The sequence below is a fragment of the Quercus suber genome, unplaced genomic scaffold, assembly GCF_002906115.3.
Source record: "Quercus suber isolate HL8 unplaced genomic scaffold, Cork oak 2.0 scaffold_938, whole genome shotgun sequence".
Taxonomy (NCBI): Eukaryota; Viridiplantae; Streptophyta; class Magnoliopsida; order Fagales; family Fagaceae; genus Quercus; species Quercus suber.
Genome location: NW_027070361.1, coordinates 13,713 through 85,801, shown reverse-complemented (window position 1 = coordinate 85,801; position 72,089 = coordinate 13,713). Strand labels below are relative to the sequence as shown.

The 72,089-nt window shown below is 33.7% G+C and overlaps 4 protein-coding genes across 4 annotated transcripts; all 4 read left to right on the top strand.

The window, feature by feature from the left end:
- The first annotated feature begins 459 nt into the window (after positions 1-459).
- Positions 460-834, top strand: LOC112036059 (cell wall protein IFF6-like). Its single transcript, XM_024068886.2, has one exon. It carries the CDS (start codon positions 460-462, stop codon positions 832-834), a length of 375 nt encoding a protein of 124 aa, XP_023924654.2.
- A 13,730-nt stretch (positions 835-14,564) lies between these two features.
- Positions 14,565-22,145, top strand: LOC112036063 (probable NAD(P)H dehydrogenase (quinone) FQR1-like 1). The gene is made up of 4 exons (XM_024068891.2): positions 14,565-14,683; positions 18,383-18,476; positions 18,877-19,139; positions 21,745-22,145. Exons 1-4 carry the CDS (start codon positions 14,661-14,663, stop codon positions 21,974-21,976), a joined length of 612 nt encoding a protein of 203 aa, XP_023924659.1. The 5' UTR covers positions 14,565-14,660; the 3' UTR covers positions 21,977-22,145.
- A 17,625-nt stretch (positions 22,146-39,770) lies between these two features.
- Positions 39,771-41,520, top strand: LOC112036000 (uncharacterized). Its single transcript, XM_024068815.2, has one exon. The coding sequence runs from the start codon at positions 40,534-40,536 to the stop codon at positions 41,044-41,046; it is 513 nt and encodes a 170-aa protein (XP_023924583.1). The 5' UTR covers positions 39,771-40,533; the 3' UTR covers positions 41,047-41,520.
- A 14,236-nt stretch (positions 41,521-55,756) lies between these two features.
- On the top strand, positions 55,757-58,054 carry LOC112036091 (trihelix transcription factor ENAP2). The gene has a single exon (XM_065768447.1). It carries the CDS (start codon positions 56,178-56,180, stop codon positions 57,174-57,176), a length of 999 nt encoding a protein of 332 aa, XP_065624519.1. The 5' UTR covers positions 55,757-56,177; the 3' UTR covers positions 57,177-58,054.
- The last annotated feature ends 14,035 nt before the right edge of the window (positions 58,055-72,089 follow it).

The following is a 72,089-nucleotide window of genomic DNA, read 5'->3' as shown; positions in this document are numbered from 1 at the left end:
TATGTTATTTTTTTATTACTTTTTTTTTTAAATTTTAAAAATAAATAAATAATTTTTTAAAATAATAATTTTTTCGTTAACCTGTTTTGCAATTCAAAAACCATATCTAGGCACTATACTAACAAATTAAAGATATTATCTATTATACAAAATTTTTAATTAGTTTGTAAAAAGTGTTTGTGTTTGCCTGTATTGTGCACAATAGAACTGATTGTAATGTTCAATACTGTTTATAAGTGTTTCAATGTGGTTTAGCTGATTTATATGTCATTAACTTGCTTTTTTTGTGTGTTAAATTTGCTAGGTTCTCAAGGAGGGGCACTACTAAGCAACCTATCAGCCATTACCGTGGGTTAAACTGTGCTTGACATGGCGATGAAAGGAGTCAGCTAAGCCATAAGTATTCATGATAAGACTTTGAAGGAAACTGCCAAAGAAGTATGGGATTCTGTGACAGAAATGGACACGGTGAAATTAATATTAATGGCAAATGAAATTTCCCTTCAAACCAAAAGTACACATGTTGAGGTGATGGAACTGAAGGAAGCATTAGACGAAGCCAAAAAGGAATTGATGGAGGTGAAAAACGACCTAAGGGAGGTGAATGCTGTCATTCGTCCTTCCAAATTTCTCCCACCAAGCTCCGGCAGTGGCAGTGGCAATGGAGGTGGAGGTGGCAGTGTTGGTGAGGGTGGAGATGGCAGTGGCAACGGCAATGATGATGAAGATGACAATGGCAATGGCAGTGGCAGTGAGGGTGGAGATGGCAGTGACAGTGGCAGTGGCGATGATGATGGAGATGGCAGTGGTGGTGATGGTAACGGTTGGGATTAGGTTTGTTTTATAAGGTATAGGAGTAACTTAAAGGTTTTTTTTTTTTTTTTTTTTTTTTTTTTTTTAGTTTAATGGGTTTAGAGCAAAATTTGTTTGATGCTGAAATATGATAAACTCTCTTTGTAATTTTTTTTAAAAAATTTGGTAAGATTAATATCCTAACTTATTAAAGCTCAAGTTGACTTAACATTAATGAAGCCAAAAGGCAAATATTTGATGCTCTGACACAACTGTTAATAGAAAATTAAAGTTAAGTAGTCGACATTTGATGCATGTCGATCAACACTTGAGGGTGTACTTAAAAGGGTCCATTAGCCTTGAAAACATGTTGTTTTGAGTTAGCTCTAATTAGATTTAATTCATGTAATTGAATGCATGCAACTGAGTATGCCTTAAGAAGGGACGCAATGTTTCCTGAGGGGACGCAATGTTTCGTGAAGGAACGCAATGTTTATTGGAATTTGGCCATAAGAACTTAACATGTACACATCCAAACAAGTAAGCCTTAATATTAACTTTTCAGGTTTTTTACAATACTCAAAGATTATGATTTTCCTTTATGGCACAATTTTTACAATCACTAAAAATAAGGTCACTGTATGGTATTAACATGAACGGAGCTAAGGAAATAAAAATATAAAACAAAAAAAGAAAAAGAAATTAAGGCATGTGCTTGTTGCACACGCATTCTCCCTCTCATATAACACATAGAAAACTGACAAACATTACAAATACCCTCTCTTCTTCTTTTTTACCCAAACACAAAGCTTGTTTCTCTCTCTTTCTCAAGCTCCTTCTTCTTTTCTCTCTCACTGTCTTGTCAATGAATCAAACTCTCTCCTCTCTCAATCGTTTTAGAAGATGACTCACTCGGGACCAAAATTAGCTGCTGCTCTATAGATCTTGAAAAAATGTTATTTCTAAACCTATTCATATTCTCTTCTTCATAAACCTACCTATTCCGTCTCTCTTTCTCTCTCACTCTCATTTCAATACTTTTCTGTCCACAACTTTACTCTACTCTTTTTCTCATTTTAGATGGATGGAGATTGAACCTTGAGAAGGTTCTGTATGCAGAAAAGTACAAGACCTATGGTATATTAAACCTTAAGTTCTTCTTCTTCATATTTTTGGTTAAGAATGTTTTGTTTTGCTGAAATATCTCTTTTTTGTGGTTTTTTGTTTTGTGTTTTTTTTTTTTTTTTTTTTGGGTTTAATAGTGCTTAGCTGAAAGGATGGGTAAGAATGTTAAGTTGTTATTGTATGGGAAAAAGTTTTCAAATGAAGAAAATCTGACTAAGGAGATTGGTAAATTTTCTAAACCCTAAACTAAACTATATAATCTCTTTTTCTTTTCTTTTTTTATAGTTCTCTTTCTCATACTTTTTTTTTTTTTTTTTTTAATTTAAGTTGAAGGAGCTCAGCCACAAAGCTCACCACAAAAAGTAGATAGTGCGAAGAAGCAAGAAACTTAGCCTTAGAGCTCACCACAAAAACAAAATGGTGCCAAGAAGCAAGAAAATCTTACCTGGGAAGGTATTTTTCTTTCTTTTCTTTTTTTTCATTATCTATTATGCAAAATGTTTAAATAGTTTGTAAAGAGTGTTTGTGTTTGCCTATACTGTGTACAGTAGGACTGATTGTAATGTTCAATACTGTTTATATGTGTTTCAATGTGGTTTAGCTGATTTATTTGTCATTAACTTGCTTTTTATGTGTGTTAAATTTGCTAGGTGCTCAAGTAGGGGCACTACTAATCAACCTATTAGCCATTACTGTGGGTCTTTAATACGAATTTCCTTGCTCCAATTAACTCAAATTTAATTGGGTTGAGATCCTTCTCCACCTGAGCATCTTCCAGAGGTATCAGAGCAGATCACATTTATCAATACTTGAACAAATAATCAAGGATTTTACCTTACTTAGATTTATCAAACTAAGGATTTAGTCATAGATTTAAACATTTATAAAGGTGTCACTGAGTGTTAATTTCACCCAAGTATGTGGTCCGAGGAACTTGACACGACTTAGGTTTTGTTTAACACTTATGAAAGTTGTCATTAAGTGTTAACCTACCCATATCATCTGGTCCGAGGACTTCAGGCATGATTGATTTTCAATTTAAACAATTATAAAAGTTGTCATTGAGTGTTAACCTACCCATATCATCTAGCTCGAGGACTTCAGGAATGATTGAGTTTCAGTTTAAATACTTATAAAAGTTGTCATTGAGTGTTAACATACCCCTATCATCTGGTCCGATGACTTCAAGCATGATTTAGTTTCAGTTTAAACACTTATAAAAGTTGTCATTGAGTGTTAACCTACCCATATCATCTGGTTCAAGGACTTCAGGCATGATTGAGTTTCAGTTTAAACACTTATAAAAGTAAGAATAACAGAAAGTACAAAGCCTTTATATAACAAATAAACCTATTAATTAAGGAAATACTCATTAATAATAATAATACATTTTCAGATTGTTTACATTCCACAGGCGTGGTATTACATGATCATCTAAATCTTCTAGAAAGTATGCCCCGATGCCAGCCCCTAAGGTAATACAGTATGGTCCTTCCTAATTGGGCCCTAGTTTTCCCCATGCTGGATTCTTTGCAACGTCCAAAACTTTCCTCAACACTAATCACCAGGTGCTAATGGTTTCAACTTCACGTTGGCATCATAACTCTATTTGAACTTGTGTTGGTAATATGCTAATTGGACTATTGCATTTTCCCTCCTCTCCTCAATCAAGTTTAAATTCCTCTCTAATAGCTCATTGTTACTGCTCGGACTGAATGAATTGGTTCTTAACATTGGGAAACTAGTCTCTAAAGGAATAATAGTCTCAACCCCATAAGTCATTGAGAAGGGGGTCTCCCCGGTAGATTTACGAGGTATGGCCCGATATGTTTAGAGAACATGTAGCAGTTCTTCCACCCATTTGCCCTTCGCATCATCTAGCCTCTTCTTTAGTCCATTTACTATGACCTTGTTAACAGCCTCTGCTTGTCCATTCCCTTGGGGATAAGCGAGGGTAGAATATCTATTCGTAATTTTCAACTCACAGCAATATCTTCTGAAAGATTTGCTATCAAATTGAAGGCCATTGTCTGAGATAAGGGTACTAGGGACCTCAAACCGGGTAACAATGTTTTTCCAGAAAAACTTCTTGGTATCCATATCTCTGATGTTTGCCAAGGGTTCAACCTTGACCCACTTAGTGAAGTAGTCCATGCCGACCAGCAGATACCTCTTATTTCTTGCTGCCTTGGGAAAATGGCCCACAATGCCTAAGCCCCATTGAGCGAATGGCCAAGGGCTGGACAAAGGATTAAGGACTCCCTTCGTTGGTGTATGTTTGATGCGAACCGTTGGCTTTGATTGCATTTTTTCACGTATTCTTGTACTTCCTTTTGCATATTTGACCACCAATAGCCTTGAGTGATAGCTCTGTGCACCAGAGATTTGCCTCTAGTGTGGCTTCCACAAATTCCTTTATGTAATTCCTCGAGGAGTAATTCAATTACTTCAGGATGTACACATAACAGATATGGTCCTGAGAATGAGCGTTTATATAATTTCTGGTCGTCAGACAGCCAGAATCGAGAAGCCTTTCTCCGTACCTTGTCAATTTCTCACTTTTCTTCAAATAGAGTATCTTCTTTCAAGAATAGCACCACAGGGTCCATCCAGCTAGGCCCTGCTCTGACTTGGTGAACTCGGACTATCTCTCTCCTTACCTTCGCAGGTTTGTACAAATCTTCTACGAGGATAACCCGAGGTAGGTTTTGCGACAAGAAGGTCGTAAGTGTGGCTAGGGAATCAGCATGTGTGTTTTTGCTTCTAGGGATATGCAACAAGTTGAAAGATTCGAACTCTAATTACAGGTGTCTAACTTGACTCAAGTATCCCTGCATTCTTTCATCTTTCGCTTCGAATTCTCCTTTAACTTGGCCGACGACTAACCTTGAGTCCGAGAACATCTCTATTACCTTTCCGCCCATTTTTTGAACCATGGTCATTCCCATCAGTAGAACTTCATATTCAGCCTCATTATTTGTAGTCGAGAAGTCCAGCCTTAATGACTTTTCAATAGTGATCTTCTCAAGAGATACCAGTACTAGCCCAACTCTAGAACCCTTATGATTTGCTACACCATTAACGTACACTTCCCAGGATGGAGGACCTTGTTGGGAGATCATGCCAACCAATTTCTCATCCATGTTCTGTGTTGATGCTACTTCTTCTAATGGGGTTCAGCGAACTCGGCCACCAGATCCGCGTGGACTTGGCCCTTGATGGAGGTATAAGGCATGTATTTGATGTCAAAAGCCCCTAGAACCATGCCCCATTTAGCGATTCTTCCCGTGTAATTAGCATTTCATAGTATGGCTTTAAGTGGAAGCTGGGTGAGGACGACAATTGTATGTGCTTGGAAGTAATAGGGCAACTTTCGTGTACCATGTACTACTGCCAAAATGGCTTTCTCTAGTGGTAGATAACGAAACTCGACCTCATGCAGCAACTTGCTCACATAATAACTAGTCTTGTATGCCACGATCAACTCATATCAATACCAAACTTACAGCATAAGGGGCCACAGCGATGTAGGCAAATAGGGCTTCATCCATTTCAGGACTAGACATGATAGGTGGCCGAATTAGATATTCTTTAAGCTGCTAGAAAGCTAAGGCACACTCTTCGATCCACTCAAACCCTTTCTATTTGTTAATCAGTAGGAAGAAAGGCCTGCACCTATCTGCTGAACAAGAGATTAACCGGTTTAAGGCCGCGGCCATTCTAGTCAGTTTCTGGACTTTTTTGGGATTCTGAGGTGGCTGCAAACTTTTAATAGCCTTGATTTGATCGGCATTGACCTCAATCCTCTTGTGGGTTACCATATAGCCTAGGAACTTGCCTGATCCTACACCAAATGAGCACTTAGAAGCATTTAAGTGCAACTTGTGCTTTCTAAGAACTTCAAAAATATTTCCTAGATCTCCTATATGCTCAGGTACCACCTTGCTTTTCACTGCCATGTCGTCTATGTAGATTTTAATACTCTTACCCAACTGTAGCTTAAACATTTTTGTCATCATCCTTTGGTAAGTAGATCCCGTATTTTTCAAATCAAATGGCATCATCTTGTAGTGGTAGTTCCCAACGGGGGTCACAAAAGCAGTCTTCTCCTGATCATCCAATGCTAATATTATTTGGTGATATCCTTGAAAGGCATCTAGGAAGCTCATCCGATGATGGCTTACAGTTGCATCCACTAGCTGATCTATTTTAGGCATAGGGAATGGATCTTTCGGGCAAGCCTTATTCAGGTTTGTGAAATCTACGCACGCTTGCCATTTTCCGTTCTTCTTCTTTACCACCACAATATTAGCCAACCATTCAGGGTAGAAAACTTCCTTGATTACCCCTGCCCATTTGAGTTTCATTACCTCATTTCTAACAGCATCTACATGCTCTTTGGATGGGCGGCGAGGTGGCTGCTTTTTGAGAATGATGGATGGGTTAACATTTAAATGATGGTAGATGAAGTCTAGATCCACCCTCGGCACCTCAATAGCGTCCCATGCAAACACATCGATGTTTTTTCTGAGGAATTCTACCAACTCTTCCCTCTCTTGAAGAGGCAGCTGAGATTTGACTTGAAAGAACTTTTCCGAATCATTACCAATAACAACCTTTACCAAGTCTTCACATTTCGCCTCCTCGACTGAATCATCAATGGGCAACGTTAGAGGTTTTAACTGCTATAAATCCTTTTCAGCATAGGCCGAGGACTCAACCTCAAGTTTATGCTAGATGGCGGCCACCAAGCACTGTCTAGCTACATACTGATCTCCCAGGATCTCCCTAACCTGGCCTTCGGATGGATATTTAACCTTTTGATGTAGAGTAGAAAAAACGGCTCTTAATGTATGAAGCCAGGGTCTGGCCACAATTGCTGTGTAGGGTGAATAAGCATCCACAACGATGAAATCCACCTTTACCACTTCTAAACCAGTTTGCATGGGTAGTCTAATTTGGCCCTTCGGAGTGACAATCTTCCTATCAAAACTCACCAGGGGTGAACTGTAGGGCGTTAGATCCTTGGGTTTCAAGTTCAGGCCGAGGAACCCTGTAACATGTGACAAAATGGGAATCAAATGCCTAGGTGAGCTCTTTGAATGAACTTATAGAGTCTACTCTCAAGCTATCGAACCACCTCATTGCGATTGGTCCTAAACTAGATGGGAAAACCTTACACATCAAGGCTTCATCCTTGGAATGGACAAGCATCCTCTAGCTAAAATCGCTCACGTGCTCCATGGGTCTATTCGACCATTGTAAATGGTGAACGTTGGCTGATGAAAGTGCTGAGGAAGTCTTGCTTCTTCAATCTTACACGTGAAAGGTGACTTGGAGATTTGGTTTAGGGCCCTGCTCATAGCATCATTTCCTATACCTCTACGTGATGGGCTTCGAAACCACCACTCACGATGATGCTCTTCTTCATAGGAAAAGGATTCGCTGGGTAGGGTTCGAGACCTCCGCCTGTAACTAACGTCCCTTTCATCATTAGAAGAAACGTCAAAGTTCGAAGAAGCTTGTTTTCTCTTTGCATGGCATAACTCTCTTTTTAACTAATCGATCTCCAATTGCATGCTCTTGTTGTTCTTTGCATGGGAGATATGGCTCCCCCCTCGAGGTTGATTCCTATCAATGTGTGTGGTGTGAACACTTCCTTCACGATCACCTCTCTGCTCAAGGTTAAGAAAAGGGTCATTGTGCTGGAATCCTCTCAACTCTGCTTGTTATGGACCCGGTTCTACCATAGTTAACTGTTGCTTTCAATATTACACAAGTTCTTCCCACAAACGACACCAATTGTAGGGTCACAATTTGCGGCCTAAGCCCAAGGAAGAATTGGGTGATGGCCCAATGAGCCCAATACAATAAATTTGTAGAGAATGGGTTAAAGAGCTAGGTCTTCATGAAGTTGATAATGGCTAGTATAGATTTAGAAGATGATCAAGCAAGAACAAGACTCATTGGATTGAATAAATTCACTATCCGAGGAGATAATTCAGAGTATAAATCAATATAACTGTTTACAAATACAACTTTGATTACTACAATGTTTCTTTCTTCTTTTTTTCGATCCCCATCTCGTGGAAGGTCTCTCACATTATATAGTTCATCTCAAGCCATCTTGATCCTGCACTTGTTAATCATCTAAACTTTCATTTGAGTGCCTGTCCCATCAGACGCATTCTTTGGCTTTCTGTGAATAGTAGTAGCTGAGACTGCATTGTTCAGGGGTCTTTCCCACATAAATGCGACCAGAAAAGTAGCTGCAATGCATTTAATGTGGTGGTAACAGTTGTTCCTTTAGATATTTCTGAGTTCTTATCACTCTAATACATGCTTGAAGCTCATCTTCATCGTGTAAACCTCCTAATATGTCGCCTAGGTTGCTGGACTATAGATTCGAACTGTATTTGTCGTGTCTGAGGAGGATTTACTCCTTGGACCGTTCTCCATCCGTTCCTTCTTTGTGAGACTTTAAACTTGGGGTCTCTCTCAATCACTTACCCCTCCTCAGACACGCCTACGTTCCTAAATAAGACCCAAGGCCTAATATACAAATTTGGGCCTTTATCCCTACAAATTTCATTCTCCTAGAAAAGACATATTCATGCATTAAAATTTAATTTAAGTATAAAACTAATTATTCAACATTTTTCCTAAACCAATGTAAAATGCATAAATTAAAATAAAATAAGTATGATAATATTTTCTAATAATAGTATAAAATATGCAAAATTAAGTTATCAACATGCCTCTTTTTGAATAGTAATTTTGTGGATTATCACTTGGAATTAGCTAAAAGAAGAAAATTGTGTATGTGTGTGTGCGCGTTTTATTTTTGGGACAATGTGCTCTTTATGAATTATGATGTCATAAACACTATAATTTTAATTACTATATGGACAAAGTTTAGTTACAAAATCGATTGTAACCTTAGGCTACAAACTCACTCAATATCTCTTTATTGGAGGTGAATTTTGACAAATTCACCATTGGATTGCATCTTCTTCTTATATCCTCCATGTTTGTAAAATTCAAGAAAATTAAAGATCAATAGTTATGTCATCAATAAATTTTTAAATTGCAAGTTTTTGAAATTTAAAATTATGCATAAAATATAAGATTATAGATTATATAGTAAATGATATCCGATTGACACAAAAATTGACATGTGCATTAAGAACGTAAAGAACATGTAATTCAACGGTTAGATTTTCAAAATATGGAGTAATATTTATTTTATTAAGTGAGTTTGTAGCTTTAGGCTATAATCAATTTTGTAGCTAAACTTTGTCCTTACTATATAACTCTTATAAAGTTTAATCTAGTGTCATGTTAATTTAAGAATTACCAAGTTTATTAAATTCTTCATTAGTTAATATAAAATTTATGATGGATTGTTAATTAAAAAAAATGAAATTATAATCTTAAAAAAGTTCAAATTAGTTAATTATTATTTCTGAATCAATTATGGATTATTTTTTCTCAAAACAATTAATATTTGAGCAAACACCATGTGTGCAAAAAAACAATGGTTATTAGAGTTTTCATTTATAAAAGAAAATTTTTAATTTTGCCAATAATATTAATTAAGAAATGACAAATTTGTAGATTACACCAATAAATTTGAGGTAATGATCTATCCCCTAAAGTATCAAAATTTTGATATGTATTCCTAACATTATGAAACATTCAAAAAAATATTTTCCATTCATATTTGTTAGTAAGCTACCATTAAACACCAGCTCATTTCAAACGAAATCCTTTTATCTTCTATTTTTTCCCTTTTTTTCCTCCTCATGGAATGTTATCCACCCTCATTTCTTTCCTCTATTTCTTTTTGCTCCAACCAAACAATTGAAAATTCTCATTTTTCCTCTTCCTCTCCCTTTTCACCCCAACCAAACATCACATAAGGTTTTGTGGTGCTATTGTTGGTTAAGTTGGGTTCTTAGAAATACATTTTTGTGAATTGATTCTTTGTTCCTATTTTATGCTAATATAATGAAGAGAATGAATTAGTTTATTTGATTTTTAGAGAAATTTTTTAGTTTTTTAAAGACTGATGTATCAATTAATGGACAACTCATTAACATACATGGCAAGCTTAGGTGGCATTTAATGGATAACTCATTAACATATATGGATTGAATGATTATTTTATTCCCAATGATAATTAATGTTAGAGCTACAAATCTAAACTTTGAAACTTTAAAGAGCAATATCAAAATTATCTCAAAATTTAAGGGTGTGAACTATAATTTAGTTTTATGAAATTTTATTAAGTAAAGATTTGCCTTAATTTTTTTTAATAATTCAATAGTTAAAATGGAGGAGAGAAGATTTGAATCCTGAACGTCTACGCAAGAAACACCAAAGAATGCCAGTTGATTCAAGAGGTTCTTAGTGATATACCTTAATTTTTTTGTTTTGCAATCCATAAAATGGTGGGTCCCACACTTGAATTTATTTTTTGGCTAATATTTTTTAAATACAATTTTCAAAAAATTGTATCCTATTTTCCTAATTTAAAATAGGATTTTGAAAAGGGCTAAGAGGTGTTTTCAAGATACAAAAAATGTTTTTAATAGCATAGTTGTAAATAAATTAAAAACAATGGACCCACATATCAGTCCAAACTCTTTTATCTCTTAAATTAAGGAACTTATCTTTATCATAAAAAGAAGAGAGGAGATACGTCCACAACATTTTCACAACATATCATAGGTAGTTAGTTGTTACTGGTTCAAATTTGAACCTAACACTAAAATTGCTCTTTTGCCCTAACAATAACAACCAGTAACAACATGTCACTTATGATTTGTTGTAAAAATGTTGTGGACATATCATTTCTCTAAAAAGAATGTTAACACTTCAAATTTGAAAAATATCATTAATATATATATATATATATATATGATGAGCTTTATTCCCTTATTATTATCCACACACACACACAAAAAAAAAAAAAAAAAAAGTAATCTACAGATTCTATGCATTACTTTTTGTAATTTTTTTTTAAATCTCAAAATATAAATGGTCTCCTGAACAATTATTTTTTGATTTTAGTATTTTGAAATTGTTCTTAAAAGTGGGAGCCAAACAAGTATATATAAACATTATTATCTGAAAACTAGTTTCAAGTTCAATTTTTTGAAAATTATTTTTCTACTATTTTAAAAACAAAAACAAAAATCCTCCTATCAATAAGGTCCATACAATGGGTGGGATATTGCCTAGTTTATTTGATGGTACTTGAGTAGATTGTCATGAGTCTAAATCCTATCTCTTCTACCTCTTATTTAAAACTAGCTTGTAACCCATGCATATATGCATGGATATATTTAAAAATATATGATAAGATACATAATATAATTCTTATATATATACAGTCTTTTTTTTTTTTGTTAACTCTTTAAAAAATTTATAAAGATATTATTAGAATGAAATGTAAATTGTCCATTTTTTTAAATATATTATTGTGAAACATTTTTTTATATAATTCATTTATTCTAGACTCCTTGGTTTTGTACTTAATAACTCACTTGGATGAATATTTATAATGTGGTCCTACATTTGATTCTAAAATTAAGAAATAAAATTTTTAAGAATAAATAATTTAGGACACATGGCGAAAATTGGAACCCTAATTTGAAATGTTAATTTGAGTGTCTCTTAGTTTCACCTATTATTAATAATAATATAATATAATATAATATATATATTAAAAATCTCAATCATTTGACCTCACTTATTTAAAGGAGAGTTTGGGCTGACATGCAAGGGAGTATTAAAATAATGATTAATGGTGCATAAAATTATATACATCTGAAATTAACGCCGAAATCAGATTCAACTTTCAAATGGATGCTTTCTCAAAAAAAAAAATAATAATAATAAAAAATAATAATAATAATAATAATAATAAACTGTCAAATGGATGGTCTATGTGAGGAAATTAGGAACGAGCATACTTGCAGTAAGGGAATCATGAAAATCCAATACTCACCTACAAGGAGGGTACTTAATGCAAATCTGTCATCTATCCTAGGAAGGTGTTTATTGCAAATCTCTTTTAATAATTAAACCAATAAATTCGCTATTTCCTATTAATTTAAAATTCAATAATTAATTACTTAGGAATCAATAATGTTCAATTTGTGGATTAGTCTAGGAGAAATTATTAGGTCCATTAGAGAACTACTAACATGATCTTCCTAACATTCTAACTAATAAAATGTTATTATTTATGCAAATGTGACATCACTTGGTTATTTTTATTTTTTATTCCTTATACTAATTAGGAAGGTCACTCATATATTTGCACATATGACATTGTCTTATTGGTTAGGAGGACCATGTTAGCAGTCCTCTTGGTGGATCTAATAAATTATGATGTAATGGTCAACAAAAATTTACTAATAATTGCACAAAATTATGTTTATAATAGTCAATACCTTTTTTTCATTTAGTATGCACTTGGATACAGTTTATTTTGCTGAAAACACTATAGCAAAATATTTTTTATTGTTGCAAATTACTGTTCATGCGTTTTTATCACTTGGTTGGTCCATGAACAAAGCCATGTACCAGCCCAAAAACACTCAATCTCAAAAAAAGCAGCCGCAGCTACAGCCGCTACACAAACAGACTCTTAGTTTATAATTTGGTTCTCAATATATATATATATAATTTTTAACGCAAATTTGTCATCTATCCTAGGAAGGTGTTTAATGAAAATTTCTTTTAATAATTAAAAGATTAAATTTACTATTTCCTACTAATTTAAACGTTTAAGACAAGAGAAATACTATGTCCACAACATTTTTATAATATTTTCACAATAAATTCTAGAATAATTCTAGAGATACAAACTATTTTACAAAAAAGTTTTACAAACTGATGATGTAGTGAGTAATTATTGGTAAATGAAAAAGTGATATTAATGGTGGGTCTAGATGAAAACCAATAAGAGGTTGGCCACATCAACATTTTATAAAAATGTGGTAAAATAGTTTGTGGTGGTAGCATTACTCTAAATTCTAAATGAGAGGTTATTACTAATTGTTATTATTAAGGTAAAAAAGTAATTTCAGTACTAAGTTTAAATTTGAATTAATAATAATTAACCACTTATAATTTATTATGAAAATATTATAAAAGTAGTACATCTTTTAACACAATAATTCAGTATTTTTTTTTTTTAGACCCAATAATTCAGTATTTATTACTTAGGAATCCATCTCGTTCAATACGTGGATTAGTCTAGATGGAATGGTCAACAAACTTTATGGAAACTGATAAACTTTATATTAATAACCAAGGGGTGGCAATTTTTATCCATATCCATGAACCCGCCCATTACCCACATTATTTGGATAAGTCTTAACCCAACCCATTTGAACATTTAGGTTAAATAGGTAAAGATCCATTTGGTTATTTAATTAGATGGGTATAAATGGATAAATCCACTAATAACCATTAAACCCATCTAAATTTTAAAATAAATAAATAAATAAATAAAACCCAAAACATTTGGCCCTCAATCAAATAAAAAAAAAATTCCTACGTTTTCTCATCATCCAAACAAAGTAACAAACACAAAACCAAAAATAGTACAGACGGTTTCGTCGGGAAGGACGGAAAGGTCTCCGAGAGTGTCGGTATCGTCACGGTACCGCCGAGCTTCTTCACGATCTTGATATCTCGGAGATCGACGATATCGGGTTTCGCCAGATCGACTACGGAGAGAACGGAATTAACAGCGAGTGAAGCGAGAAGACTAGAGTACTGACTAATGACCTTGCTATTGAGAGAAGTGGAAGCGGCCTTGATGAGAGACTCGCAATCAGAGAGCTCGATTGGGACGGCCATGGCGGTGAGGACATCAACGGCTTTGAGAGCAGCCTTATGTAGAGAATCGGAAATAACCATAGGGTGAATATCGTGGGAGAGCAGAGAGAGGCACTGACGGAGGAGAGCGCTGAAGATGACGACGACGGTGGTGGTGCCGTCATCGATGACGGAGTCTTGGGACTTAGAGAGCTCGGCGGCTGTGGAATCACTATCTTCGATAGACTTTCTCTTTGTCCTATTAGATTTATTTTTCTCACAGTATTTCACTGCTCACTATTTCTTTTTCTCACAATATTTCATTGCTCACTAATTAAATGGGTTAAATGGATGGGTTCCTAATTAAATGGGTTAGGCGGGTAATGAATAATTAATTTATATATAAACGAGTCATAAATGGATAAATAAGTAATTACACACCTAATCCATTTATAACCCAACCCGTCTATTTGCCACCCTTGACCATTAATTAATTTTCTCTGTAAATGGAATATTTCAGCTATTGAAAATTTTGGCACTAGAAACTTCCAACTTCCATAATACTGTAGCTCCTAGGAAATGATGATGGGGTACATGATCAATGCATGACATCAAGCCATCAACAATTACTTTACTCAAATGATGATGTGGTACATGATCATGCATGACATCAAGTCATCAGCAATTTACAATCCTATATTTATATTTATTTATATGCATAGAGTCATTGACTACGACTAATTAAATTGGCAAAACTTCTAGTGCATCAATATAAATAAAAAGCCTTATACGTTCTTCTACCTTGTCAACTATTCATTCATTCTTCGCAACTTTCGCTACAAATTTTCACACAGACAGAAACACATACACAGAGACAGAGACTAAAAGACTCCATTGATTGATTAATGGCTACCAAAATTTATATTGTGTAAGCACCTCTCTCTCTCACTTGTTTCGTTTGTCTTGTACACGTTCATATGTCATTCTCCTGCTTTGGTTGTTCAGCTTCTAAATTTGGGTCATATATATATATATATAGAAGAAGCCAATCATTTTTTTAGTCCCTAACTAATTAGTACCCCTCTATTAAAATTCATATAATGAAAATAAAAACTCTCGACACTCAAATGATGAGTTGGATTTAAAAAATAAAAATAAAAAAATAACGAACAGACTGGATTTTTGTATTAGAACGGATTGGATTTTCTTGATATTGGCAAAATTTGTATGTTGTATCTTGTCCAAGTTTTGTGAATGTTATTTTCATATCCTAAATGTCTGTTTGGTTTCTTGAGAAAGAGATTTTAAGGCTTTGTTTGGCATTGATAAAAATTTTCACCTTTGTACCAGTAGAAATCTATAAGGAATTCCTGATTTTTTTTTGGGGGGGGGGGGGGGGGGGTTTAGAAACGAAGAAGCCAAATTAAATAAACAATTTACAACTTTTTTGTAGTTTGTTATGTTAAATTGTCGATTCTCCCAAAAGTATAAGCTATTGAAAAATGATAAATTTAATCATTTAAATTTACCATGTTATATTAATTATTGTCTCAAAAGTTAAATTACCAAATTTTTAAATGAATTGGTAATTTAACATGGTATAAAAGCTAGAAATCTTAAGTTCGATTCTTATCTCCAATTTTACCTCTCATTTTAAAATGTTAAAAATCTCATATGTTGGGCTTTATTTATAAAGGAGAGAGTTTAGACTCATACGTGAAGAAGGGTGTTAGAATTATGATTAAGGGTCCGTTTGGATACGGCTTATTTTGCTGAAAACTGAAAATATTGTAACAAAATAATTTTTAAATGTATGAATAATGCCGTGGGACCCATTTTTAATTAAAGTTTTGGTGAAAAAAGATATTTGTGGGTCCCGTGAACAGTGCACGGGATCAACTGATAGTGCCATTTCAGTGAAATGTGTGGACATTGAAAATGGTAGTGGATCCTGTGCACAATGTATGGGATCCACTGGCAAGTCTGTGTTCAAGTGCTTGTGGTAAAATAAAAAAATTAAAAAAAATAAAAAAGAAACACAGACTCAAAACGCCCTGCTTTCATCTGAATCCAAACGTTGCTTAAATGATTAAAAAATCTCAATTTTCTAACTTAATTTTTTGGAACAATCCATAATTTAACATGTATAATGCCAAATTAAATTCTATTAATTACATCAAAAGGCAAAGATACTGTTTAGTGTAACCAAGACATGCAGATGCAGTGCTGTTCTGCTTTAGCTTTAATGCATCATATCCAATGTTTACTAAAAAAATAATACCAAAAAAAAAAAAAAACTGTATCTTATCATATCCAATGGTAAAAGAAATATATAGAAAGTCAGAATGTAATTAACAAGAAATCAACCATAAGTACCTGCACCTTGTTAGCCTTGGTTGTAAATTTTGATGAGGTCAGCGTGCTTTTAAATAAGGCTGTGTTTGTTTCGTGTAAAATGTTTTCCGGAAAATATGTATTTTCCGGAAATGCTATTTTCCGAAAAAGGAAAATATTTTGAAGTGTTTGGGTGAATTATGAAAATTATTGTGGAAAATATTTTCATGTGTTTGGATGTGTTAGGAAAATGCTATTTTCCGGAAAATTTTTCACATTTTCCGGCAACAACAACAACACCAAGAACAACAACAAAAAAAAATTCCGGCAATAACAACAACAAATTCCGGCTCTGGCGACAACAACAACACCAACGACAACAATAACAAATGGTGAATTATGAAAATTATTGTGGAAAATATTTTCATGTGTTTGGATGTGTTAGGAAAATGCTATTTTCCGGAAAATTTTTCACATTTTCCGGCAACAACAACAACACCAAGAACAACAACAAAAAAAAATTCCGGCAATAACAACAACAAATTCCGGCTCTGGCGACAACAACAACACCAACGACAACAATAACAAAAAATTTCGGCAATCACAACAACAAATTCCGGCTCCGGCGACAACAACAACACCAACAACAACAAAAAAATTCCGGCAACAATAATCAGTTCATCCAAAACAAAAAACAACAACAACAATCAAATTAAAAAAAAAAAAACAAATTGAGAGATCGAGGATGAGAGAGCGTGGAGGCGATGGGTGAATCGGCGAGCTCGAGGAGGCGATGGGTTCGTCGTGCTCGTGCTCGTGCTCGTGCTCGTGCTCGTGGGTCTGGGTCTGGGTTCGCCGAGCTTTGGGTTCGTCGTGCTCTGGGTTCGTCGTGGGTGAAGGCGTGCTCGTGGGTCTGGGTCTGTGCTCGCCGTGAGCTGGGTTCGTCGTGGGTGAAGGCGTGCTCGCCGTGATCTGGGTTCGTCGTGGGTGAAGGCGTGCTCGCCGTGATCTGGGTTCGTCGTGGGTGAACGCGTGCTCATGGGTCTGGGTCTGTGCTCGCCGTGATCTGGGTTCGTCGTGGGTGAACGCGTGCTCGCCGTGATCTGGGTTCGTCTTGCTCTGGTCGTTCTCTCTGTCTCTCTCTCTTCGTTCTCTTCGTTAGTTTGGTCGTTCTCTCTATCTCTCTCTCTTCGTTCTCTTCGTTAGTTTTCCGGAAAATTTTATTTGAAGTGAAAATAACTACTGAAAACGTTTTCACCCGATTTTGGCATAATTTTCGGTCAACCGGAAATTATTTTCCGTTTGACCAAATTTGAAGTAACAACCAAACACACTATTTTCCGTAAAACCATTTCCTGAAAACGTTTTCACCCGAAACAAACGGACCCTAAGATTCTTTATTGATTATGAAAAAAAAATAATAATACCGAAAGAAACAGATTTATAGTACAGGCCCCAAATATTTTTCATGCTTCATGTAGCATATAATTTCCTAGAGAGGGTTGCCTAAAGTGATTATGCTATGAAGCCACACATGAATAAAAAAAGAGATTAAATTCTATAAGGATGGGGTGTAAAACTCATGTTTTACATCATTCAATAAGTGATTGTCACGTTAGCATTTTACTTAAAATTCAAAGCATCTTACCCCACCTAATAACATCTCAATAAATTCCCAATTTGGTTGGATTTATATATGGGTATTAGAATTGATTGTATGTGATTGTATTTATTCTTAAATATATGATAAGATAATGTAGCATGTTGGGATTGGAGGGATAAAACATGAGTTTTATACCACATTCTTATAAAATTTAATCTCATAAAAAAATTGTGATTGTGAAACCTGAACTACCTTTTGAAATCATGTCTGGAAGAAAATTGGAGGACCATGCCTCTTTTTAGAGCTTGAGGTCCCATATCTCAATTGTACCCATCATTATTGAGATTAGTTCTTGCCACATATAGGTCCTTTGCTCTCAATCCTTTCCTTCACCTGTTCCCTTATGAGAACAGCAATTTAATCCTCCATTTTAAAACTCCCAAATGCTTTATAGGAATGGTTTTTATTTCATGTCTTGTCTTGTCATGCTTCAAGATGAATTCATCACTATTGGAAACTAGGTAAATTTAAATTTGGCTTTCTTTGTAGCTGACTCAAAAATTTTGAGACCAAAGAATGGTTGTTGTTTGAAGACCACGACTTAGGAAATAACTATATTAATTTTCTAAGTGTATTGCACTAGTATAAATCTGAGTGATGTAATTGAAACTTTCCTGATGAATGGTGCAGTTACTATTCTACTTATGGACATGTTGAGAAGCTGGCTGAACAGATAAAGAAAGGAGCTGAATCCGTGGAAGGAGTAGAAGCAAAACTGTGGCAGGTGTGTGATTGTCTTTTTAGTCATTAGCTTTTTTGAACTCTTTGGTTAAGATGTGTAATTCAATAGTATTTCTTAGTGAGAACATTGGCTACTGTTCATAGAATTGTTGCAATTTGAATGAATATACATAGCTATTGACCGGTACCTAATTTGGCAAGGGCATCTGCACATATATATTTGATTCTCTATATATATGTTTTAATTCTTTAGCATGAATTCTATAAAGCATCTAAGAATTGAATTGGACTGTCTTATTCAACAACGTTTCTTCATTGTAGCTTGCCTACCAAGAAACATAGGCTTGGGGAAAAACAGAAAAAATTAGAATATGGAAACGGTATTGTCTTCTGCAAAAATTAGAATGTCTTAACTTGATGAAATATGTCTGGCTCTCTTGCAGGTACCCGAGACATTGTCTGATGAAGTTCTTGGGAAGTTGGGAGCACCACCAAAGAGTGATGTACCTGTCATTAGCCCAGGAGAGCTTGCTGAGGCTGATGGCTTACTTTTCGGTTTCCCAACTAGATATGGAACGATGGCTGCACAATTTCAAGCCTTTATAGATTCAACTGGATCGCAATGGAGAACTCAAGAGCTTGTAGGCAAGCCTGGAGGACTTTTCTATAGCACTGGATCACAAGGAGGTGGACAAGAGACTACCCCGTGAGTGGGGGGGGGGGGTTAGAAACGAAGAAGCCAAATTAAATAAACAATTTACAACTTTTTTGTAGTTTGTTATGTTAAATTGTCGATTCTCCCAAAAGTATAAGCTATTGAAAAATGATAAATTTAATCATTTAAATTTACCATGTTATATTACTTATTGTCTCAAAAGTTAAATTACCAAATTTTTAAATGAATTGGTAATTTAACATGATATAAAAGCTGGAAATCTTAAGTTTGATTCTTATCTCCAATTTTACCTCTCATTTTAAAATGTTAAAAATCTCATATGTTGGGCTTTATTTATAAAGGAGAGAGTTTAGACTCATACGTGAAGAAGGGTGTTAGAATTATGATTAAGGGTTCGTTTGGATACGACTTATTTTGCTGAAAACTGAAAATACTGTAACAAAATAATTTTTAAATGTGTGAATAATGCCGTGGGACCTATTTTTAATTAAAGTTTTGGTGAAAAAAGATATTTGTGGGTCCCGTGAACAGTGCACGGGATCCACTGATAGTGCCATTTCAGTGAAATGTGTGAACGTTGAAAATGGTAGTGGGTCCTGTGCACAATGCATGGGATCCACTAGCAAGTCTGTGGTCAAGTGTTGTGGTAAAATAAAATAAAAAATAAAAAAGAAACGCATACTCAAAACGCGCTGCTTTCATCTGAATCCAAACGTTGCTTAAATGATTAAAAATTCACAATTTTCTAACTTAATTTTTTGGAACAATCCATAATTTAACATGTATAATGCCAAATTAAATTCTATTAATTACATCAAAAGGCAAAGATACTGTTTAGTGTAACCAAGACATGCAGATGCAGTGCTGTTCTTCTTTAGCTTTAATGCATCATATCCAATGTTTACTAAAAAAATAATACCAAAAAAAAAAAAAAACTGTATCTTATCATATCCAATGGTAAAAGAAATATATAGAAAGTCAGAATGTAATTAACAAGAAATCAACCATAAGTACCTGCACCTTGTTAGCCTTGGTTGTAAAGTTTGATGAGGTCAGCGTGCTTTTAAATAAGAATCTTTATTGATTATGAAAAAATAATAATAATACCGAAAGAAACAGATTTATAGTACAGGCCCCAAATATTTTTCATGCTTCATGTAGCATATAATTTCCTAGAGAGGGTTGCCTAAAGTGAAATGACTACATTATGCTATGAAGCCACACATGAATAAAAAAAAGAGATTAAATTCTATAAGGATGGGGTGTAAAACTCATGCTTTACATCATTCAATAAGTGATTGTCACGTTAGCATTTTACTTAAAATTCAAAGCATCTTACCCCACCTAATAACATCTCAATAAATTCCCAATTTGGTTGAATTTATATATGGGTATTAGAACTGATTGTATGTGATTGTATTTATTCTTAAATATATGATAAGATAATGTAGCATGTTGGGATTGGAGGGATAAAACATGAGTTTTATACCACATTCTTATAAAATTTAATCTCATAAAAAAATTGTGATTGTGAAACCTGAACTACCTTTTGAAATCATGTCTGGAAGAAAATTGGAGGACCATGCCTCTTTTTAGAGCTTGAGGTCCCATATCTCAATTGTACTCATCATTATTGAGATTAGTTCTTGCCACATATAGGTCCTTTGCTCTCAATCCTTTCCTTCACCTGTTCCCTTATGAGAACAGCAATTTAATCCTCCGTTTTAAAAACTCCCAAATGCTTTATAGGAATGGTTTTTATTTCATGTCTTGTCTTGTTATGCTTCAAGATTGTGTGATTGTCTTTTTAGTCATTAGCTTTTTTGAGCTCTTTGGTTAAGATGTGTAATTCAATAGTATTTCTTAGTGAGAACATTGGCTACTACAGTTCATAGAATTGTTGCAATTTGAATGAATATACATAGCTATTGACCGGTACCTAATTTGGCAAGGGCATCTGCACATATATATTTGATTCTCTATATATATGTTTTAATTCTTTAGCATGAATTCTATAAAGCATCTAAGAATTGAATTGGACTGTCTTATTCAACAACGTTTCTTCACTGTAGCTTGCCTACCAAGAAACATAGGCTTGGGGAAAAACAGAAAACATTAGAATATGGAAACGGTATTGTCTTCTGCAAAAATTAGAATGTCTTAACTTGATGAAATATGTCTGGCTCTCTTGCAGGTACCCGAGACATTGTCTGATGAAGTTCTTGGGAAGTTGGGAGCACCAACAAAGAGTGATGTACCTGTCATTAGTCCTGGAGAGCTTGCTGAGGCTGATGGCTTACTTTTCGGTTTCCCAACTAGATATGGAACGATGGCTGCACAATTTCAAGCCTTTATAGATTCAACTGGATCGCAATGGAGAACTCAAGAGCTTGTAGGCAAGCCTGGAGGACTTTTCTATAGCACTGGATCACAAGGAGGTGGACAAGAGACTACCCCGTGAGTTTTAATTTCACAAGTTTCACATCTATTAATTTTTACGTATTGTTAATATGTACCAAGCACAGATTCACAATTGACCATATCAACAGTTGTGCAAAAATTTTGTGAAAAATACCTCTTAACTAAGAAGTTAACATATTGTTGTCCTATTGCTTTTTATTGGAAAACTATGCAGCTTGACAGCCATTACTCAGCTTGTTCACCATGGAATGATTTTTGTGCCTATTGGGTACACATTTGGAGCTGGCATGTTTGAGATGGAGAAGGTGAGAGGTGGCTCCCCATATGGTGCAGGAACCTATGCTGGGGACGGATCAAGACAGCCTTCTGAGCTAGAGTTGGACTTAGCTTTCCACCAGGGAAAGTATTTTGCTGGCATTTCAAAGAAACTCAAGGGAACAGCTTGATTTTATCCCTCACCATATATACAACATTTCCCATCTCAGAAATTGTTTTCATTTGCCTTGTTGTATTAAAACTATAATTATGTGCTTTGCTGATTAGTTTCCCTTCCATTTGCCTTGTTTGTAATAAAACTATATTTGATTTTATCTCAGAAGTTATTTCCCTTCCTTACAGTATGTGTTGTGTGTATGGCCAATATGTGCAAAGTCAAGTTCTCTTATTAACTTGTTGGACCATGCTATATGCTTATGCAACTGTGCATTTTAGTTTTGTGGCTAACATAGAAGAAAAGAACTTATTATTGCAACATTTTTTTAATGTTTTGACTACGAGATGTAGAATCCAAAAATGCCAAATCCCACTACTGTTTGAAAAGAAGTGCAGCAAAATGAGATCTGCCCATTTGCATTTGAAGATGGAGATGAGCCACATTTTATAATGCCAATTTTTTTTTTCTCCCTCGTACTCAGAAAATATGGGTTGGATTTATGGGTCCCTTGCATCTTTAAATGCATCACATTTGGTTGCCCATAACTGACATGGATGTTTGAGAATATTCTCAAAATGACTAGCCCATGTGAAGGTGATAGATAACCTTTTGTTTTATTCTCAAATGATTTTAGATGGAAGGATATACTAGTCTTAATGATGTTTTTGATTCTCCACTACAAGCTCTCATATGATCCATCCTTTTCATTTCGCAGAAAATTTGTTTTGCCCCAATCCCTTCCCCAACCTAACCTTTAAGTTTAGAAATACTCAACCCAATCTTAAAACCAACCAAACCCAATTGGATTGGGCCAGGTCATCAATTTGGGGGTATTCCTTCCAATTGAATCCTTCATTTCCCTCTAATTTTAAGCGATATGCAACACTTACATTTATTTGGTTTTTAAATCTCACGTGTCTTACATTTGTATTAAATTAGATGGGATTGGAAAATTTAATAAGAGGTGGTGGTGATCTAATCTCATAAGAAAATTAGATTTTCATTCAACTATATAGTACTTGTTTGATATCTCGTATTCTCATTTAAAACTTACTTTTTTTTTTCTTTATACAACCTATTTAAAAATAAATAAATAAACTGAAAACAGAAGTTGTATCAAATAGGCACCCAATTCTTCTATTAAAAAAAAAAAGGGGCACCCAATTAGATTCATTATTCAATAAATAAATAAAATTTACATAATTGAGCCTAGTATTCCATTTTTATAAAACTAAATTTCAAAATATCAAAATTAATCAAGCTAAAAAGTTGCTAAAAAAAATCCTCAAAATCCAAAATTAATCATACTAGCAAATTTAAAATACATATATTTTTAAAATTATTAATAGTGTACCCAGCCTATTGTCCCATGAGAATCCAACTCAAGATGGATTCATTGATTCATTGAATTGTTAGATTATATACGGCTATATCGGAAAGGGATTTGGAAGTTTCAAGAAAATGAAAAAAAAAAAAAAAAAATCGACAACTTTTTTTTTTAAAGAGTTTCAACCTATAGCGTCTGCTCTTGATGATAACTCTTTTATCATCAGACCAATACACTAATCGATTTTTGGTATAGGCGGGGATTAAACATCAGATCTCTTATACAACCATCAGAGATTTTACTAGTTGAGCTAACTGGAACCCATAACAATTCTTATTAAGTTAGTTTTTCACAAAGATTGAAATATAAAATTCAGTTTAGATTATCTTTATATGACGAATCACTTGAGTCTTAAAAATCAATCATTTACAAATAAACCTCATTATTCAACACTAGTTTATTGTAATGAAAAAAAAAAAAAAAAAAAATCGACAACTTTTTTTTTTTAAAGAGTTTCAACCTAAAGCGTCTGCTCTTGATGATAGTTCTTTTATCATCAGACCAATACACTAATCGGTTTTTGGTATAGGCGGGGATTAAACATCAGATCTCTTATACAACCATCAGAGATTTTACTAGTTGAGCTAACTGGAACCTATAACAATTCTTATTAGGTTAGTTTTTCACAAAGATTGAAATATAAAATTCAGTTTAGATTATCTTTATATGACGAATCACTTGAGTCTTAAAAATCAATCATTTACAAATAAACCTCATTATTCAACAGTAGTTTATTGTGGCCCAAATTTCAAGTCGACCAGAATAAATGGTGAGCCCAATATTCCTAAAAAATTTGGTTTGGTGGGCCTTATCGCTTTATATTAACGTGTTCCTTTGCAAGGCATTTTTATTTTTGCCCAAAAAGCAAATAATGCAAGGATTTTTTTTATAATGTTACACCAAAATAAGCTTTTCCTTTCACATATATACCAACGAGTATTCGATTTTGATTGAGCTCAGGTTCTTTATTCTAAAAACGAAAAATCCTCGCTTTTCTGATTAAACGATAATTGTCTCTCCCTCAAAATATAAGAGGTCTACAATAAACACGTTATATGAGTTTTTATATCAATTATTAAAATATATAAAAAAAAACCAAAAAAACAAAAAAACAAAGTAGACAATGCTAATGGGTGGTATCCAGTTAAGACCAACTTGTTCTAGTCTAGTAGTCTACATTCTAGGACAAAGTTTTTTCTGCAGAGTTTTCCAATGGATGAAATAATCATGATGATGGGCCATTCTTCAATCTTTCATGGCAATGACGAGACAATTAAATAGACTTCAAAGTTCAAACGAGGAAGATAAGATTTTGGGAAAAAAAAATTTGACTTAGATGGGTTCAAGTGATAGTCTAATTATAATGATATCCTTTGTGGGGTCTTATATATATGGTTTAAACCCTTACTTTCTCATAAAAATAAAAAAATAAAAAAAAAAACCTTATTTTCTCCCTCCCCACTATTGAGCTATCCAAAAAAAGGTTTTTGAGCAAGAAAATAAATTTGGTTCAACAAGATATAATTTTTTGTGCATTTTCCCCCTCATTAAATTTTCTTTTCTTTCTTTAGTAGTTATGCCAAAAAACAAAAGAAACAAACAAACAAACTAATATACTTTTTAGTTAATTTTCATCTTAAAAAGTATTGAACAACTTTTTTTGGGGCTAATAAGACAGTATTATAATTTATACATACTAAAAAGTAGAGTCATTTCAAATATTGACAAAAAGATCAAAATTGCTATACAAGTCAAAATCTAACAAAGCTTTAAGTTACAACGAGGGTATTCAATGTAGAACAAAAAGTAAGTTTTGAATGCATTCAAGGTTTTGCTAAGAAATAAATTGCTTGATTTCTTGTATGAGAGGAACGAGTAGGGCTGAACATGGTTAGGTGTGGCCACTGTGACTCTGTGCGGTTTTTGGGCCGTCCTGACATCGTCGGTGTTAGTAAAATGTGAACCACCACTGTGCCGTTGGATCTAAATCCTAGCTACATCGGTTGTGGTATTCATAGGTACGCTGGTTGGTTGCTTTGATCACCGGTAAGCGAATGAGAACAAAAGCAAGAGAGAGGACAATTTATTTTTATTTTTATTTTTTTTTGTTGCAATGATAATATGGGTTAGAAAATGCAAAACAAGTTTAGTATAAGTCTAAGCCCAATCCTACTTTGTCAACAAGTCAAGTCTTTTATTTGTATACTAAAAGTCTATTAACCACTGGATTTATAGTCTACTTTATATATACTCATGTTGGATTCATTGTAATACATAATTTGTACTATACTCTTATTTAATAAAGCTAGAGCTCTAAAGGTTTTATTCCATGAAATAATTCTTGTGTACTTTCTTTTATTAATCTAATTTTATATTTATTTTAGCATATTTAACGTGTATCAGAGCTGATATTCAACCTCAATTAAGTTCCACAATCAAGTGGGACAGACCAAGTGTTTTAGCAAACAAAATGCATCTCTAACCGCCCAAAGTTTTGTTGGAATACTTTTTGCTCATCACTAAACTTTCTAAAAGTTCAGAATCGAGTCATAAAGTTGCAACCTTTGTCAGAACTTGTTAATATTCAGACACATAATGATTAAATTGAAATATGTGACCATAGATGACGAAAGCTTATTTGTTTGATCAGTATTGCTGTATAGGTGTCCAAAATTTATGTACCTAAAAATAATTTCGTCCCTGCCTTTGGATACTTTCATCAAAGCTTGTGCAATTGTTTAACTCTAGTTAGTGGCTGTATATATGCGGTTTTTTTTAAAAGAGAGTTTTAACGTATGAAGTTAACGTATGAAGTTGTTGTTTAAACAGGAATTTGAATGTTCAATTATAAGATAGTGTCTCTTGAAGGTTTACAAGTTACAACAGAGATATTAATAGGCCATCTTCAAAATGGTTTTTCATCGCAACAGAAGCACTCTGTCCTACTTTAATGGGTTCCACGAATTGGTGTTCCCTTTGGTTCAACCGGAAGTCCGGAACCTCAAGATTTGAATCTATGAGTTGGTCTGTGGCTAAAAATGTTTTTTTTTTCCTCTTTTTTGATTGGAGTCATTTGAATTAAGATTCTTTTACTTGTAGTATATGGATGAATATGATGTGAAAGATATGTTCAATGAATAATAATATTGTCAACTTGTATGTAGAAGGCTATGATTTCATTGGCTTTTTGTTTCTGTAGAAACTTGCGTTTTGTCTTCAAAAGCTAAAAGTAGAAAGAGGTTTTGGCTATAATAAGTGTGACTCAATTGATTTTTTTCCATCTTGTAAATTTGTTACTTGAATCTATTTAGGTTTTGAAACAGTCAGAAGATTTTTTGGACTAGTTTTTTTTTTTTTTTTTTTTTTTAAAGGCCAAAGTCTGGGTACTCATTAAAATATTACAAAGGTAACAGCAGAGTCAACACAGGATAACAAAAACTACACAGCTGAAACAACAGGCCTATATCTACTAATTTGAGAAACAAGAGATTCATGAGGAGTATCTTCCAACCAAATTGTCTCCGCTTCACCATTTTCTGGCTTCCAGCTAGTAAATATGCAGCATGAAGACTAACATGTACAATTAAGAAATTTAATTACAAGTCTCAATCATTAGCTATGTAGTTGTACTATGTGCTTGACGAGATCCACATGAAGTTGTGAATGAGTTCCTCTACCTCTAATGAAATGATGATGTTGAATGAACTCCATAGGTTTAGGTGTACTATCATGTGACGCCGGTTCAAGCTAACTTTTATCAATTAATTCATAATCGAAGACACTTGCTCCAGGGTATGAATGTCATTTATCTTCAATGATCCTATTATGCATGCCATATAAATACTTTCCTCAAGTGTTTCAAGGTGGAAAAAATTTGCAGTTGTATGCACAGTTGTAAATAGTGCTTGGGCACTCCAAATGAACTCATAAAAGCCTTCCTTGTCTCCTCTTATGTGGTAGCAAATTTTATAGATTGAGCCCTTATCGTGTTGAAATTGTTTTAAAGATTATTACCCATAATTGATACATACCTTCTGCAACATAGTACCCCCATGGAATAGGCATAATTGTTTATTGAGTAATTAATTAGAGCAGCACACACATGAGCAATCTCAAAAAATATAGTTAACTATTCTAAAACATTGATATCATTGAAAAAATTGTGTATAACATCTAAACGTCATATGATGTCACGACTTTCAAAAGTATTGTTGCTTTAGGCTATGACCAAAATCCCAACTTTTCCACCCACTAGAAAAATTCATCCATTTTCAATTCATACAATCAATGCTCCATAACATTCTTGAAAATTATGATTTGCAAATTTTTAACAATCTTGCAATGTCATTGTTATTTGGTGACCCCTACTCAAGTACCTTTCAAAAGAAATATTGAAATTGCCATTTTATATTTTTTTTTAAATGCTTTTTAATGCAACGTTTTCTCCAATCCATCCATCAAATCAATTGTCTATTGTTACTCTATAGGAGAGCATTATGAGTGCTACAATCATCTTTTAGAATGAAGATAACCTAAGCCTTCCAACATCTTGTTTTAAAAAAAGTAAAATAAAGTACGGATTATAAGCTTTAACCCTCAAATGGATTCGCTAAAAAAATAGATTTATTCGAAATTTCTTCCAAAATACATTTGGAGGATACTCCACCGATGTTTCAATAAAATAGTCGTGAAAAAGCTTTCTGTGGGCTTGTAAATGATTACTTTAGATGAACATGAGTGAGTGAATAGTACCATGAGGTGATTGATCCTCTCAATCCTTTTCCTTAGAGTCTAACTGTTTTTTTATATTTTTATATTATTTGGAGTGATATTTATTTTTTACACATTTACTTTTTAAAATACATCTTTCAATAAATTTTTTATCTTTTTTTTTTTTTATTTCATTTAAATATTATTTTTTTCATTCATTATTTATTCATTTTTTAACACACATATCCCTATACTCCATCCCCACTCATTTCTTTGCTAATTTTTTATTATGTTTTATTCTTTTATTAATGAACAGTAGCATATTAGGTTTGGAGAATTGTTGTTCATTAGTAAAAAAAACTTTTTGAGTTTTAAAGAAACTGTTGGAGCTCATTTTTCCTTTTTTTTTTTTTTCTAGTTTCATTTTCTATATTTTGGCTTTACCTACTCTATTGGAGATGCTTTTATATTGCTAAAGCAAGTTCTAACTCATCCTTAGAAGAGCAGTCAAATAGAGGATTATCAAGTGGAAAAAGAGAATCCATAAAGAGAAAATAAAGAATGAATGGAAGAGAAATTGGGTAATAGTGGATGAAAATTATAGAGGAAGGTCCTGTATATAAATGTGAACACTGGGTTCAAATTTTCAAAAATATCACTGATGAGAAAATTTTGAGTTAAATAAAATATGACCACCGGAAGAAATTTGAATTTCAAAAAATAAAATTGGGGAAAATTTTTGAATTAAAAAAAATAAGACCATTAGAAAGAAAAAATGAATTTAAATAATATGTCTTTAGGGAAAAAAAAATCAAATTAAAAAAAATATGATTATTGAAGGAAATAATAAAAAAATTGAAAACAAAATAAAAAACAAAATTGTGGGCTACACAGTTGACAACGACGCATAAACCAAAAGTCCCCTAAACCAATTAAGTGAAAATATTCAGATAAATAAATCTATATCAAAATCCACACCTAACGGGTGTGTGATCCGTGACTATTTATTAGGGAAAAAAAAGAAAAAAAAGAAAAAGAATAAAAGATTCTTCAACAAGAGGTACTTTCTGAATTCTATTGGACCTGAAATGTTATTGTATCCACTTGTTTGGCTAAAACTGTTCACAATTCATTTTGCATAGATCTTAGTCTGTCCTATTGAGTCTATGACCAAAAAACAAAGGTGCTTCAAACTCAAATCATTGAACACCACGTTTTGGAACAGAACGAAAACTACGAAACTGAAACTGAACTAAGTAAAGTAGAGATTGGCATGAAAGGCGGCTTTCTTCAGGAGCTTCGTGTGGGACTGTGGGGCATCAATTCTACTATCCCAACACATTTCCGTAATTTTGGAATGCGGTTAAAATTCAGGTGGCCAGATTTGGAGCCTTCTGAACAAGCATAATGTGTTTGGATCTTTACGGGCTCCATTATTATACTATGGTGACTACGCATTTGAAGTCGACTAAGAAGAAGCATAGGGATGAAAATCATTTTATGTAGAGCAATACAACATAGTACATACACAAAAAATCTAACATTTTTTACAAATTAACAAACTTTTACTGGTATTTATTTCAGTTGGCCATTAATATCAAATTTTTTTTACTTATCATTAACAATTGGGCAAATTATAGTTTACCCATTTGTAATTTGACCGAAATTTAAGTTGTTTACCTATTGTTTAAAATTTGACATTTTACTCACTTGAGATTAGTTTTGTCAGATTTTCGTAACATATCTATGATAAAAACATGGCTAAATATCTAGTTTTATTCTACTTTTATGTCTTTCTCCTTCAAAAATACAAAAATATAAGATCAAATAAGATAAAAAAGGATCCAGCGAAACACTTTTATCATGAGATTTTAAACCACAGGTAGACAACTTAAATTTCGCCCAAACCACAGGTAAATAAATTGTAATTTGCCCTTAACAATTTGTCGCATTAACGATTGTGAAAAATTTTGTTGTGCGTGTCCATAAACGTTTATCTTTTGAGAATCTGGGGAAAGATTCAAGTCTCTGCCTAAAATTGTGCCACTTGCCAAAACTTTTGTAGTAGTAGGCTCATGGTCATTAATATGAATTTATTAGAGATAATTAGAAATTCTTTTATCCAATACTTGATAAGTTAAGCATTGAGTAGATGAGTTCCAGTTAACTTATTAATTGGTAAAATCTTTAATTATTGAATAAAAGATCTAGGGTTTAAACCTCACTTATACCAAAAAAAACTAATTAATATCTTATGGTCCGTTTAGATTGAGAGGAAGAGAAAGGGAGTAAAGTAGAATTAACCCAAAATTAGCCTATTTTTAATTAACTCTACTCTACTCTCCTCCACCCCCCCTCTCTATTCATTCAATCCAAACGGGCCCTTAGTTTTGTAATAAAATGAATTATCATGGAACATACATTATAAGTTAAAACTTTATCGTATTTAAAAAAAAAAAAAAAAGTTTTAAAGAGTCTTTATTTAGTCTAAAAGGAAGAGAAAATCTAGTTTCTAAATGCATATCAAGTAGCTTGATGAAAATCATGGTTTTAAATCAAATAATTTCTCCTCTTTTGATTGTTTCAAAAGCCTTATGACTCAATGCCAACAAGCCAACTATAATTGTAACTTAGAATTGGGGTTCAAATCACTTTTCCTTTTTGTATTATCAATTTGTTTTATTAAAAAAAAAAAAGATCGAATATAGCTATGGGAACCTACATTCCAAACACCATAATTTGAGGTTGTGATTGACTCATTGGGTGGTTATAATTATAAATCTATTTACTTGAAAAGTAAGCTAATCTAGCCTTTGAGTTTTAGGATAGAGGGCAATTACGAATTACCAAATGAGAACCCTTTTACTTTTATGGACCCTCCCCTCCATACCTCCTCACATGTTGCCCACTAACATCTACATCTGAACCTATTAATTGGCGGGCCACATTATGGATGTGACATAACTTAAATCGAATGGGCAATCAAACTACATAAACAGTTTTAACAACCTTGTTTTCTTAAATCTTAATAGCAAATCTTTAATAAGTGGCTCAAAGATTAAATGGTCTAAGGTCAATATGAAAATTATATAATAGACATCAAATCAAATCATATAAACACTTCTTCGAAGAGATTAGCATGAAGAATTTTCTTGGTGTCATGATCTTACTTTTGAATCTCATGGTTTATTTCCGAAAGAACCTCCTTAACCACTGCAAGTGAAAAGAATAAGAAAACAAACCTTCGTTTCAAATATCCTACTCATATTTGTTTGTTTGTTTTTCTTTTTTTTTTTGGCAATCAAACTACATAAACAGTTTTAACAACCTTGTTTTCTTAAATCTTAATAGCAAATCTTTAATAAGTGGCTCAAAGATTAAATGGTCTAAGGTCAATATGAAAATTATATAATAGACATCAAATCAAATCATATAAACACTTCTTCGAAGAGATTAGCATGAAGAATTTTCTTGGTGTCATGATCTTACTTTTGAATCTCATGGTTTATTTCCGAAAGAACCTCCTTAACCACTGCAAGTGAAAAGAATAAGAAAACAAACCTTCGTTTCAAATATCCTACTCATATTTGTTTGTTTGTTTTTCTTTTTTTTTTTCTTTTTTTTTTTCTTTTTGGGTCAAATCAAGCATTTTGGATTCTAAAGTGTTTGTTTAGTTATAGATTTTAACTACTACAAAGTTTTTTTTTTTGGTGGGAATTGATTTCTTTCTCAAGTTATCCTTAACCACAAAGGCATTTTGGTTAAGATAATAACTCCCCGAGGATTAGGGATATATCAGATAAAGTAGATTTTGAAGAGTGATATGGAATATGTAGTTGAAGAGAAACTCACCATGAATTTTTTTTTTTAATTTTTTTGAGAAGCAACTCACCATGAATTTAATCGAATATGTAAGCAATCAATTTTTGCCTCTTACTTTACTGTGTGTTTTTTGGAGCTATAATTATGGAGCATGTTGTATGTCATAAGGAAGTTTGAATTTGATGAAAAGGGCTCAAATTTCTTCCCTTTATATCATTATCAATCAAATAAAAAGTTGTTCTACATATCAATCCTTACCTCTTTTATTATTTGTGAGGTTAGAAAGTGTTACAAACTTACATAATCAGTAATTGACAAAATATAAATTTCAGATAAATTTACTATTGACATCATTTTATAGTATACCAATCACAATATATCATCTTAGTTGTCACAAAAAATGTAAAATTTATTATATCCTTAAATTTTGGTCTTACACATCATATTTATGCTATGTAGCTACGTGTAAGATTTACATAGGGTATTATGTACTTTCACCGGATGATTCACTTTAAACATATTAGTGTATTATGTTATCTCATCTTTTTAATATTACTTATCATTCAATGTTTTTTTTTTTTTTTAATACCAAGTATTTTAAACACACACATAAGAGAGTAGAGAATGTCTTAAAGAAACTGATAATGGTGTATATAAAAAATGACCTAACTCAATGTTAAATCATACTTGAAAGTTCAAATAGCGTTTAAACCACTATGAATGTTTAGACTCCCAAACAACAAATTACCAATTCAAACTTTATATCAAACAATGTATGTGCGGAAAATGATAACAAGCTTATAACATAATTGATAAATAATCTAAACCAATTAAAATCATATCCACAACAGAAATTAAATGGTAAGGATTAAGGGAAGAGAGATGCAAAAATAAGGCCAACACAACGATGTGTTATCGAAGAGGAAACTGAAGCCCTCGGCATAAAACCTCTCCGCCGCCCTCCAAGCTGTCAATAATCCACTAGAAAATGAAGTTGGGATATATGAACAGTAATAGACCCTCCAAGCCTAATCTACCCAAGTACCTAAGCCCTCCATGCTTCTTGCTCCAACGAGGTTACGCCAAACTTTTGTCTTTTCTAGCTTATTGGATTCCGCTATAAACTATAGTATCAACTAATAACCATTGGTCCCTTCCAAATTGCTTCTCTTAGCACCAAAAGACCTTCTCATAGATGTGAGTATGGTGAGAAAATGATTTGGTCAAAAACCTCTCAAGGATGTATCAATGGAGAGGGTGAGAGTAGAGGAATTTGAACAGTCTCTATGTGAAGATTGTGGATGAATCAATCTTGTTTTTCTCTAAGGTTTCTCTCTCAAAATTCTCTCTAGAAGCTCTCTACATTTCGTGAGTATGAGAGGTATTTATACTAGGGTGAGATAAGAATACAAAGAGTCAAGTTTTTCAAAACAGAGCTGGTTGGCGGCTTGGCCTCGCGACTTAGCTGAGTCGCGAGTTCAAGCTGCGAGATAACAGAACGGCCAGGCTGGACTTTTTGTCCTGTAGTGCTCCAGCTGGTGCGACTGTTCATCTTCTCGCACGCTTCACTCATGTGCTGAATTTGGCTACTTACCAATCGTGAGTCACCCGCGAGTCCTAGCCGCGAAGCCCTGCATCCTTGCACAATCTTGAGCATTTCTTCACACTCTCTCACTCACTACTCTTACATAAATCCCACCTAAATACAGGGTTTCTAAGTACTGAAATACAAGCAAATTGGCACGAAATAAAGCCAACGAGATGGTTGATTAAATTCAATCTTATAATCTCCCCCTTTAGCTATTCCGCGACAAAACCCTGCAATAAACTCTAGACTTAACGCGTGAGTTGGGAACAGTTGGAAAACTCACTCACACATAACTCTAGAATTTGTGAAGCTCTTGAACCATAAGACCAAAAAATCTCCTGAAACACAATAACACAATAAGTTCATTGTATGCAGAAAACTTGTAATACATATGGAACAAGCACAATGTGATCAAGTAAAATGGAATAAAACAATAAACCATGACTTGACCAAAACTACAATCACTATATACTAGTGATCACAATGCTCATTCACTCAAGGAATGAACATCCGGACATGCAAGCTAATAAGCTTATTTGCAAAGTATCATTTGTATGCCCAACACTCAACTAATGCACAAAACATATGTGCATCTAGGAACAAGATCCTACAAGGGCACAAGAGTGGTGTACTGAAAGAAAAATGCATGACATTTACCATCAAGTACAAACTCTACATAGCATGGGTACAAAGACCTAGAAACCTTAAAAGCTTACAAAAGCAACGTGTACAAACACAGTAAATAAACACTGAATAAACATCATAAAATTAAATAATAAACCAAAGATTCAAAAATAAACAAAACCATGAATTTTAAACCATAAAAACAACATATTAACCATAGTTATCAAAAAGCATTAAACATAAAGTAAAACACTGTTTGTAACATGCTTCCCCTCAAAATGACACTCTCCCTTAAGAGCTGCCCCCTCAAGAATTAAATTTCCTCCCCTTTTTGACTAGAATAGCCAAAGGGTCACTGTTGGGAGTTAAGATTGTCAAACTTGGCAAGAAGAACGTTGAGCTTATCTTGGATTGCTGCCATCCTTTTAGTATGCTCATTCTAAACTTCTCTGAGTCCATCAATCCTCTCCAGGATGATCTAAAGTGCATTTGGAGGTGCAGCGGATGAGGTTGAGGCTCTGTTCCTCTTGCTTCTACTTCTGGGTGTGACTAATTGTCCTATAGCTTCTGCTTCAGTTTTCATAGGATCCCCTTCTCCTTGGTCACCCTCCTCATCATCACCTGGAAGACGGACTTGTATCCTTGTGAGGGTTAGCTTATTTATGGCTGATAGGGGAGCCATGTGACTGATATCTTAAAGGATTGCAACACCTTTTGCTCTAAACAATCTCATAAGAAAACTAGGAAAGATTAGCTTGGGCTTGGAGGTGGTTCTGGTCTCTTCCACAATTGTGTCAAATATGTGGGAGCTGATGTCAATGAAAGTTTTCTCCTTGAGCTCCATGAGGAAGATAGCTCTGGCATTAGTCAGTATAGTCAGCTTCCTCATTGGATACAAGTTGAACATCATGATGGTGTTCAAACACCTCAAGTCAGCAGGAAAGTCAGTAGTGTTGAGACATCTCTTTTCTTTAACACCACCAATTGACTGATATCTTAAAGGATTGCAACACCTTTTGCTCTAAACAATCTCATAAGAAAACTAGGAAAGATTAGCTTGGGCTTGGAGGTGGTTCTGGTCTCTTCCACAATTGTGTCAAATATGTGGGAGCTGATGTCAATGAAAGTTTTCTCCTTGAGCTCCATGAGGAAGATAGCTCTGGCATTAGTCAGTATAGTCAGCTTCCTCATTGGATACAAGTTGAACATCATGATGGTGTTCAAACACCTCAAGTCAGCAGGAAAGTCAGTAGTGTTGAGACATCTCTTTTCTTTAACACCACCAATCCAAGCCTAAATAGTGTCTAAGGATAGCATCCTGTCTTTGTAGTTGGTAAACTCATGATCCTTTAATCCCTTAAGCCCCAGAACCTCATCAATATCATGAGCATCTATGGTGAACTCATGTCCTCTAATACAGCAGTTCAGCTCATCCTCTCTTATGTTCACATTTGCATAAAATTCCCTTATTAAAGGTTCACACACAACAGGTATGTCACCTAGTAACTTCTTCCATCCTCTGCTTTCAAAGCATTCTAGAATGAAGGTATCTTTTAAGTCATTTAGATCCACAAACCTCTCCTATATAATTGTTCCCTTCATGAAAGAATCTCAGTATCTTTTAAAGTGTTGAACAGACCTAAACAAATCATTGTCCATTTTCAGCCTTTTGTCAGCCTTCTTTGCAGCAGTTTTCTTCTTTGTAGGTGTGGGAGCCATCTGTAATCAAGCAGAAAATGCCACAACAAGAGCAGAACACAATATGTGGAAATACACAACTATTAGTAACAAGTTAGGTGCAAAAGGGAGTAACATAAAGTCAAGTCAACACACAAACTAAGCATAAATGAGAACCAAAGAAGGATAGCTCAAATAAGAACACAGTAACTCAAACTAATTCAGTCTGTATAGATGCAAACTAGAACAAGTATAAAATAGCTAAGTATGGACGATGGAAACCATATTCAGGCAAAAAGGAGCATATGTCTATGAGACATGTCTAAGAGAATATGAAATGATAAAATTTTCAAAATAGAAGCACACACATGATAAGGATACTTAAAAACACAGCATAATTAGACAAATAATCCAAAAACTCAGACCTTTTGAAAACACCCAAACTCACATACACAGAGAAACATAGAAAACCCTAAACCCATATTTCTAAAGGATGTGAAAACTATCAAACGACAAAACTCAAAACAAAGACTAGCACAATGAGACTAAATTATGATAGCAAATGTATACAGTAACAAAAGCAGCCATTCCCAATCACCCAAACCCAACATTTTAAGCACAAACATGTTCGAACACAGAATATCTCAAAAACACAGTGACAATTCATAAAACAAGAAAATAATGCTCAAAACATGAAATATGAAGTAATAAGGAGAAAACCCATACCTTTTTCTTGAAGATTTAAGAAGAAATGGTGCTAAAATGGAGGATTTTCAAAGAGAAATACTGTGAGTTTGAAGGAGTGAAATGGGGAGAACAATGAACAGTCACAAAAATTTGAGGAAAAAACTAAAAAAATTTTAAAAACTGTCTTTAAAACATAAAACAAGCATTTTTTGCAACTGAATCAAGTCGCTAGTAAGTCACCAGGGTAAGTTGCGAAACACTTTGAAATTAAGATTCCTAAAAAAAAAATTTAAGTGTTTTTCGCTATTGGAAAGTCTATCCGCGAGATAGTCGCTAGGTTAGCCGCGAAAATCTCTGTGAACCCCTCATGACTAAACCTTCTACCCGCGAACAAGTTGCCACACTGAGCCGCGAGAAGCATAAAAACTCAAATTTTGAAAAATTTTCTAAGTATTTTTCGCAACTGAGACCTTGACTCGCTAGTGAGCTGCGAAAAATCTCGGAGTGGGCTCGCGACTGGGCTAACTCGCGACTGAGTCGCCAAAACAGGACAACACTGTTTTTGACATTTTTGTAAAAACAAAATACTTTCCAAAAACAACTAAAACACTCAAAAATCTTTTTGTGTTTGATCAATAAAGATTGAACATGTGAAAACATATTTAAACAAGTACAATCACATAAATGAATATGGCATTCATTGAACATAGACTTGTGTGATGTGTGTGGGTATCAAAAATGAGATAGTCCTTAGTCTAATGTGAAACTTCAATGATCAATTCAACCAAGACATACACAACTAGCACTAGATAATGTGACCCATCTCAATTATAGAAGTATGCATATATGACCTCCCACATGAACTTGAATACATTTCTTTGAAACTTTTCATTTGGCTCCATATACATCATTCTTGTGGATGAATCAATCTTGTTTTTCTCTAAGGTTTCTCTCTCAAAATTCTCTCTAGAAGCTCTCTACATTTCATAGGTATGAGAAGTGTTTATACTAAGGTGAGATAGGAATACGAAGAGTCAGGTTTTTCAAAACAAAGCTGGTTGGTGGCTTGGCCTCACGACTTGGCTGAGTCGCGAGTTCAAGCCGGGAGATAACAAAACGGCCAGGTTGGACTTTTTGTCCTGTAGTGCTCCAACTGGTGCGACTGTTCATCTTCTCGCATGCTTCACTCGTGTGCTGAATTTGGCGGCTTGCTAGTTGCGAGTCACCCGCGAGTCTTAGCCGCGAAGCCCTGCATCCTTGCACAATCTTGAGCATTTCTTCACACTCTCTCACTCACTACCCTTACATGAATCCCACATAAATACAGGGTTTCTAAGTGCTGAAATACAAGTAAATTGACACGGAATAAAGTCAACAAGATGATTGATTAAATTCAACCTTACAATAGTAAATAACATTTTATTATATTTACCTATAATTTATAATTAATCATAAATTGCATACAAAAAAAATTCATACTAACAATAATTTTTGGAAACTCACGCTCACTCTTGAGAGAGAATCTCTCAGCACAGTTTACTGCCTTTGTAACGAGTTTCGCTACCAATGCAGCCTCCCTCCACCTTGTTAGGGAGCTTTTGCCACCCTTAGTTGTGGCTTTCTCCCCTGTTGGTGGTGGTCAAGCCAAGGCCCTGAGGGATGCCCAAATTTGGCTTAGATTGTGATTTGGATGATTCAAATCCAAGGTTTGAGCTCAAGCACTTGCTGGTTCCTCCTTTTGATTACCGAACCTTTGTGTCTTCATGGCAGTGGTGGGATTCCCTCCTGGATATGGTGTTTCCCTTGAGTGGTTTTGATGCTTTACAGGAGGGTTCTTTGAGAGCATAGGATTTTTTTTTTTTTTTCAATTGTATTGATGATTCTTCTCAATTGTTTGAAATGGTTTGGCCTATAGTTTTTTTTTTTTCTCAAAAGTTGCATTTGAAAACTTGGATTTGGAGTTTAAATTAAGAGAAATGATATGTCCACAATAATTTTACAACATTTTTATAACAAATCCTAAGTGGCAGATTGTTACTAGTTATTATTATTGGGTTAAAAAAAGTAATCTTAGTGCTAAATTCAAATTTGAACTAATAACAATTAATCACCTATAATTTGTTATAAAAATGTTATAAAAATATTGTGGACATAGCACTTCTCTTAAATTAATAGATTTCAAATGCCTTGATTTCAAATCCATTAAATTTAGGAGTTATTTCAAATCCAAGTATTTTAAAAGTTTAAAACCCTTGATTGATTTGTCAAGTTCAAATCCTTAACCTTTTTAAAACTTTCCAAATAAAATATTTTGATTTTAGATTTCCAAATCCAAATCCAAATACCCAAATCATGTTATCCAAACACACAATAAGAGTTTTTTTTTTTTTTTTTTTTTTTAAATCTCCCAAACATTATTGCTCTTGTATATTTCTTCTTATTACTTTTTTTTTTTTTTTTTTTTTCAATTGTATTGATGATTCTTCTCAATTGTTTGAAATGGTTTGGCCTATAGTTTTTTTTTTTTTTTCTCAAAAGTTGCATTTGAAAACTTGGATTTGGAGTTTAAATTAAGAGAAATGATATGTCCACAATAATTTTACAACATTTTTATAACAAATCCTAAATGGCAGATTGTTACTAGTTATTATTATTGGGTTAAAAAAGTAATCTTAGTGCTAAATTCAAATTTAAACTAATAACAATTAATCACCTATAATTTGTTATAAAAATGTTATAAAAATATTGTGGACATAGCACTTCTCTTAAATTAATAGATTTCAAATGCCTTGATTTCAAATCCATTAAATTTAGGAGTTATTTCAAATCCAAGTATTTTAAAAGTTTAAAACCCTTGATTGATTTGTCAAATTCAAATCCTTAACCTTTTTAAAACTTTCCAAATAAAATATTTTGATTTTAGATTTCCAAATCCAAATCCAAATACCCAAATCATGTTATCCAAACACACAATAAGAGTTTTTTTTTTTTTTAAATCTCCCAAACATTATTGCTCTTGTATATTTCTTCTTATTACTTATATTTATTTTATTTTAGTAATAAAATACTACTATAGTTTTCTTTAAAAAGTCATTACTAAATGTAATAAAATTTGTAATAATCATAGCATTGAAAAGATTAATTTGGCACGTGGTTTGAGAGAGAGCGTAACTTTCGAATTTCATAAGTGAATTGGGACAAGCAGCTTCACTTGAGTCAAACTAATTCACAAACCTAAAAAACCAGAATGAGATAAAGTAAAAGAAGTCTTTCACACCTCACTTTCCAATGAAAGCCACAACCCACATGATCTTGTTTGGGGATATTGAAAGATCACAAAACCCCTTCTCTCAAAAGAAGATTTTCCCCATACCCCATTTCCTCTCTCTCTCTCTCTCTCGCTCTCTCTCTCCCTACTCCAAAATTTCGCTTCAAACAAAGCCCCTCTCACTCTCATTGACCCTACGCTTAGTAACCTCCCTCACCAACTATTAGCAAATAGCGACCCCTTTGAATGGCATCTTGCCATATGTTGCTATCTAATTGAAACACGCAGGTCAGTAACCCCTGGCAGAAATAGAGTCATGGTCATGTTTTTGCTTACTTGGCAGTCCCAATCATGTACCAACATGTGTCACCCATGAGTCCCCTCCTCCCCCAACCTTTCAAACCCAACCCAAAATTATTGAGGCTAATGAAGGAGAAGAGAGAATGGGGGCCCTAAAATTGATAAATCCAAAGGGCAAAGTACAGAGAGGTGCAATTATTCATGCCATGAAATTCATCTCAAGCAAGAGAGAGAGAGAGAGAGAGAGAGAGAGAGAGAGAAATCCAAACCCCACCCAAAACCAAAGCAGAAAAATAAAGTAGTAGTATAATATAAACATCATTTGCTACCACATTTTTAGGTGACTGATTCCCACTCTCTCATTGTAAAAGAAAAGACCCTCTCCTTTCTCTCTCTCTTTTCATTTCTCTTTTCTTTCACTTTCTCTCTATATTTTATCTTTCTTCTCTCTCTCTCTATGAGACACCTATAGAGATTAGAGGGGAGGGAGAGCTAGAAGAGACAGCCATGAAAAACACCATAAGATGCTGCATCTCTTGCATTCTACCATGTGGAGCTTTGGACGTAATTCGCATAGTACACTCCAATGGTCGTGTGGAAGAGATCAGTGGCACAATCCGAGCCAGTGAGGTCATGAAAGCTCACCCTAAACATGTTCTAAAGAAACCCTCTTCTTCTTCTAACGAGGGTTGTGTCCCAAAGATTGTGATAGTCCCTCCTGATGCAGAGCTTCAACGTGGAAAGATATACTTCCTCATGCCCGTACCGGAAAAAACTCGATCAAAATCATCATCAACATCATCAACCAAAAAGAAAAGAAGGTCATCAACGACCACAGAGGCCGAGAATAATAACAATGCCAACAACGCTGTTTCAATGACAAACCTATTGATATCTGATCAGTACTTGAGTGAAATCCTCTCAGAGAAGCTTTCCACACAAAGGGATCGTAGAAGAGGCCGCGTTGGTGTGTGGAGGCCTCACTTAGAGAGCATCTGTGAGTCACCAAGTGATGTTTAACGCTAAGCCGGTCGGTTTTTATTTTTCTTGTCATTCATTTTATGGTTCAAAAGTTGCTTTTTTTTTTTTTCACTCTTTTTCTTTTTTATGTTGTACATATAGGCATAGGGTAAAAAAAAAATAATAATAATGCAATAGTTTTGTCATGGTTTGGAAATTGTGATGATGATTTGAACAGTTTTGGTAGGATCTGTCATAATTAGGTTATTGTTACACGAATCTGGATTTGTTTTGAGCTTCATATGAGGGTTGATTGAACGAGGGATAAATTCAACGCTGAAAGTTTTGTGTTGTTGCTGAGGAAGAGATTGAGAGTGAGAGAGAGAAAGAAAGGGTACAAAGCCTTGTGGGTTTGTCTTGTTTTCTAGTTGAAAGAGTCATCTAGGACAACAAAAAATGTTATTGAGAGGGATCCCACTTCTACTGTTCAGTATTTCATTATATGAATAAAAATTGGACGTGATTGTGTTATTATTGTTGGAGCATATCAACATTGAGATGATATAGCTAATTTAACATTTTGGCTATATATGATTCAATATGTAAAAAAATGATATGAAGGTATATATTGATAATCCTTTTTTACTTTCTCTCTTTCCTATTCGGCTTTCGGCTATGATGCAATGCTGACATCAATCCCAAGAATGCAAACATATCTTTTTGCAGTTGTTTACACAATTCAACATATAACTGTGCAATGAAAAAAAAGGCAAGGACAATCCTTTTCATTTTTGAAGTGAAATAGAGACAATCCATTCACAAAACTTAAGATTTTAATTATTTCAACATGACATTATATTCTTTCTCAAAAAAATACATGACATTATATTATTTAAAATTTTAAATAAATTAACACTACCATGAAATGGATCATTTTAAAATGAATTATCTTTTGGATGATTTTTTTTTTTTTTGATTGTGCGCATGCAACACGTTAGTAATTCAACTGTGATAGTTTTATCAATTTTCATCCAATCATTGACCTTAGTAAGAATTAAGCCGATTATTCATCCGTGAATCCTGGCATTCGCATTAGAAAAATGGGCCATATCACATTGCCACCAGTCATTTATTTTAGTATTTATTCAACTTTAGGCAGGCAGTCATACTATGCGAAGCATTTCATAGGTTTAAAAGGCATAGATCAAAAGGCAATGAGCATCAATTGCTCATTGCTGTATATTTATCTCACTATACTGTGTTAGAAACATGTTCATCATCAGTGAGACTCAATATATATGATATTATAGTATATTCAAAACCCAATCACCAAAGAAATATAAAGATGTGATCATCAATCACACTACTGGATTAAATTCCTAGTGCTAGAGTGCATGGATTTTGATAGAGCACAAACCCACTTTATATTTTCCTCCAAATAATAAAAATTGAATAAATAGAACAAAAGTCACTTTCAGGTGGATGGAATGATAGTCCCCACAATGCTTTTTCCACCATAGAATAATGCAATTCTAGCTTGCACTAACAAGTGGGCATGTCTTTAAGCATTTTGTTGCCTTAGAGATGATTATTAGATGGTGCCATTGGCATCCTGTAAAGGTAATTACAGTAGAGTTTGACCTTACATTGGCTGGATATATGGTAAACATGATGGTTGTGCCTTGAGCAAGCCCATGTTCTCATCCTACATTTATATTAATTATGCACTAATTTTTTCCAGTCCCACTATCTGGGCCAACATAAAGGTGAACTCAGTTCACATATCATTGAAATGTAAAACCTAATCTGATATATCATTTGATCCCTTGGGCGTGTCAGAGTAACAGTAGGACACCTCAATGAATTTTTTCTTGCCAAGACTGACTGAAACTCTCAAACGACTTTTGTAATATGCATTGTATATATACATAACCATTTGATCAATGTAACGAAATACAATTTTTTTTTTTAAGGACAAACTAAATAAAATATTTATGTGTACAATTAATTAATTGGTATGCTTCTAGGAAAATGGTCCCTTTTTTTTCCAGGAGAAAAGTGATCCAAATAATTTTGCAACTAACTTGTACAGTATATATTATATCATATCAGAAAAAACGTGTAAATATTAAAGACAAATCTAATCTGCATAAGCTTTTAAAGATTCATTAAGAACATGCTAGAGATTGAATTAAAATTTTTTTTATAAAATTAATACCCTACACTACCAAGTCCAAAAGGTCCAAAAAATATGAGTTTTTTTTTTTTTTTTGAAATAAACAAATAAATTTGAAGCAGACCCATACCACAGTTGGCCCAAAAAGGTTTATAGAAAATATCAAAATATACGATGGAGATTTTTTATTCCTTTTGTGGTTTAGGATCCCAGAATTTGGAAATGCAAAATGCAAATATTCAAGTGGCGCCTCTATCTCTGGTCTTTGCATCGATTATATGGTTGCTGTCTCCTCCTTTTACCTTTTTCATTTTTTTTTTTGGTGGATATAGCTAATAGGTCCTCCTTTTACTTTGATTTTACTATATAGTTATAGAGATTAGAGAATATGCATTTGCATTTTCAGTTTCACACTTATTTACATGGTCCATTTTAATGTACCATAATTTTTTTTCCCCCCCCTTTTCTCAACTAGGAACTTAGAATTGACAACGGTGGAAGTGAACTTCTTGGATAAAATGGATTCGTCAATCTTGTCGGCACTCAACTTTACAATGTGCAGATCAAATGATCGGGACCCATCATGAATTGTCTTAAGACATTTTCTTTTTCAGTACCATAGGTCGGCCCCTACTATATCATCGGACTGATATGATCTTGTATTTTCTTTATTTGATTCGAGTACTTCATAGTCTCATACGGAATTTGCTTAGTAATCTTTTACTCCATGTGATGTGCACAAACTACTTTCTATTTAGGTCTATTTTCTTTTTCTTTTATTTTGTTGGACTTGTGAGTGAAAAATATTTTCTGAGGTTTCTGTTAATTTCAAATTGGACAGAGTTTCGCTCCAATCATCAATTGGAATATGACATTTGTACATGTCATGTGTTTTGTTTGACTCACTTAACCCAACTAATTAAGTGAATCACATACATTACACATAACATAACTGTACGCGTCATTTTCCTAGTGGCGGATGAAGAAAAACTGTCCTTTCAAATTCCTCTTTTAATTTTACAATTAGCTGCAAATCAATGGATGGGATCTTGTAGTTTAATTTTGACTTTCGAGTAAGTGGGTGATATTGGTTATGTGGCTCTTTCTATTTGGGAGTCAACTGGATAAAATGTTATATCTACCACTGGTTCATTTCTAAGGCCTTTGGGGTTTGTTTCAATTCTTCTTGAACAATACAATATTGTAGATGAGGTGATAGGAGTGGAACAACTCCTTATTACGTCTCTAAAGCTATTTTCAATTTTTCCGTCTAATCTTTGAGTAATTAAATCTAGTTTTTTATGTTTCTAAAAAAAAAATATATATATATATATATCTGGTTCTTTATTTTCAATTTTTTTTTCTTGAGGGTTTACAAACTGTAAGTTCCAGACAAAGGGTAATTGGATTTGCCACCGAATAGATCTGTACTTGAATATTTGATTTTTGTGTATTGGCTTGAAATAATAATGTATGGATTGGCCTTTGAGGCTGGTGAATAGTGATTATTATTATTATTTTTATTTATTTTTAGAATTTGGGGCTTGTGATTAGAGCTTGAGGTTCGAATGTTATTTTCATTGATTTGTAATGAATTATAAATTGTTAGTGGTTGTGCTCTAGATAACATTTCATACCCACTCACTAAAGAATGTAATATGATTGGGTCAGAAGGAAAAATTTGGAAAGTCATTGAAGTAGATTGGACCGTCATGTATGTACATAAAGTATTTGTCGCGTATATGTACAAATGGCACCACATACATTTCTGTGGTATAACATGAAATTTTTTGAAATAATAATAGGCCAGCTTTTTTTCTTTTTTTTTTTAAATACTACTAATTTATTATTTGGAACAAAAATTATATTCTAGCTTAAATGAAAAAAAAATAAATAAATAAAATGAAGTGCCTACCGCTCATAATGAAGATTTTGAGGAAGAAACATGTTAGAGAGAGAGTCATCAAAAATTAAGGAGAGTTATTGATCTCCCTATGGCATACTTCCATGATCCTTGGACAAATTTTCTCTCAACTTAAAAAATTAGTATATTATATTAGATGAACCAAACCCAACTTAACTACACAAATTAATTACCAAAATATTCCTGATTCTATTATCAATTAAATTATAATTAGGTTTTCAATAACCCTTATCTATCATCTTTTCTTCTTTTTATTAATTTATCTCCTAATATTATAAAAACTCAAGTATTGTAAATTAATTTGAGTGCTATTTTAAAGAATTAGTATTGCCATTTTTTTGGCATTGATAACTGGGATGCTATTTGGTGCACACAATGTGGAATAAAATCTTATATGAATTGAACAACTATTTTTTTTTTTTTTATGACACAACTTAATTTATTTGATTTATTTCAATATAATGGTTATGTATTAGGATTAATTTTACTGATACTTCAATGCGGTTAAATAACATTTTGGACCACATCGGCACAGTTACATATACACACATGGTGTAGATGAAACCAAAAAAGAAAAAAAGAAAAAGAAAAGGATAAATCATAAATTTGGTGTGTTTAGATGTGTTAGGATGTTAGTGTGTTGGTTTATTCCATGCCAAAGTTTTCTTGTATTTAAGCATTCAGAAACTTTTTAATTTGTATTTTGTGGGTCATATTGTAATTGGGTTGAGGTTTCACTAGCTCAAATTGGAGTTAAGGGTGTAATCGGTTCAATTCGGCCAGTTCTTTTAGTTTTGGCCAACTGAAATCAAAATTTTTGGTTTGTGAAATTCTTAACCGAAACCAATTGAAATAATTGGAAATCGATCGGTTTTGGTTGTATTTCGGTTTTGTTCGGTTTTCAGTTAAGCACTTCCAAAACTCTAAGTCAACATCACAGTCACAAAAAGAAAATAACAACTCAACAGAAATAACAACTCAACATCACATTGGGTTATCGATTTTTCAACAATAAAATAACAATTCAACATCATAGTCACAGATTCACAAAAAATAGCATTGATTTAGTATTAAACCAAACCCAAAATACAAAAAAGAGAGAGGGTTATCGAGAAATTGAAAAGAGAGAGGGTCACCATGAGAAGGAAAAGATCAAACCAGCGTAAGGAGGCCGGTGTGTGAAGGCTAGCATGTAGAGGCAGCAGCAGAGGTAAATTCCTATGGAGTGGAGGCTGTGAGAGGGTGGAGTGGAGGCTGTGAGTGTGAGAGTGAAAACGTGTGGGTTGTGGGGTAGGTGGAGTAGCCGTGGAGGTCGATGTGTGGAGGCTGGTGGCAAATGTGGACTAATGGAGGCTGGTGTGTGTGAGAGGGAATGATGGAGGCTTTGTGAGAGAGAGAGAGTGATGGAGGCATGAGGGAGTGATGGAGGCGTGTAAGTGAAAGTGGGGTAGGTAGGGTTTCTATTTTCTTTTTTAACAATTAGTTTCTGTTTAACTTAATTAATTTAAGTTAATTAGTTTAATTTTAGTTAGTTAATCTAACTTATCTAATGGGCAGTGGGCTTGAGTAATTTTAGCAAGGCCAAGCCCAAATGTCAGACCCAAGTTTGCCTAATATATTTGCAAGGCCCATGTAAATATAAAATAAAGTATAAATTATATGTTTATTTTGGTCCGGTTTTAGCCGGTTCAGTGCATGAATACTTGCCACTGAAACTGAAACCGAATTTTTCGGTTTCAAGAAATAGGAGACCAAACCAAAAGCAAAACGAAATTTTGAACACAGTTTGGCCAATTTCAGTTGGTTGTTTCGCTTTTTCGCACACCCCTAATTGGAGTTGTACAAGTTGGCATTTTGGTTGAGCGAAAATGGAGATGTTCTCTAGTGAAATGGCACGTGAGTGGTTTTTGAAAAGCATTAAGACAATAATGTCGCAAGACACTCGATCAAGTGAAATGGTTGAAACTAGAGAGAATTCAGTTACTAACCTCATTTTCAACGTTCTACATACCTTTTGCCTAGCTTATAAATACCTCATTTTCCACAAAATTAAACTCTAGTTCTCATTTGTAGATTGAGAGAAAACCCAAAAAAAAAAAAAATGAAGAGTCAAACACTATTATCTCTCCAGTCTCTCCTTCTCAAAATAGCTATATTCAGGAGATTAAGAGCATCACACCACATCATCACTACCTCTGAGCATAATTTTCAGAACCGGACCGGATCGAAAGGTTGGACTGGATCGGAAGTTCAGACCATGAAAACTGAGAATCATAATGAAAACCGATTTTTTAAGCCTAAAGAACCGAATTTTTAGTTAATTTCATGAACCCCTAAAACCGGGGTTGGACCGCACAAACCGGTGACAAGAACTGTGCGGTCCAACCCCTTAGCAATTTTTTTTTTTTTTATAAAAACAACTTACCACAATTTTATTCTACTTAATTAAATTATCCATCTCTTACAAGGAATTAAAAAAAAATTATAATTAAAATCTTTCAAAGATATTCAAGTTTACTTCAAAAATTAATCATAAATTTTAATGTTTTTATGGTTATTATTTTATTTTATTAACTTTATTATTTAATTATTAAATATATGCTTGAAAATCATTAAATTTTGCTCACATATATAGATATATTAGTCAATTTTGCTAGTTTTATAAATATAATATCTATATTTAGGCTTTAATTAATTATGACGTCATTAAGGTTCGATCCCAGTTCGACCTCAAAAATCTTGAACCTCTCCCTTTGACGATTCAATAAGCAGTCCGGGTTTGAAAACCTTACCTCTGAGATGTGAGTATTGATTGGAGTTTTTTGAATTATTGGAGCCACCACACAACAGCCAAGGAGACTTGGAGATTGCAATTAGAGCTCAATTATGAATCCGGGAGCTAGCTATGATAGAATAAGGACTTGTGGAGTTTGTTGCGAGCAGGAGCGTAAGACTTGAGTACATAGTTACTACTAGACCTCGAAGGTTTTGTGTGTAATATGTATTGCAAGTTGCAACTATCTCTTCTAGATAGTTTTAGAGGATCGTTTTCAGTGGTGAGGCTGTGGAGAAGTTTCTATGCTCTTTATTCGGGTTTTTCTCTTCGTTGTTATCCATGTNCAGACCCAAGTTTGCCTAATATATTTGCAAGGCCCATGTAAATATAAAATAAAGTATAAATTATATGTTTATTTTGGTCCGGTTTTAGCCGGTTCAGTGCATGAATACTTGCCACTGAAACTGAAACCGAATTTTTCGGTTTCAAGAAATAGGAGACCAAACCAAAAGCAAAACGAAATTTTGAACACAGTTTGGCCAATTTCAGTTGGTTGTTTCGCTTTTTCGCACACCCCTAATTGGAGTTGTACAAGTTGGCATTTTGGTTGAGCGAAAATGGAGATGTTCTCTAGTGAAATGGCACGTGAGTGGTTTTTGAAAAGCATTAAGACAATAATGTCGCAAGACACTCGATCAAGTGAAATGGTTGAAACTAGAGAGAATTCAGTTACTAACCTCATTTTCCACGTTCTACATACCTTTTGCCTAGCTTATAAATACCTCATTTTCCACGAAATTAAACTCTAGTTCTCATTTGTAGATTGAGAGAAAACCCAAAAAAAAAAAAAAAAAATTTGAAGAGTCAAACACTATTATCTCTCCAGTCTCTCCTTCTCAAAATAGCTATATTCAGGAGATTAAGAGCATCACACCACATCATCACTGCCTTTGAGCATAATTTTCAGAACCGGACCGGACCGAAAGGTTGGACTGGATCGGAAGTTCAGACCATGAAAACTGAGAATCATAATGAAAACCGATTTTTTAAGCCTAAAGAACCGAATTTTTAGTTAATTTCATGAACCCCTAAAACCGGGGTTGGACCGCACAAACCGGTGACAAGAACTGTGCGGTCCAACCCTTAGCAATTTTTTTTTTTTTTTTTTTTTTTTTAAAAACAACTTACACAATTTTATTCTACTTAATTAAATTATCCATCTCTTACAAGGAATTAAAAAAAAAAATTATAATTAAATCTTTCAAGATATTCAAGTTTACTTCAAAAATTAATCATAAATTTTAATGTTTTTATGGTTATTATTTTATTTTATTAACTTTATTATTTAATTATTAATATATGCTTGAAAATCATTAAATTTTGCTCACATATATAGATATATTAGTCAATTTTGCTAATTTTATAAATATAATATCTATATTTAGGCTTTAATTAATTATGACGTCATTAAGGTTCGATCCCAGTTCGACCTCAAAAATCTTGAACCTCTCCCTTTGACGATTCAATAAGCAGTCCGGGTTTGAAAACCTTACCTCTGAGATGTGAGTATTGATTGGAGTTTTTTGAATTATTGGAGCCACCACACAACAGCCAAGGAGACTTGGAGATTGCAATTAGAGCTCAATTATGAATCCGGGAGCTAGCTATGATAGAATAAGGACTTGTGGAGTTTGTTGCGAGCAGGAGCGTAAGACTTGAGTACATAGTTACTACTAGACCTCGAAGGTTTGTGTGTAATATGTATTGCAAGTTGCAACTATCTCTTCTAGATAGTTTTAGAGATCGTTTTCAGTGGTGAGGCTGTGGAGAAGTTTCTATGAAAAAAAAATATATATATATATATATATAAGACTATGAATGTGTATTAGAAAATAACTTCCATGGGTAATGATCTTGTCCAATCTTGATCACATGCATGTATGCCAAATGTGTCAAGTGTACCACACAAACGACACATGTCACATGTGCATGCGTGTGCATGTTCTAAAGCTACATGTCGATAGGTTCACTTTATTACCTTCTATGGGTTGTTCTTTGTGTTACTTTATAAATTACAAAAGGCATTGTAAACTTTCAATGTGGAACAAGCTTTCACACATAAACCCACTTCCATATAATCTATAAATCAAACTTTTAACACATATATCTGCTTAGCATAGAAAAATTATAAGGCCTTAGAGCATTTACAGCAAGGGAGCTAAAAAATTTAAATTTTACAAACTCAAAAACCTACTTTATTTATTTTAACAACACACTTTACAATTCATCCAACATTAAAACTTCTATTTTAACATCTACCACATTAAAATAATATAAACAAACTAATAAAATAAATATAATAATCAACCTCAACAACCCATGGCCACCATCATCCACAACCCACAGACACCCATCCCACAGTTGGCCCACCAACCACAACAACTTCCACCACCTCCACCATCGGTCCACTAGCCACAACCACAAACCCGAGCAATGGAAAACACACACACAAGCGCGCGCACACACACACACACACAATCTAGCACCAACACTAATATAGCACAGCCACCACTAACAAACCTGTAGCCATAAATCACAAATCAAACCCATGTGGCCGATATGACCCACCACCACCACCATCTCCACCAAATGCCAAAACCCACCAAACCCAAATCTAGCAACCCAAACACCGAAACCACATACCAATCTCAACCCCCATCACCACACACTAATTTCTAACCCATTTATCACTGTTGAGAGAGATGTGAGAAAGGAAAGAGATGGAGAAGCAGAGAGGTGAGAAAGGAAAGAGTTGAGAGAGAGAGAGAGAGAGAGAGAGCATATGGGATTATACGTACTCATATGGGATTAAAAATTTTTTTTTTCTTATACCTTCTAGTTACAATGGGCAGTTATGTTTAGCAGTTCATTGTAGCAATCACTTAAAAATATTTAGCTTTACCTTCCTTGCTGTAGTATTTCTTTTTGGTGTTTTGTTTACTAAAATGTCTATTTAGTCATATTAGCTTCTTTATTGTGAGTGCTCTTAGAGACTTAGCATGCCCTACAAAAAATCTAAAAATGAAACATTAAGATAGTGCCAGAATATGTACACAATGATTAGCTCTCCTATGAGACATCTAAGGTTCAAATCTTATAGTTTAACTGGCTGACACTTTCCAGTATTTCCAATTGAAGCATCTAAGGTTCAAATCTTCCTACCCCCAACTATCCGATTATTTAAAAAAAAAAAAATTATATACATTATTCATATGGATGGACACTCACCATTCTTTAGCAAGAAGGATCTTATCAACTGAAACCAATATAGAGTAACAATAATTGATCAAAATGTTGGTAAGAAGAAAATGATAACTAAAGGAGAGTCACTCAAATATAAGATTTAAGAAACCTATTGACCTTATAATTATCTCAAATGATAACTAATGGAGAATCATTCAAATATAAGATTTAAGAAACCTATTGGCCTAATAATTATGTCATATTCTCATGCATCGAATATATGTTTATTGCATTTTCACAGTGTGTGATATTTAAGAAACCTATCAACCCAATAATTATTTCATGTGTCAAATATATGTATCCTCCATTTTACAATATATGAATTTTACAGTCTTGTAAGACCCAAACATTATAAGATTGAGGATGTATCTATCCAATACATGAAATACCTTTCAAGTCGTTGTGCTTAAATATATTTTTTATTATAAAAATTTAATTGAAAATATTTATAACATGTGCAATTTAATAGATCTTATTGTTTAAGGAGAATATTTTTTAAAGGTATTCAAATGGTTTTATTTATTAATAGATTTAAAAAAGAGGAATAGATTGACTGATTTTAACAAAATGAAGAACTAAATTGATAAAAATTAAAAGCTAAAGACTAATATAACAATTGAAATAAATTTTTTTTTTAAAAAAAAATATTGTGAGGGATTTTATTTTGAGACCAAATGTAACAAGAAGGTATAGATGTAACACTTACTAACTTTTAGGGACAAATTATTTCAATAAAATAACAATTCTTCTGCAACTACAACTTTTTTGACTTCTTCGGTAAACAATCACTTTAATATCAATCTAATTATATTTTCTCTACCCGTTATAATTAACCATGTTGTGTCAGAAGAGTTGTTTCTTTATAATAATATTAATAATAAAAAAAGGTTAAAGTGCAAATTACACTTCTAAAATTTGAGATTCTTTAAATAATATTACACATATTTTTATCCACACTTTCACCCACACGTATTTTAAAAAATTATAAATAATAATTCTCAAACTACTCTACCAAACACTTACAAAAAATTTTACACTTTAAAATTTTAAAATTTTAATTTTAATTCTTGAAGTATATTTCATTTGCATTAAGAGTCCTTCTATACATGTTTTCAATTAATAAACTTGCCACACATTTTTATTTTATCTAATATAATAATATCACGTCACTTTCATTATCTCACGTTATTTTTATTTTTATTATTTATAGTTTTTTTTTAATAATAAAAAAAAGTTGTTTCCCTGTCATTTCTAATTCTCGTAAGATAATCATATTACTAGTGCTAAAAAAAAATCCCAAACGGGAAAGAGTATAAATCAAAACGGAGCGAACTCCCACTCCTACAGTCCCACACCCACGTGACGTGAACCGACACACGCACCACACCACGCATAACAGCGCCAGTTGACATCACAAAACAAAGTGATGTTTAAGTGATGGGGGGGTGGTGTTGAGAGGTGATCTCAAGTGTCTTTAGATTTAAAACGCACTTCAATTTTCCGCAAGTATTCTTTCAATTATACTTTAATTTTGTGTCAGTTATATTTGCATGCAAATGAATGCATCTAAACTTAGAAAATATTTATTAAAAAAAAAAACCTTTTATTTAAAGAAGGAAGAAAAATTTTGATTCAAATTTATTAGTTTTTTTTTTTTAATTTTAAATATAAGACTATGAATGTGTATTAGAAAATAACTTCTATGGGTAATGATCTTGTCCAATCTTGATCACATGCATGTATGCCAAATGTGTTAAGTGTACCACACAAACGACACATGTCACATGTGCATGCGTGTGCATGTTCTAAAGCTACATGTCGATAGGTTCACTTTATTACCTTCTATGGGTTGTTCTTTGTGTTACTTTATAAACTACAAAAGGCATTGTAAACTTTCAATGTGGAACAAGCTTTCACTCATAAACCCACTTCCATATAATCTATAAATCAAACTTTTAACACATATATCTGCTTAGAGTAGAAAAATTATAAGGCCTTAGAGCATTTACAGCAAGGGAGCTAAAAAATTTAAATTTTACCAACTCAAAAACCTACTTTATTTATTTTAACAACACACTTTACAATTCATGCAACATCAAAACTTTTATTTTAACATCTACCACATTAAAATAATATAAACAAACTAATAAAATAAATATAATAATCAACCTCAACAACCCACCGCCACCATCATCCACAACCCACAGACACCCATCCCACAGTTGGCCCACCAACCACAACAACTTCCACAACCTCCCCCGTCGGCCCACTAGCCACAACCACAAACCCGAGCAGTGGAAAACACACACACACACACACACACACACACACAATCTAGCACCAACACCAACATAGCACAGCCACCACTAACAAACCTGTAGCCATAAATCACAAATCAAACCCATGTGGTCGATATGACCCACCACCTCCACCATCTCCACCAAACGCCGAAACCTACCAAACCCAAATCTAGCAACCCAAACACCGAAACCACATACCGATCTCAACCCCCATCGCATGCTCACACCACACACTAATTTCTAACCCATTTATCACTGTTGAGAGAGATGTGAGAAAGGAAAGAGATGGAGAAGTAGAGAGGTGAGAAAGGAAAGAGTTGAGAGAGAGAGAGAGAGAGAGAGAGCATGTGGGATTATACATACTCATATGGGATTAAAAAATTGTTTTTTCTTATACCTTCTAGCTACAATGGGCAGTTATGTTTAGCAGCCCATTGTAGCAATCACTTAAAAATATTTAGCTTTACCTTCCTTGCTGTAGTATTTCTTTTTGGTGTTTTGTTTACTAAAATGTCTATTTAGTCATATTAGCTTCTTTATTGTGAGTGCTCTTAGAGACTTAGCATGCCCTACAAAAAATCTAAAAATGAAACATTAAGATAGTGCCAGAATATGTACACAATGATTAGCTCTCCTATGAGACATCTAAGGTTCAAATCTTATAGTTTAACTGGCTGACACTTTCCAGTATTTCCAATTGAAGCATCTAAGGTTCAAATCTTCCTACCCCCAACTATCCGATTATTTAAAAAAAAAAAATTATATACATTATTCATATGGATGGACACTCACCATTCTTCAGCGAGAAAGATCTTATCAACTGAAACCAATATAGAGTAACAATAATGGATCAAAATGTTGGTAAGAAGAAAATGATAACTAAAGGAGAGTCACTCAAATATAAGATTTAAGAAACCTATTGACCTTATAATTATCTCAAATGATAACTAATGGAGAATCATTCAAATATAAGATTTAAGAAACCTATTGACCTAATAATTATGTCATATTCTCATGCATCGAATATATGTTTATTGCATTTTCACAGTGTGTGATATTTAAGAAACCTATCAACCCAATAATTATTTCATGTGTCAAATATATGTATCCTCCATTTTACAATATATGAATTTTACAGTCTTGTAAGACCCAAACATTATAAGATTGAGGATGTATCTATCCAATACATGAAATACCTTTCAAGTCGTTGTGCTTAAATATATTTTTTATTATAAAAATTTAATTGAAAATATTTATAACATGTGCAATTTAATAGATCTTATTGTTTAAGGAGAATATTTTTTAAAGGTATTCAAATGGTTTTATTTATTAATAGATTTAAAAAAGAGGAATAGATTGACTGATTTTAACAAAATGAAGAACTAAATTGATAAAAATTAAAAGCTAAAGACTAATATAACAATTGAAATAAATTTTTTTTTTTTTAAAAAATATTGTGAGGGATTTTATTTTGAGACCAAATGTAACAAGAAGGTATAGATGTAACACTTACTAACTTTTAGGGACAAATTATTTCAATAAAATAACAATTCTTCTGCAACTACAACTTTTTTGACTTCTTCGGTAAACAATCACTTTAATATCAATCTAATTATATTTTCTCTACCCGTTATAATTAACCATGTTGTGCCAGAAGAGTTGTTTCTTTATAATAATATTAATAATAAAAAAGGGTTAAAGTGTAAATTATACTTCTAAAATTTGAGATTCTTTAAATAATATTACACATATTTTTATCCACACTTTTACCCACACGTATTTTAAAAAATTATAAATAATAATTCTCAAACTACTCTACCAAACACCTACAAAAAATTTTACACTTTAAAATTTTAAAATTTAAATTTTAATCCTTAAAGTATATTTCATTTGTATTAAGAGTCCTTCTATACATGTTTTCAATTAATAAACTTGCCACACATTTTTATTTTATCTAATATAATAATATCACGTCACTTTCATTATCTCACGTTATTTTTATTTTTATTATTTATAGTTTTTTTTTAATAATAAAAAAAAGTTGTTTCCCTGTCATTTCTAATTCTCGTAAGATAATCATATTACTAGTGCTAAAAAAAAATCCCAAACGGGAAAGAGTATAAATCAAAACGGAGCGAACTCCCACTCCTACAGTCCCACACCCACGTGACGTGAACCGACACACGCACCACACCACGCATAACAGCGCCAGTTGACATCACAAAACAAAGTGATGTTTAAGTGAGACATGGAAAAGCAACCAAACAAATACAAAAACCATAACACTAGCAAAGCAAAAACAATTCACCCAAAAAAAAAAAAAAAAAAAAAAATTTCTACCCATAGAAAAGAAAAAGAAAAAGAAAAAAAGCCAGCTCGACCGGACCGAGCCGAGCCGATTGGACAATTGAAGCCACTGACTCTAGCCAATGTCGCCCTTCCTCACGTCACGCGCCCCACCCCCCCGGCGACCCCTCAACGGCTCGACCGTACCGTATTACATCCCACCCCCCCCTCTTCTATCTCTTTCTCTTTCTCTCTCCCCCTTACCCCTACTCTTACGGTTCATGCCCCCGGCACACCTCATCGCCGCATCAACACTTATATCTCCTTCTTCTCTTTTCTCCTTTTTCTCCTCAATACCACAAAAACCCCCCATACACACCACCACCACCAACATAGATTCATCTATATCTCGCCGCCACCACCACCATGGGCGACTTAACGGACACTTTGATGCCGTCAACGACTCCTCCGATTCCAACCCTAGCTTTAACTGCGCCTAACGCTGCTACTCCGCAATCCTCGCGCCCGTTACCTGTCCGCGAAGATTGTTGGAGCGAGGACGCCACGTCGACGCTCATCGACGCCTGGGGCCGCCGTTACATGGAGCTTAACCGCGGGAATCTCCGTCAGAAAGACTGGCAGGACGTGGCTGACGCCGTTAATGCTCTCCATGGCCATACCAAGAAAACGCACCGTACCGACGTTCAGTGTAAGAATCGTATCGATACGATTAAGAAGAAGTATAAGATCGAGAAGGCTAGGGTTTCTTCCTCTAATGGAACCCTGACTTCGTCGTGGATTTTCTTCGATCGTCTCGACTCTTTGATCGGATCTAATGTGACGGTTAAGAAGCCGGCTACTTCGACTCCGGTTCCGATTCAGATTCAACATCCTCCGTCGTTGTCTCAGTCTCCTCCGGTGGGGGTTCCGTTGTATTACAAGAAAGCGATGACGCCGTCTCCGTCCAACGCTGTTGTGGCCGCCTTGCCGCAGAAGAGGCCGTCTCCGGCTATGGACGAGGGGTTCTTCAGGAGGAATTACTCGGCTATGGCTGCTGCGGCCGCGGCGGCTGAGGCGGACGATGTGGAGGATGAGGAGGATGAGGAGGAGGAGGAGGAGGAAGAAGTGGAGGGTGATGTGGAGGAGAGAGAGAGCGAAGAGGTTGTGGTGGAGAGAGAGGGGATGAGGAGATTGGCGAGGGCGATAGAGAGGTTCGGAGAAGTGTATGAGAGAGTGGAGAGAGAGAAGCTGAGGCAAATGGTGGAGTTGGAGAAGCAGAGGATGCAATTCGCTAAGGACTTGGAGGTGCAGAGAATGAATATGTTCATGGACACACAGGTTCAGCTCGAGAGGATCAAGCATGCCAAGCGTTCCCGATCCAATGGTAAATTGATTTGCTCTTTGCTTCAATTTATAGATTTCTGATTGATATTGATGCCTATAGATAAAGATAGGATTGTAAATTGATTGCTTTGTGTGGGTTTTGATTGTTCAAAAAATGATAAAATAATATGAAAACAGATTTAATTGTGGTGGTTTGGATGAGAGGCTGTTCATAATTTATTAGGAAACAGGTGAGCTGTCACTATGTTAAATTTTGTTTGGCTAATTGTTAAGATGACATTGTGTGTGTCAATTGCTCTGGCATTTGTGGGCGTTCGATCATGGATGGCAGTGAAGTGAAAGGTCTCGGTTTTAGTTACATTTTTCAGCATCAGTGAGGGCCTTACCTTGTTTTGGGAGTTTTAGTGCTGAGCTTTAGGGCCATGAAGCATTAAATGTTTGATTAATTTATGTTGAAATGAGATACTTAATGGTTGTTTGCAGGGCAGGTGTTTAGTTTCCCTTTGTATTGGGGTGATTTCTGTTGTTTTTCCTTATAATTATGTGGTGGCTTCCTATTCAGTTAGTTGTTGTGAGAATGTTCATGAGGGATTCTTTCAGTTAAACATCCTTCGTAGGTTGGGAATTTGGACCTGGTTCGAGCTTAATTTACACTAGGGATTGGAATCTACTGCCAGAGGTTTGAGATAATGTTGTTAAATCATATGTAATGGGAATAACTTGTTACAATCGGGATGTTTTTTAAGAAGTTGTACAGTCTGGAAGGATTGTCCTCAAGCTCCTATGATTTCCTTCTTAGATGGAGATGACCCGGAAATCTTTTACTATTAGCTCTAAGGATAATATTAAAAGATTTCTGGTTTGAATTTGCAAGGTGGAGGATGTGGTCATTGGTTTAAGACGCATTGGGTGTGTCACTGCATCAGCACATGTATTTACCAAGAAAAAAGGTGATGAATTATTTGGACTGAGTTTCCATGTAGTTTTGGTATAATGGGAATAGTCTATCAATTCAATTTAATCCGTTTATTCTTTTCAATGACTTGTCTGTGTTAAAAAAGTGTGGTTCATGATTTTATCTGTGACCTGGATGATTCTAGGTTGCTTAACCGTATATTAGAGTTGCTTTGTGGTTATTTTATGGTATATGTTATGGTGAAATAGTCCTTGGGAACGTTGGTATTTCTGTCTGCTGTGTCTTTTCCCTGTCTACTTATGTTTGTATTTAGTTGAGATGGAACCATGAAAGATGGGTTCCTGACTTCATCTATTAGATACTGGGTAATTGCTTGGTTAATTGGTTTTGTCCCTTTGCTTCATTGCTTGCCTCTTTATTACTTGTATTTAAATTGTATTATTTTGATGTCAGTACGGATAATTATAAGGTCTGGTTGATAAGAAGTATCCATAGGTAACTTGGAAAGTCCTCTTATTCTGCATGCAGTAATGGCACAATAAAGGCATACAAGTGGAGCTCTATAAGATCTTTTATAAAGAATTGTTTTGACAATGCAAAACTTTGAACTCTTTGGAGGAAGCAATACCTAAGCGTGGGGATAAAATGTTGGGTCAAAATTAATAAAGCTCTATAAGATCATTTATAAGAGCATAGTTTTGAATATATACAGAACTCTGAATTCTCTGGAAGAAGCAATACCTAAGTGTAGAGATCAAATGTTGGGTCAAGATTAATAAAATTCATGTTAGTTAAAAGGGCCTGTAGAAGGAGATTGTTGGTAACCTAATATGTTTGAAGATATTATTAGGATATTTCTGTTTTATTCTGATTATTGTGAAAGGCAAAATTATGTAGTGAATTATATGAGGTGTATGTTACATACCTTTTGACATAGCAGTTGGTTGGTTCATATAAAAATAAGTTAGTATTTGATGTGGTTGGGAGATGGGACATAAATTATAGAAGGTGTATATTCCGTACCTTTAGACATAGTAGTGCAAATGAAGGTTTTAGGGACTAGGTATACTGGAGGTTGGACTGGGTCACTAAGATCCAAATATGGAGGAACTTTAGACGATAAACATTCTACCATGTTGGGAGATGGGGCATAAATATTTCTTTTTGAATTCGCTTGATAACAAGACATACTTTGTGAATTGTAATTTTTAATGTAATGTTACTTGTGGATGACAAGGACCTCACTATCTTCTGAGTGGAGTTTTCACTAGATGGAAAAATGCCTGCCAAACAAGTGTATCCATGCCCCAAGACCAAGTAGGGCTAAGAATGGCGTTGGTTTGGGTCAATCAGATGATGTGTCTGGCTCTGCCCCTGTTCTGACAGATTTAATGTTAGGTGATTAAGGCCAGGGCTAACAGATCAAATTATCAGCAGGTTTGGGGTGGATAGTTTTCACTATTCTGCTTTTATTGTGCTTCTAGTTGTATTTTGTAACCTAGCAAAATAGAGATATTTGAATGGGTTAATTGGTAGGTAACTTTCTTGTTTTTTCCTACTGGGATGAGGTATTTACCTAAACTAGGTTAGGATCCTCATCCTCTAGAGCTTTTAGGGTAACTCTATGGCAAAGTTCCTAAAATCTTATCAATTCATTTTGAATCAGGTCAGTTGGATTTCTGACACGTCATCAACATTTAAACAAATGATGACCATCATCGTTTTGATATCATCTAAATTATTGGTGATGTGGCGAAATCCAATGCACTCATTTTAAATTGGATGGATAGGATATTAGAAACTCCATATCTGAATTACCTTAAAAATTCTAGAAGATCTTAATCCACGTTAACTGTGTTGGGTGTGTGCTCTCTAGATGGAATAGTTAGTTGTCTGCTTTTCTACTTTTGGAAGAAGAAAGGGTTTTTTTTTTTTTGGGGGGGGACTATAGAAAACATTGTTTGTCATTCAGTCAAAAAATAAGGGAAAAAAAACTTTCGTTTACTAATATTTCAATTGCACTAAATAAGTGAAACACAATATTTTCGAAAGGAAAGAGCAAGTGTCCAACTGTAATCAGCTCTGTGACATGAGTATTATGGAAGCGTAAATTGAGAAAAATAATTAGATTCAAACGTCATTTCTTAGGGAAATGAATTCTTGAACCGTTGAATGAACCTAACTTATATATAATATATAATGCAAGACAATGAAGCTAGAAAACTAGAAAACTAGAGCAGTTTTTTCTCAAAAAAAAGAAAAGAAAACTAGAGCAGTTTAAATTAAGAGGTTATTACAGCTAGAATCAAATATTTTTAGGCCTAGTGCAGCTGCCCAAATTAACTTTATAATAAGTAGGAAAACAAAACGAGGTTGGGTCAAATAAAATAAGATGATTTTGGATTAACTCTTAACAACCTCATCTGCATGCCAGTATCAGCTGGACCAATATGTACTTTGTTGAAACCATTTGTGAAATCAGGATACTACATATGCTTCCCAGGTAAAGCTGTCTTCACATGGCTAGCTGTACATGTCTGTGACAAAAGCCAATAAAACTGTTCAAAAATCAATTCAGAATTAAAAGCGTGATTACCAATGCAAACCAACATTCAAGAAAACAAACTGCTTACTAGAACAATCAGGACTAATAGGAGCAATGTATGACTTCAATTTGTTTCATAGAAAGTTTGTTATAAGCCTCATATGGGTTTCTGATTCGACAGTGACAATTTGAAGTTACAAGAATCCGATATGTTTAAAGATGCATGATCTTACGCAAACAACATACCAAGATGAACACACACCATGATCTTTTTATGTCAAATAAAGATAATTATCCAGGCAAGGGAGGCTACATTTTCAGCTGTGTCATATTAATTTTCATTGTCTAACGATGGCATTTCCTTTCAATAACAAAAGCACATAAACTAAACGAAGAATATCCCCAAGACAGGAATTCATATAAAAGACCCTACAACAATGCATGTTTTACCAAAACCTGTGGAATAGAAAAACAGATACACCTCAATATTTATCTTCCAGAATACACAAAATATACAATAGGAGGTTAATATTTGGGAAAATTAATCATTCCGTCGATGCAATTCTAAAAACTAAGAAAGTAAATTTCCTATCTTTGAAGTCTGTATAAATGTAAACTATATTTATGAACCGATTGTTGTATACATTTCTGTCAAGGCCCTAGAAGCCATCAACCTCAACATGGTAGAATAACTAGAAACAGCTAAATTTTCAATTTGTTCAATGTTCTTATAGATCCTAAGCTGACGTGATAGTAAAATGCACTGCATCAGAACTTAGTCAACAATTACTACAACAAGAAGCTTTAGCCCCAGATTTTGGAGTTCGTAATGGATCCTCAACAAATTAGTTAGGGTTGGTCATATGTATTTAGTTTCTGCCATTCTATTTTAATTTAAGTAATACAGTCAATACTCTTGGTTACTTTCTTAATTGACATGTCATTTTTTACTACTACTATTGTTTTTCTTTTCCTCAACCTTTTTTCATTTCTTCAACTTGAAATAACTCACTCTTTCTCAATAGTGCATTAATCACTCTTCTATGAACACAACCAAACTATTTCATGCGACTCTCNAAGGTTGGTCAAATAAAATAAGATGATTTTGGATTAACTCTTAACAACCTCATCTGCATGCCAGTATCAGCTGGACCAATATGTACTTTGTTGAAACCATTTGTGAAATCAGGATACTACATATGCTTCCCAGGTAAAGCTGTCTTCACATGGCTAGCTGTACATGTCTGTGACAAAAGCCAATAAAACTGTTCAAAAATCAATTCAGAATTAAAAGCGTGATTACCAATGCAAACCAACATTCAAGAAAACAAACTGCTTACTAGAACAATCAGGACTAATAGGAGCAATGTATGACTTCAATTTGTTTCATAGAAAGTTTGTTATAAGCCTCATATGGGTTTCTGATTCGACAGTGACAATTTGAAGTTACAAGAATCCGATATGTTTAAAGATGCATGATCTTACGCAAACAACATACCAAGATGAACACACACCATGATCTTTTTATGTCAAATAAAGATAATTATCCAGGCAAGGGAGGCTACATTTTCAGCTGTGTCATATTAATTTTCATTGTCTAACGATGGCATTTCCTTTCAATAACAAAAGCACATAAACTAAACGAAGAATATCCCCAAGACAGGAATTCATATAAAAGACCCTACAACAATGCATGTTTTACCAAAACCTGTGGAATAGAAAAACAGATACACCTCAATATTTATCTTCCAGAATACACAAAATATACAATAGGAGGTTAATATTTGGGAAAATTAATCATTCCGTCGATGCAATTCTAAAAACTAAGAAAGTAAATTTCCTATCTTTGAAGTCTGTATAAATGTAAACTATATTTATGAACCGATTGTTGTATACATTTCTGTCAAGGCCCTAGAAGCCATCAACCTCAACATGGTAGAATAACTAGAAACAGCTAAATTTTCAATTTGTTCAATGTTCTTATAGATCCTAAGCTGACGTGATAGTAAAATGCACTGCATCAGAACTTAGTCAACAATTACTACAACAAGAAGCTTTAGCCCCAGATTTTGGAGTTCGTAATGGATCCTCAACAAATTAGTTAGGGTTGGTCATATGTATTTAGTTTCTGCCATTCTATTTTAATTTAAGTAATACAGTCAATACTCTTGGTTACTTTCTTAATTGACATGTCATTTTTTACTACTACTATTGTTTTCTTTTCCTCAACCTTTTTTCATTTCTTCAACTTGAAATAACTCACTCTTTCTCAATAGTGCATTAATCACTCTTCTATGAACACAACCAAACTATTTCATGCGACTCTCCCTCATCTATGCATCAGAACTTTGTCATTTTAAAAAATTCATGTAAATCAAGGAAGATGAGAGAATTGTTGAAGACTAACTTTTCACAGCTAAAAAACATTTATCTCTTCCTATAATTCAAAAAGCTATGAAAGGAAGGTTTTAATCTCTTCCTATTGCTCAACAAGCTCCCAAAATATGTCACACACATATTAAATAACTATAACAATATAGAATGGAGACTAAAGAAGGTTTTCCATGCATTTCAAAATGCCCAGCTAATACCGTCAGTATTGGACGGAAACAGTTGTAAAGCAAAGATCATTACAAGCTATTATCTTTATCTACATAATATAAAATCCTATTTACCATCTAAATAACATCATCAAGTTACCCACTATGCCCCAAAAAGGTACCAATGAGCTCAAGCTCAAATATCACATCCTACCAGCAAGGTGGATGAAGAGGTCATGGGTTCATGACCTTTGCAAGTGTGTGTAATTACCAAAAACAAATCACCCTCAAAAAGGTATCATTATACTCCTAGAAATAACATGTAAATTTAAGCATGACTTTACACATCTAATATTCTACCAACATCCAAAGACTGATAAAAAAAACCTACTAAATCAACATTTCATATTTCAATATATTCTAAACAAACAACTCTGAATCACCTAGGCCAGTTGGTGCATCTTGAAACAAATACAATATTTCTTTTCAGTAATGACTAATGAGACATACATAATACACTGGGCTTATTAACCAAAAAATGAAAAACCCTGCAATGCTAAGTACCAAAGAAGCCACCAAAGATAATGGCTCACACGCAGATGGGGTTCATAATTAAAGTCTAAACAAGCTACAGATGAGCACATAATGCATTAGTACATTCCAATTGCACAGGAATAATTGTTGCCATAACTTGTCACAGGGCCTGCAATTGGAAATTGCATTCCATGGCCAACTGAGGAAGACAACAGACAGGCTTGAGACAAAATGTGGTCTGACCAATGAAGGCCAACCAACGCTGCCGCCACCCCCCCCCCAAAAAAAAAAAAAAAAAAAAAAAAAAAAAACGCAAAAATTGAGCAAAACATTTTACCTTTTTTTAAAATGTTTTTCTTTAATCAGTGCAGTGAATAAATAAGAGAATTTGTTAATGGACTATTTTTTAAAAAAAATTGATGTTTTAAGAAAAATATATTAAGATATAAACAAAAATTAGCTATTTTTCTTTCATAAAAAGTTCCTAAAAATATGTTTTAGCATCTGTTATTTTTTCCCTTTATTCGAGGAAAAAAAAAAAAAAAGCATTAGCCCGTTATGCTTCCTAAAGCTACTGTCATTCGTGATCGTTAACAACCGGTTGTCACTTTAACTTGCTTGTTGCTTGGCCATTGTTGTTTGCCTGCCCGTTGTCAGCCACCACTTCTCTATTGTCATCATCGGTCAGTTGTCACCACAACCATTTTCCTCCCCTACTCGACATTATTGGCGGGCATTTTGTCACTCAAAACATTTTTTTTTCCAAGAAAACGTTTCACATAAAAACAATGTGAGCCTAGATAAGTAATTGGGTTGCAAGCATTGTTGTCAAAATCGGAATCTTACGTAAGATCGTGGGAGGTAAGAGGGATCGTGGATCGTAGGATCGGATTGTGAATCGTAAGATCCTACATTATTTGAGAATAAAAAAAAAAAAAAAAACCAAATCGGTATGTTAAATAATCACATAAATTATACATTCATAAAAAATAAAAATTTTGCATCCATTTGATATAATTACCATGTATCATTACATCCATTTGTAAGCATCATTTAAGATGTCAAAAATCTCAAAACGTAACACTTTATTGGGATGTTATTTTTTGTTTGTTTTCAACTAACACTTTATCTCGCTACATTAGAATAACAAAACTTGATTTATTGGAATATTATTTTTCATTTGGGTCCAACTGAACCTTCTGTTAAGTTGAAGTAGATTACAAGAAACCAAAATCGTTTGGAATTGTTAGAATTGTATACTTCTGAACGATCGCTAAGATCCTTAAAAGATTTAGATCGTTTTGGACAGGTGAGATTGTAAAATCGTAAGATCCAGATCGGGATTTTGACAACCATGATTGCAAGTAATTGAGAATCAAATAGACAACATGAAGATAAGATATCACAAGAGTCTGTATATGATTGAAAAACAGCACCGAACTAAGTGTTGCTTCTTATCAGTTATCACACTTATGTTTATGAATTTGTGTTTTTCGTATTGCCAAATGTTAAAAAATGGCCCTTTCTACCGAGTTAAGTAAAAAACAAGTCCAGGTTTTGTTCTTTGCCAATTTTTTTTTTTCATCTAGTAATATATCATATAAAATAATATAATGAGTACAAATAAATAGTAATAATATATATATATATATAATGTGGGGTAAAAAACACAATAGCTAATGAATTACCCTTGAGCTTAGGATCAACTCAACTAATTTCTAATAAATGAGAGTTAGAAATCCACAATGAGAAGATTAAAAAGATGATTGGAGGCAACTATCACTAAATCAAAGGCTTTATATACATCCGAGGTACATATAGGAGTTCTAAAGAATAAATACAAGTAAAGACTCTTCTCACTTTTTCTCTCTTGTTTTTCACTTTGTTTTTTCTGAATCCCCCTTCATGTTGTCCTCTTCCTCTTTTTATAGCCATCCTCCATCCTCCTCCAATAGTGTAGCTCTTAGCTGGATTTAGGGGGATATTTGTTCCATCAGCCCCTTCTCCTACCATTTCTTGATCATGAAGATAGACTTCAGGAGGTGTTTTCATTGTTCAGACTAACCATTCAACATTTAATGTGGCTAATATTAGGTAGGGGGAGCTCATTAATGCAGATTTGACTATTACATTGGGTTTTGCACGTTCTTATACGTGTGTCCCAAAGAAGGTCGTCAAAAGGGGTGTCCTCGGCTAAGCACTTGACTGCTTCTCGGTTGAATTATTCTTCCTTGGGAAGATGAATTCCTTGGATTACCCTAGTAATGGTCCAAAATGGTCTTTTCTCAATGGGAGGCTCATTCGCCCCTTGTTGACCCCTAGGCCAGGCCCATTCTACATATGGGATTTCTCAAGACTTCTCTTTGGGTTAAGGTCATCAAGGCAGATTTAGGTCCACTCCCCCCACATATTATATTATATATAAATTTTATTTTATTAATTTTAATAAATAATAATCAATATTTTCTTTTTATTTGATGAGTACAAAGAAATTATGTTTTATGATTATGTAATAAGGGCATAAGAGTAAATTTATATAAACTACATTTTCTATCCTCCAATTTTTCTACTCAACCAAACAAAAGAGATTTTTATCCCTCCACTTTTACATCCTTCCAACCAAACACACACCGAGGGAAAACTAAATTTTTTTTCTATCCTCCCACTTATCCATCCTCTCAACCAAACACACATCGAGGGAAAACTAAAATTTTTTTCTATCCTCCCACTTATCCATCCTCTCAACCAAACATACCCTAAAGCTGGAAAAAAAGTAAGAGATCTAAAACTAAGGGCACATTTTCTCTTGAGAAATAAACACACACAAGTAAGAGGGAATGATGTTCTAACATAAAGGAATTAAGGGCACATTTGATTGTATAGGAAAAAAAATTAGTTTCATTAGATATACAAAAACTCAATTAAGATAACTATTACTATTCATCCATTTGGTGATAACATAGACATATAACTTTGAATCTGTATTCCCACAATCTGGTACAACATGATAAGATGATAAAATGAAATCATATTGCAATCACATTTTCTAGAATACTTTGACTTATTAAATGGCCAAAATACATTGTTAGTTCCTAAAGTATAACTCATGAGCAATTTGATTCCTTGAAATTTAAAGTGTTGCTTTTAATCCCTAAAAACTTAAACGGATTGATTTTGGTCCGAATAAACTTAAAAGGATTGCTTTTAGTTCATATAGAGTGATGACATGTTAATTTTTAATTTGGGCACGTCATCTAAAAAACTAAGAGTGATCACTTAAACTTTAAAGACAAAAATGCTCATAGTTAAATCTTACGTACTAACCGTGTATTTAAGCATTTATAAAATTATATTTACACTTTTTGTGGGTCTATCTTAGCATCTTATTATGCATAAAAAGAATAATGTTATCACTAATGTAGGTATGATAGGCCCAATAGCATATATATATATATGTTGGGCTGAGGGCCCAATTTGAGGATATCTAGTGGTCCAAGGACAGGTATACGCTATCATGAAAGTCTGCATTAGTGAATGAAGGCATGGGGTCTGGTCATGAGGGTCTAGGAAGATGGTTCGAGGAGGAATGTCTCCTCGGCTAAGCAAAGCAGATGTCAGAAAGTGTGGTCTGCTATCTAGAGCAACATTTCCGGAGATTATATTGATAAGGATACACATCATGGAAGCACAGAACAAAGGGGAACTATGAAATATCTAAAAGAAAGCTACTACCACCAGATTGAATATTTTGTAACTATCTATCTAGCCGCATTAATATGAAAGTGATACCTGAATAGTAATTTTCAGCCTTACAACTACTCCTAGAGACTTCAGGAAGATGCTGATGGGATAGGGATCAACGCCAGAAACCTAGTCTACATGTGGAGGGTGGAGATGAAAGAAGGAAGACAGTATAAAAGAGAAAGAATACACTGAGGAGGGGGATCAAGAAAAAAAAAAATGCTGTAACAACATAAACTAGACTTGTAATGAAATTCAAAAGAAATATATATATAAGAACACATCTCCTTGGATCGTGTCGATGATGATTTTCTTTGGATAAAACTTGTTTATCTTTACTTTCAGGTCATCTAGACCCGCCATAATTGTTGTCCAATTCATTAGAGCCTAGTTTTCTGGCCAACTCTCTACAAATTCATTGTATTGGGTTCTTTGGGCCAAGATCCTTTTGACTCTTGGGCTTAGGATTCAAATTAGGTCCTTACAAATAATATTAATGGCCTTTGTTTAAAATTTATAACTTCATTAAATATTAAAAAAGAAAAAAAATGATACTATTTTATATGAACATTAACATTTAAATTCACATGCTTGAATATCATGATACCAAATTAAACATGTTCAGAATTTTTTTTTTTTTTTTTTACAAAATTAATCCAAAATTTTTTTATATAAAAAATCATAAGTTTACAGAAAATTGTTAAGCATCGTGTGTGCTTTTTAGGCTTCTGCGATATCAGTAACTATCCTATATATTCAATGTTAGCAACTTTTGATGGAGTGTTGTATTTTCAAAGGTTGTAAGTGTATCATTTTCTTTCATTTGTCCAATGTGTGACCCTTAAAAAAAATTTCTCACAAAATCCAGCCGGCCCAATAATTCACCGATCCACCATGAAATGAATAACTAATTTGTTGTTCCCTAAAAAGGCCTAATCGCAATATGAAAGACTAAAGAAAAATGAGATTTTCTAATATATTTTTACTGCTATTCATTTGCTCTATTTATTTTTTTCTAAAAATTCCGATCTTGTTTGCTAATGATCCATCTAGATTTATATAAGGATCTGGAGGTATAAAGTCTAAGGTAAAGAATAAAATAAATAATAAAGAAAAAAACTTTTTTTTTTTTTATTGAAAGTGAAAGAGTGATTTGATTATCAATCATTTCTAAAAACAAAAGGATTACTAACAATTTGCGAGATGCTCCCGCTAAAGTGCATATCCATGTGGGTATCAAATATATCATGTGGATTTCTGTTACAATACAACTATTCTAATCTAAATAAAATAGAAAGGGTTTGAATGAAATCATAAGAATATGTATGATGTATACTTTATTTACTTGGGATTGTAGTTCAATTGGTTGAGCACCGCCCTGTCAAGGTAGAAGCTACGGGTTCGAGCCTCGCCAGTTCCAACAGATCCAAATACAAACCTGATATTTAACTAATGAATGTTTGACTGTTTTCAAAGGGTATAAGTGTAGCATTTTCTTTCATTTGTCTAATGTGTGATCCTTAACAAATTTTCTAACAAAACCAAAAATCCCACACTCAAAAGGAGAGACTAGATAGTATCACTGAAGTCCATACAAAACTCCTAATATGTAGCAAACTTACATGATAACTGTTGATAAATATCTATAAATTTCTCTTATTTATCTCACAAAATATTTTGAGACATCTCAAAAAAAAAGAGAAATTTTAATTATTTATATTTTTAAATAATTATAAATCAAATAATTTATGATATCATTAGTCTGTTCATCGATGGATCCTAATCCAGTCAACAAATCCCAATTCTTTGTCTAATCCTATTTTTTAAAATGATGGTTACCATTGTTCTCTTACTTCCCTGCACACGAACGCAACACATAGAGGTTACTACTATGACATGATAGCGGGACGTGAATAAAGCATGAAAGAAATCCATGTAAAGAAAGAGTGACCTAATAGGTAACCCGCTAAAGTCCCAATTAGGTCACTCTTTCTTTACTTCTCAAAAAAAAACTATGACATTTCTTTCATGCTTCCTTGTTCTTGGAGTAATTGATTAACCAAGTTGGTTGCCTCACATAAACACAAACATAAATACTGAAATATAATGACTATTCCTAAAGAAATGAATAGTTATTCTATTATTTGATTTTGTTTTCATTATATGAAATACTTATTCTATAAATTTGGAATGATTATTCCTTACCCAAAAAAAAGGCTGTAATAACTATTAGTATTAATAAATATACCCTTTTTAGTTTCTCAAATATATATATATATATATATACCCCTTTAAAAAAATTCCTGGAAGCCTTCCTCCAGATCAATAGGCTCTCTCTCTCTCCCCTTATGATTTTTTTTTTTTTTTTAATTTGGAAAAATTATTATTTTTTCTTTTATTTTCTAATAAAACTAGTATAATTCTACCAACTTTACGAAAGGCACNTATGATATTGTCCCGCTAATCCATATGCTCCATATTTAGTTAATTGAATGCACATATTGATATGCTTGTGATTTGCTCAAGACAAGTGAAATATGTGTGCATATATATATATATATATATATAGCTGCGTTTGTGGACCCAGCTTGCTATTTTTGTATTAGAAAAAAAAAATTTACTATAGTGGCGTTTTACAAACGCCAATATAGACAATTGGTCAAAAATCCGTTCTTGACCTATAGTGGCAATTGCAAACGCTGCTATAAGTCTGTCCTATAGTGGCGTTTTACAAGCACCACTATAGGTCACCTATAGTGGCGTTTACAAATGCTAGTATAGTTAAATTTTTTTTTTTTTTTATGTGGTTATAGTGCCTATGGTGGCGTTTTGAAATGCTGCTATAGCATTTTTTTTTAAAAAAAAACAGCCTATAGTAGTGGTACATAGTGGCATTTACAAATGCCACTATAGCAAACGCCACTATAGCCAAATGGCTATAGTGGCGTTTTTTGGACCTGTAGTGGCGTTTTACAAATGCCACTACAGGTCATTTTTATAGTGTCATGCTTAGCAATGAGATACCCCTGAATTTGGCGAATTCCTTCATTTAAGCCCCGAAAACTGAGATTTTTCCATTTATAGTAATTTTTATTTCCTTAATAACTTTTTTTCTCACAAGTAAGAATAACGTCCTGCTTGTTTTGGGATGGCTCTTATGGTTAGTAGTTTATGATTTTTCATTTAACTCAATTTTACTATTTTTGGTAAATTTTGGTATTTTGTCACCTAATCACGTAATTAATGCGAATTAGGAATTCAGATGTTTCATAATTGTCATGGGATTTTACTTTCTCAGTATTTATATGTTTTGTAGTCGTTAGAGGCAAATTAGACTATTATCAATAAAATACAAATGTTTGTCAATTTTCTTCTCTAGTGGATTCCAGTCTTATCACTTTGTGGATTCAAGGAACCTCTTGTAAATTCATGGTTTACTATCCAGAAACTAACAATTTAGTTTTTGTCCATCAAAGAGAGCATCGTGTGTGCTTTTCATATGGATTAGCGGGACAATATCATAACTCCATAAAATATATATATATATATATAATAATAATAACTGTCATCACCATCATCAAGAGCATCCTCATCATCAAGTGCATCCCCATCATCAACATCAGCATGAGCATCATCTTCACCCTGAAGGCTGTTTCGCTTCAACTTGCCAAATTTCATGCGATTCTGACTTTGTCACCTAAATGATTTCTCCGTAAGCTAAATTTCTAGCGCGATTTTAGGCATACTTGGGAATATATAAAAGTTTTGGCGGTCTATTCTACATCAATTACTGTATAGGTCAAAGTCAAACATTCATTATTTAAATATTGGGTTTGTTACTTCACATATTAATAAAAGAAGTAACACGTGAAAGAGCAATGTCTTTTAAAGATTTTTTTTAAAAGGTCCAGAATCAATCAAACTCGTTTTGATTCTTAGTTTTGACTGATTGAATTGTGAATCTATTTTGCATTTTTATTGATTAAAGAGTGAGGGTCTTGCAAAGGGAAAACATTTTCATTAAACTTTGAATTTTTAATTAGAGTTCAAAGAAAACTTATGTTGACACACGAAATCAAACAAAATTTGAAATTTCAGCAAGTCTTGTTCTTGAAATCACCTTGATGTTGATGCAAGAAACTTTGATCTTCACTTCAATGTCCACAAACTTGGCCAAGACTGTGGGCTCTCTTTGTTGATGTAAACCGTAGCCATTTTTCACAAAAGGGAGGGAATAAACTTTTCTCTACAACGACTGTGTACCTCATAGGGTCTTTCCAACTTGTCTACTACCTTTTTATTCACTTATACGTGTAAAATATAGTGAAATGGATATATGGCCAGCCCGCTATGGGCTTTAGTATATGTGGCTTGAGGTCAGTTCAAAGAGAAAATAAAACCCTGGCTTAAATGGGCCTTAGGCCTCCTACTGTCTCATATCAAGTCCAAAGTTACAATTAACAATATTTTTTTCCACTATAAAAAAAATATGATTGCACCTATAAAAACAATGTTATGACTATACTTTAGGCTTTATCTATTTAATTAAATTATCTCAAGACTCTGTTAACTTACAATTAACCAATTTAGGAAATCATTTGTAGTAAAACAAAGTCATAAGTTATTGCCTCTTTTTGTTTCTCAAAAAAAAAAAAAAAAAAAAATTAAAACAAAGTCATAAGTTATTGCCTCTTTTTGTTTCTCAAAAAAAAAAAAAA

Coding starts and splice junctions, on each gene's coding strand:
- LOC112036000 (XM_024068815.2), top strand. CDS start 40,534: ATGAAAAACACCATAAGATGCTGCATCTCTTGCATTCTACCATGTGGA.
- LOC112036059 (XM_024068886.2), top strand. CDS start 460: ATGGACACGGTGAAATTAATATTAATGGCAAATGAAATTTCCCTTCAA.
- LOC112036091 (XM_065768447.1), top strand. CDS start 56,178: ATGGGCGACTTAACGGACACTTTGATGCCGTCAACGACTCCTCCGATT.
- LOC112036063 (XM_024068891.2), top strand. CDS start 14,661: ATGGCTACCAAAATTTATATTGT. Junction 18,477..18,876: donor TAGAAGCAAAACTGTGGCAG/GTGTGTGATTGT, acceptor GCTCTCTTGCAG/GTACCCGAGACATTGTCTGA. Junction 19,140..21,744: donor GGTGGACAAGAGACTACCCC/GTGAGTGGGGGG, acceptor AAAACTATGCAG/CTTGACAGCCATTACTCAGC.